Source organism: Oncorhynchus keta, chromosome 18 (assembly GCF_023373465.1).
Source record: "Oncorhynchus keta strain PuntledgeMale-10-30-2019 chromosome 18, Oket_V2, whole genome shotgun sequence".
Lineage (NCBI taxonomy): Eukaryota > Metazoa > Chordata > Actinopteri > Salmoniformes > Salmonidae > Oncorhynchus > Oncorhynchus keta.
The window spans coordinates 24,048,665-24,113,702 of NC_068438.1; the positions used below are offsets into that span (position 1 = coordinate 24,048,665).

Consider the following 65,038-nt stretch of genomic DNA (forward strand, 5'->3'; position numbering starts at 1 on the left):
TGAGCCGTTGTTGCTCCTTGATGTTTCCACCTCACAATAACAGCACTTAAAGGAGCCATGTTGAAAGTCACTGAGCTTTTCAGTAAGGCCATTCTACTGCCAATGTTTGTCTACAGAGATTGCATGGCTTGGTGCTCAGTTTTATACACCTGTCAGCAACGGGTGTGGCTGAAATAGCCAAAACAACTCATTTTAAGGGGTGTCCACATACTTGTGTGTATATAGTGTATATACTAACCGTAGTACCAAAGATGCCATCACTGTTGCAATATTCACCAACAAATTGTAATAAAAATGTTTAAGAACATCACTTTGTGGAAGCTGCTCTTTATTAAAAAAAAAAAACCTGTCAATGTCTGCTACACGTTTTAATTACATAAACAAAAATATAATCCACGCAAGACAAAACGCAGAAAATATCCTGAATCAAACGTAGGTAGAGTCAGATTGATTGAATTGCTTTCATATTTCATACATCTTTCACTTCCCTCTCCATTGAACAGTCAGTTTTATATACACAGAGCACCGATCAACAGTGCCCCTCTCTCACCCTGTCCCACTGGATCTTTATACAACTAATTTACATCAAAACTGTAACCCTTGTTTAGTGTCTGCAACACCCAGACACACTCTCGTCTGGCTTCCAGGGAGTCAGAGCTGAGGTGGTGCGGGTAGCATGGAAAAATATGTTCAACATGAAAGCAATTCTTTCACATTCAGAGTAAAGGCAGCCATTAAATGGTCAGTGAGTCAATGGCATGCCAAGCTTAAAGCAAAATGGATTCCACCCCAGTGTGATGCTTCAGAAACGTGGATGAAGTGTTTTTAAAATAGACAGAAAAGTTGTTCCATTGCAAAAAATCCTAGGCACAGAATTTACTATATAGATTACTGACTCATACTGGAACCCCCTACTCCACTTGCACAGGGGAGATCATGAGATTTGACCTAGTAAAACTGTTCTTATCACAAAACTTGAAGAATATTTAGTGCTCTATCATTCCGTTTATAGGTGTATTTTATATAATATCTATTTTATTTTCTCTACATCTCCAATGAAACCATCCAACATCCATGTTAAATGCTGAGGCACTCCCACAGGTACTATAGATTACACTATAGATTTTCTTCCTCAGTTTTAAAACCATAACATAAATAAATAAACACACAAGGAATGTCTACTGTAAACACAGTAAAAAAGACAAACTAAAACAGGTGTAAATGTCATTAGCATCACTACTCAGTGACAGTTAAATAACTAGGAAATGGATCACTGATGATCGAATCAAGAGATGGAAGGATTCCTCTCCTCTTTTTCGTCTTGCCCCCCCCCCACACTACATTAGAACACCAAGCGCTTACACCCAACCACAGTGGTATTTCCAAATACATAATATCAAAGTTTCTCAGCACCCATAGCAGAGGATACAATGGATGAGGAACCCCTATAGGTACTTTTAAAAAACAGCAGCATCACTTGACGTCTTGGACAAATGACAGAATAACGGGTGGTGAATTATTTTCTTCCCATCGTTAGTTGGACATGGTTTCCATGGTTTTCCTCCAGTCATTGCACTGTTCGTTGTGTTCTTGACATGTCTGTATTTGGGGTGGGGAGAGGGTGAATGTTTCTCTGAAGAGTTAGACTGGCAATGAAGACAAAGCTTTGCTGCTAAGTACTTCATTTTCTGAGACACGTCATATTACATGAACTGCATCTGTGGATGGAAATCAACATACAAGGATTTATTAGAAAATAGTTTTACCAGCCCGCTCATGGTAGTTATGGCTGAAATAGTCAACTGAATAAATGCAATGAAAAGGCATCAGAATGTCCCCAGAGCAAAAGCAACTGTCACATAAGATACAGCTGATGAATCAAGATTTCAGCAATGGCAACCTATATCAGCAAAGACATACTGGTTAGTGTAATTGAAAGTTTAAAAACATCCTGAAATGCATCTGCCAATTGTTTAAGTGAGCAAGACACAAACCAACTAATCAAGCCCATATAAAGCGCAAGAGATATAGCGAGAGGAAATAAACAGCAGTGGTTGATCAGATGGAAGAAGCCGTGTGTTTGCAAATGAAGGAAGAGATAACAGTAAGAGAAGAGAAAAAAAGAGAAGCATTAATGTGAAGCCACGCTGCGCATGCATGTACATCCGCAAGCACACAGCATGCTGTACCTAAGAGACGCTCTACAAGAAATCCTTGAGAGAGAGCTGTGCAAATGGGTCCTGTCCGGGGGCTTTGAGAGGACTCTGGCTGGAAGGACTAGAGGCTGCAGAGGGCTATTTCAGGGAGAGGGAAAAACACACAGGGGGAGCAGAGGTCAGAGAGAGGAAGACAGTGTGTGTGAGTGAGAGAGAGGGGGAGCGATCAGATTGAATGAAAGAGAGAAGTGAAGGGTGAAAGAGAAGTTTCACCAAGATGGGAAAATAATTGGGGACTCTTGAGGAAACTGATGACAGACAGATGTCCCTCTCCTCCTGAGGAGGTAAGAGTAAACTGGAACATTGTTGTTTTCACAGGGGGTAGTACACACACACACACAGAACAGATACTGTAACTATACACCACACAGCACTGAATAGACCTGAACACTGAACTCACACAACCCTCCAATAGACATTTACCATCACACACACGTCTGATTATTGTACAAACACACACCTGGGCACTGGAAACAGAGCCAAAGGGGTTGGGCGGCCTCATGATGGGCTGGTTGTACATCATGTTGGGTTGGTTCATCATACCCATAGAGCCAAGCTGTTGGGGTGGCTAAAGACAATATCATAGAGAAACATCAGGCATAATAGACATGTTACAGTAGATTGCATAGCACAGAAGGATGTATAGCACTTATTACTGTTACTCCAATTACTACTGCATGGCTATTAGTTCTCAATGCTAGCTATACTGTATGGGTATTAGCTCAGTGCTAGCTATACTGCATGGCTATAATGTTCACATTGCTTGCTATACTGCATGGCTATTAGCTATCATTGCTAGCTATACTGCATGGCTATTAACTCTGTGCTAGCGAAACTGCATGGCTATTAACTCTCAGTGCTAGCTATACTGCATGGCTATTAACTCTCAGTGCTAGCTATACTGCATGGCTATAATGTTCTCATTGCTAGATATGCTGTATGGCTATTCCCTCTGTAAATAATAATACATTTTATTTAGCGGACGCGTTTCAAGATCCTCAAGGGCATCTTAGATTAAAAGTAGGCCTACATAAAATACAGTACAGTATGTAAAATGGATCAATTAAAAGTATTTGTGTGTGTGTGTGTGGGGGGGGGGTAGATCAGAGTCAATCTCAAAGAGTTGTGATTTGAGGAGTTTTTTTAAATGACATGACTGTGTCTGCATGTTGCATGTGTGGGGGAGAGTGCTAACTACTGCATAGCTAAGTCCTTCAGTACTAACTACTGCATGGTTATGTCCCTCAGTGCTAACTGCTGCATGGCTATGTCCCTCAGTGCTAACTACTGCATAGCTAAGTCCTTCAGTACTAACTACTGCATGGCTATGTCCCTCAGTGCTAGCTACTGCATGGCTATGTCCCTCAGTGCTAGCTACTGCATGGCTATGTCCCTCAGTGCTAGCTACTGCATGGCTATGTCCCTCAGTGCTAGCTACTGCATGGCTATGTCCCTCAGTGCTAACTGCTGCATGGCTATGTCCCTCAGTGCTAACTGCTGCATGGCTATGTCCCTCAGTGCTAACTGCTGCATGGCTATGTCCCTCAGTGCTAACTGCTGCATGGCTATGTCCCTCAGTGCTAACTGCTGCATGGCTATGTCCCTCAGTGCTAACTACTGCATGGCTATGTCCCTCAGTGCTAACTGCTGCATGGCTATGTCCCTCAGTGCTAACTACTGCATGGCTATGTCCCTCAGTGCTAACTGCTGCATGGCTATGTCCCTCAGTGCTAACTGCTGCATGGCTATGTCCCTCAGTGCTAACTGCTGCATGGCTATGTCCCTCAGTGCTAACTGCTGCATGGCTATGTCCCTCAGTGCTAACTGCTGCATGGCTATGTCCCTCAGTGCTAACTGCTGCATGGCTATGTCCCTCAGTGCTAACTACTGCATGGCTATGTCCCTCAGTGCTAACTACTGCATGGCTATGTCCCTCAGTGCTAACTACTGCATGGCTATGTCCCTCAGTGCTAACTGCTGCATGGCTATGTCCCTCAGTGCTAACTTCTGCATGGCTATGTCCCTCGGTACTAACTACTGCATGACTATGTCCCTTGGTACTAAGTACTGCATGGCTATGTCCCTCAGTGCTAACTACTGCATGACTATGTCCCTTGGTACTAACTACTGCATGGCTATGTCCCTCAGTGCTAACTGCTGCATGGCTATGTCCCTCAGTGCTAACTACTGCATGGCTATGTCCCTCAGTGCTAACTGCTGCATGGCTATGTCCCTCAGTGCATCCAGACATCTATCTGACAGATACTGACCATGCCATATCCCCCCACCATGCCTGTTGGTGTTGTGGCAGGGTAGGCCATGACTGGGGGGGTCTGTGGAGACACAAACACACCAATGAGAGCCTCCCGGGTGGCGCAGTGGTTAAAGGCGCTGTACTCCAGTGCCAGCAGAAACTCTTGAGTTCGCACCCAGGCTCTGTCGTAATCGGCCGCGACTGGGAGGTCCGTGGGGCGATGCAAAATTGGTCTAGCGTCGCGTCAGGGTTAGGGAGGGCCTGGCCGGTAGGGATATTCTTGTCTCATCGCGCACCAGCGCAGTGCGCGCTAGCCAAGGTTGCAAGGTGTTTCCTCCGACACATTGGTGCGGTTGGCTTCTGGGTTGGATGCGCGCTGTGTTAAGAAGTGGCTTGAAGTGCGGCTTGGTTGGGTTGTGTATCGGAGGACGCATGACTTTCAACCTTCGTCTCTCCCGAGCCCGTACGGGAGTTGTAGCGATGAGACAAGATAGTAGCTACTAAAAACAATTGGATACCACGAAATTGGGTATAAAAATAAATAAAAATATTTTAAAAACCACACCAATGAGGACACAACATCTTCTCTCACAGATAATCCAGCAGACCAATGTCAAGTCAAGACAACAACTTCTTAATATTGGTCTAAAACCAACACTAGAGTGATACAGTAGCTAGAACACTCATCACAGGCAGGTAAGAGCACCAGAGCACCAGTACTGTAAGAGGCCAGTGTAGTGTGTATTACCATGGAGACGGGGTTCCAGGTGGTGTTTGGGGCTGCCTTGGGCTGCCAGTTGCTTCCGCCAGTCAGCCTCTTCTCCCCAGGCTGGCTCCAGTGGATGTCACTGTAGATTAAGACAGCTAATATTAGCACTGGCTCCTAACTGCTGCTGGCTATACAGAACAGTTCTTCATCTAGCACTGACCACAGAATGTTGAAGAGACTGAACAGCATGAACAGCTCACTTACTTTTTTGTTGTGCCATTTCCAATCCCGAGATCTACAAGAGATAGTAATATAAATATGAGATGTACACATCCAGAAACAGTTAATTCTACTGTTTCTCTACTGTCTACTTTCAACCGTTCACTGCCTGCACCCGCACACCTGACTAGCATCACCACCCTGGATGGTTCCAACTTTGAATATGTGGACATCTATAAGTACCTAGGTGTCTGGCTAGACTGTAAACTCTCCTTCCAGACTCATATCAAACATCTCCAATCGAAAATCAAATCTAGAGTCGGCTTTATATTCTGCAACAAAGCCTCCTTCACTCACGCTGCCAAACTTACCCTAGTAAAACTGACTATCCTACCGATCGTCGACTTCGGCGATGTCATCTACAAAATTGCTTCCAACACTCTACTCAGCAAACTGGATGCAGTTTATCACAGTGCCATATGTCTTGTCACTAAAGCACCTTATACCACCCACCACTGTGACTTGTATGCTCTAGTCGGCTGGCCCTCGCTACATATTCGTCGCCAGACCCACTGGCTCCAGGTCATCTACAAGTCCATGCTAGGTAAAGCTCCGCCTTATCTCAGTTCACTGGTCACGATGGCAACACCCAACCGTAGCACGCGCTCCAGCAGGTGTATCTCACTGATCATCCCTAAAGCCAACACCTCATTTGGCCACCTTTCGTTCCAGTTCTCTGCTGCCTGTGACTGGAACGAATTGCAAAAATCGCTAAAGTTGGAGACTTTTATCTCCCTCACCAACTTCAAACATCTGCTATCTGAGCAGCTAACGGATCGCTGCAGCTGTACATAGTCTATCGGTAAATAGCCCACCCATTTTTACCTACCTCATTCCCATACTGTTTTTATTTATTTACTTCTCTGCTCTTTTGCACACCAATATCTCTACCTGTACATGACCATCTGATCATTTATCACTCCAGTGTTAATCTGCAAAATTTTAATTATTTGCCTACCTCCTCATGCCATTTGCACACAATGTATATAGACTCTCTTTTTTTTCTACTGTGTTATTGACTTGTTAATTGTTTACTCCATGTGTAACTCTGTGTTGTCTGTTCACACTGCTATGCTTTATCTTGGCCAGGTCGCAGTTGCAAATGAGAACTTGTTCTCAACTAGCCTACCTGGTTAAATAAAGGTGAAATAAAAAAATAAAACAAATATTTTAAAAACTGCTATAGCTGTGTGACATATTGCGATCTAACATATGAGTCAAAATATCAATAGACACAATGATTCACTCAGTAAAAAATGAGAGTTGATCTATTTTAATCTGAATTAAATATCCTAGCGTGACTTTGTGACACTTACTGCCCACCAGGTTGGCCAGGGAGGAGTCCAGGTCATCTCCGACCAGTTTGTCTGACAGCTGATTGATGGAGCACAGGGCCTGATTGGAGCCGATCATGGTGGGTTTCAGGATGTCTAAGGGGGACAGAGAGGTGTACATTGGTTGGATGTGAAACACCATGTGCATCAAACAGTAAAATATTCAACACCTCACCATCAGAGTCAATGTTGTTAACGCCGGTAGCTTTGGCTCCAAAGACTGACTCGAAATCCACCTGGAGTGCTCCTGGGAGGGGGGGCTGTGATGCTGTGGAGTACCCTGTAAAGAGGTCAAAGGGGAGGCTGCTCAGAACACAGCAGGTGCAGTGATGGATAAGCATTATCCATTGGTGTTAACGTCAGACCTGTTACAGTACAGCTACAGATTCTCCAGTACTCTACCTCTGAATAGACCTGCTATAGTACAGCTACAGGTTCTCTAGTACTCTACCTCTGAATAGACCTGCTATAGTACAGCTACAGGTTCTCTAGTACTCTACCTCTGAATAGACCTGCTATAGTACAGCTACAGATTCTCCAGTACTCTACCTCTGAATAGACCTGCTATAGTACAGCTACAGGTTCTCTAGTACTCTACCTCTGAATAGACCTGCTATAGTACAGCTACAGGTTCTCTAGTACTCTACCTCTGAATAGACCTGCTATAGTACAGCTACAGGTTCTCTAGTACTCTACCTCTGAATAGACCTGCTACAGTACAGCTACAGGTTCTCTAGTACTCTACCTCTGAATAGACCTGCTACAGTACAGCTACAGGTTCTCTAGTACTCTACCTCTGAATAGACCTGCTACAGTACAGCTACAGGTTCTCTAGTACTCTACCTCTGAATAGACCTGCTACAGTACAGCTACAGGTTCTCTAGTACTCTACCTCTGAATAGACCTGCTATAGTACAGCTACAGGTTCTCTAGTACTCTACCTCTGAATAGACATGCTACAGTACAGCTACAGGTTCTCTAGTACTCTACCTCTGAATAGACCTGCTACAGTACAGCTACAGGTCCTCTAGTACTCTACCTCTGAATAGACATGCTACAGTAGAGGGCTCAGTGGGGTAGGGAGCCTGGTGTGGAAGGTGCTGGGCCATGGACACTGGACCACTACAGAAGGAGTCTGACAACGTTAAAGGAGGAGCAAGAAGAATAAGAGAAGGCATTTTAAGGCACGGCAAGAAAGGCAGGCAAATTGACAGTACAGATAGAAAGGAGACAGTTAACAGAAAATAGTTAGCAGTTGTATAGGGACACTAACAGGTAACAAATAAAACTAATTCTAACAAAGTCAAAACAGGAACTGCGGAGTACATGGTATACAAATATCCTATTGACACTAAATTCCTTAAAATCGTCAGACTACCCTAACCATAGAGTTATTATTGGGCCACTAAACACATTACATGGGTTGAGGGGCGTATGTTTGCCTATGGGCTCAGGAAACATAGGCTGAGATGGTGAGCCATCGTAGTACCTGAGATGGAGTGTTCTATCCGCACTGTGCGTTTGTAATTGGTTGAAACGGACGAGTTTGTGTCAGTAAAGGGATTATAACGATCTAGAGAATCAAAAATAATATTGGTAAGTGAAACAGATTTCAACTTATTAAGAGGATACTACAACAGAAAATAATACAATTATTGGTTTGAAAAATCAGAATCTAGAAGCAATAGCCTATTTTAATACATTATGAAACAATATATACCAGCAGCAGGAAAACCATCATTTGAACATAACCAACTTGGTCAGAATTAACTTAGACATGGGTTTACTAGACTGTAAAATACATTTGAGACCTCAATGGATGAAGCGTCATATTAGACTGGGAGCCTATCAAAAGAACATAAACAGTAACTCCACCGTCACAGTGTTAGCTTGTGGTTCTATCCTTAGCACAGTCCTATAATGGAAACATGGCATGTGGAGGCCTTGCATTTTAAGGTACACAACAAACATTTAACTTTAGACAGCTATGAGATGATTTACATACAGACAGAAGTAACAACAGTACGGCTTATGGGAGACTTCCTTCAAACAGTCCCACAGAGAGACACATGAAGGGTATTTCAGGAGGAATAAAGAGTGTCTTTACCACCAAACATTTCATGACCAGACGTCCTAGAGGAATAGCTAACACCGTCGGAGGACACGACAGGCAAGTGAGCGGCGGCATCGACAACGACTTTTGAGAGGAAAGGGTTAAGGTTTGGCATGGAGTCATCTCCAGCTTCAGCAGAGGTGAAATGATCTAAGCAGGCAGAGGAGAGAAAGAAAGAGAATAGATAGAGAAGAGAAGAACAGGAGGATATCAGAGTCAGACGCAACAGGAAGAGAGGGAGAGCATGCAGAACAGGTCATGGTAGAAGACAGCAGACAATAGAGGGGTCCTGAGGTGGTGGCTGTTTCTCCTACCTGCCCATGCTGTGGCCACAGGAAGCCCTGTAGAACTGGCCTGCACTGAAGGGTTAAAGGTCTGCTGAATGTCAAACAGGTCACTCTCCATCTTCAGAGCACTGAGGAGAGAAGACAGCAGTGACGCAATACTTGAATCAACACTGGGAATGTAGCTGAACATTAAAATTACCAGATACACACAGACGTATAGGTTCCCTCTAACCACCTCTAAATCCTAAACTTAACCACTAGGAGGACAAAGAAATATCAGTGGTTATCAGCAACTTCTAAATAAGCCACGCTAACCTCTCTGGTCAACCACATGAGTGGGTAAGCTTCACAGCTCATAAGTGAAAGTTTACCCATTGGAGCAGCTGGGTGTGGAGAAGAGGTCGATGGCCGGGGCTGTGCTGATAGTGCCCCCGGTGGTGGAGACCGGAGACGTGTCTGTGGTGGCGAAGGAAGGCCTCTTAGAGAGCTCCTTCAGCCTCTGTTCCTGGGTGGAAAGAGTCCAAGTCAAATACAGATACTCTACAGATGTAGAATGTAGAGCGTAGACTGGAGGTGATGGTTGTAGTTATGTACAGTACCAGTCAAAAGTTGGGACACACCTACTCATTCAAGGGTTTTTATTTTTTACTATTTTCTACATTATAGAATAATAGCGAAGACATCAAAACTATAAAATAACACATATGGAATGATGTAGTAACCAAAAAAGTGTTAAACAAATCAGAATATATTTTAGATTCTTCAAACTAGCCACCCTTTGCCTTGATGATAACTTTGCACACTCTTGGCATTCTCTCAACCAGCTTCATGAGGAATGCTTTTCTTGAAGGAGTTCCCACATATACTGTGTACTTGTTGGCTGCTTTTATCTCACTCTGCGGTCCAACTCATCCCAAACCATCTCAATTGGGTTGAGGTCGGGCGATTATGGAAGCCAGGTCATCTAATGCAGCACTCAATCACTCTCCTTCTTGGTCAAATGGCCCTTACACAGCCTGGAGGTGTGTTGGGTCATTTTCCTGCTGAAAAAGAAATGATAGTCCCACTAAGCGCAAACTAGATTGAATGGCGTATCGCTGCAGAATCCTGTGGCAGCCATGCTGGTTAACTGTGCCTTGAATTCTAAATACATCACAGACCGTGTCACCAGCAAAGCACCCCCACACCCCCTCCTCCATGCTTCACGGTGGGAACCACACATGCAGAAATCATCCGTTCACCTACTCTACATCTCACAAAGACATGGCGGTTGGAACCAAAAATGTCAAATTTGGACTCATTAGACCAAAGGACAGATTTCCACCTGTCTAATGTCCATTGCTCGTGTTTTTTGGCACAAGCAAGTCTCTTCTTATTATTGGTGTCCTTTAGTAGTGGTTTCTTTGCAGCAATTCAACCATGAAAGCCTGGTTCACACAGTCTCCTCCGAAGAGTTGATGTTGAGATGTGTCTGTTACTTGAACTCTGTGAAGCATTTATTTGGGCTGCAATTTCTGAAGCTGGTTATCTAATGAACTTATCCTCTGCAGCAGAAGTAACTCTGGGTCTTCCTTTCCTGTGGAGGTCCTCATGAGAGCCAGTTTCATCACAGAGCTTGATGGTTTTTGCGACTGCACTTGAAGAAACTTTAAAAGTTCTTGAAATGTTCCGGATTGTCTGACCTTCTAAAGTAATGATGGATTGTTGTTTCTCATTGCTTATTTGAGCTGTTCTTGTCATAATTTGGACTTGGTCTTTTACCAAATAGGGCTATCTTCTGTATACCACCCCTACCTTGTCACAACAGAACTGATTGGCTAAAATGCATTAAGGAAAGAAATTCCACAAATTAACAAGGCACACCTGTTAATGCATTCCAGGTGACTTCCTCATGAAGCTGGTTAAAATAATGCCAAGAGTGTGCAAAGCTGTCATTAAGGCAAAGGTTGGCTACTTTGAAGAATCTCAAATCTAAAATATATTTTCATTTGTTTAACCCTTTTTTGGTTACCACATGATTCCATATGTGTTATTCCATAGTTTTGATGTCTTCACTATTATTCTACAATGTAGAAAATAGTGAAAATAAAGAAAAACCCTTGAATGAGTAGGTGTGTCCAAACTTTTAAATTATACTGTATGTAGGCCATACTGGATCGACCAAACGAGGCTTTGAATTGTTCAAATCATTGTCTGCATACTGCAACATATCAGTGTCCTTCACATCTAGATGGGACAGGCAACACAAAACCATGTCCATTCTCGTCAAATTCATGTTCCACGCATCATGACGGCTGTACCTTCAGTGCTTTGAGACGGGCCTGTTCCTCCTCCAGAGCAGCCTGCTTCTCCCGCTCGTCTACTTTAGTAAAAGACATCCCTGTACTGGCCAGCGAGGACACTGCGTTGGATAGAGTACTAGCCCTGAAACAACACACAACAGTAAACACCCCTCGGCAGAATACTACAGCAACCCTGGCTGAAAACATCAATAACCATTACCATCAATAATAATTTAACCAATATTGGCTTAAGAGCTTGGTGCACAAAGCAAATCAGTTATTATACCGGCAGCCACTTCTAGGCTACCTACAAGGGGAGTAGTGGACTCAGTGCCAAAGACACTCCAGTGTAAGATGTAGGATACTTCCCAAATGGCACCCTGTTTCCTATGCACTACTTTTGACCAGGGCCCATAGGGCTCTGTTCAAATGTAATGCACTATGTAGAGAATAGGGTGCCATTTGGGACGTAGCCCACCCTGTACATACCTGCTGGCAGCAGTGGAGTCTTTGACTTTCTTCCCCTCTAGAGAGGCCAGGTGCTGCTCCAGAGCTTCCAGGAGACTACTGGGAGCCTATTGTAATGGAGAACAGCAGTTAGTATAGGCCATGGTTAGAAAAATGCAGTTAGACAGTACTGTACAAACACAACCATCTAAGGCAGTGATGGGCAACCTGGTTACTGTACTGTGCATACACTAGCTTTTTCCTGACAACATATTCTGGAAACGTTTAACTGGTCATGTCACGTGGTGAGGAAAAACTCAGGTCCCTAACTATACTGTCCCATATACCACTATACCTTAGTTAATGGATTCTAGCTAGCACTTAGTTTACTGGGAAGTGTTTAGCTCATCAATATGGGACAAATACTAACTCGAAACTTCAGCTGAAAGCCACATTGGATGAGTGATTTTGAAATGTGTGTAGATGACACGGCACTTTCAACATCCTACAGTATGTGGTGTTGAATTGGCAATGTCTAAGCACACCTGGGCAGTATGTTGGATGGGATATGTGACAAAGAGAACTGTGTATACAATTGGTTTCACTCCTATAAAACACAATATCAATGAGATACAAAGTCAGAGTAGAGGCATGCAAAGACAACACCAAAGCAAGTCACAGACACAGAAGAAGAGTGAGATGAGAATACTTACACAAACTGTGAACTAAAGGTGGAAAGATAAGGGGAAATACAGAATATAAAGGTGGTGATGGTCAGAGATCAATATCTATATTGAACTGTAACTACAATGTATTTGAAGGGTATAACACTGTTGCAGGTGCCTCATAAAACATACAATAGGGGACATAACACACAATTAGTGTAATTGTACTTTCAAGGAAAAGTATGATCCTTGGTCGAGGAGGAATTTCCCATGGAAATACTGTAATATAACCAGTGTCACTGCAAAGACTGACTGTAGCACAACAGGTGTGGGGGGCCATCTATTCAATTTCCTGTACATTGTGTGAAATCTGAAGTACTGTAAGATACAGTCAGTTTGGACTCTTAACAGCTTAACACCTTTATTTACTGTAGATAGAGCCTAATCAAGAGGGGAAGAAGAAGAAAAAGTGAGAAATATGCCTCAATTGGCAACATGCGCTAGAGGACTTCATGCACTGAGCAGTGCCTTATCTCTGGGAGACGTGTGCAGGGTGGAGTAAATAGTGTGGAGGGACAACAGAGCTGATTAAATAAGAGGAGTTAATACTGAGATAGAGAGACACACAAAGAGAATACAGAATGAGAGAAGAAAATAGAAAGTGATAGCAAGAAATAAGGGAGAGAAAGTGAGAGCCAGAGAGAGAGAGATGGAGACAGTAGGAATCTAACTGTCTTTTCAGTAGACAAACGGATAGAGTAAGTTCGGTGTGTAGGTGTTTTGTGCAGAGAATGTGTCTAATAGGTTATACCAGCAGAAGTAAATCCATCATTCAGTTTGGAGTGTAAAGTCTTACCTGGGAAAGGTCTGGAATGTCTCCTCGATCAATCCCCACCTGCTGTCAAATGATTATGTGCAAAGTTATAGTGGTGCTTCTAAATGAAAACGTTTTTTTTTCCTACCACTATCCAATTTATGCCACCATAATTTTCTCACAAAAATGTAAATATATCAGAGGTTTTCCCCTTTAATGAATGGTATTGAATGAATGAATAGCATCAAACTCAAAGCAGGTAAAGAAGAAATCACCTCTGCCACTTTAAGGAACTCTGAGATTCGGGTCATTCGGGTCAGGAACTTCTTGTAGATATCCAGGCCCTCTTTACACTGGGTTTTCTTCATGTCAAAGTACTTCTCTGTGGAAAAAAAATTACAATTAAAAATAACAGCGGGTATTAGCGCTGAAAATCTGTACACACACTAGGGATAAACTCTGTAGAGAATTTAGTCTCCATTAGTACAATTTAGTTCTGTACATATCAAAAGATCTACAGTACAAGGATCTACAAAGCACTTCTCCAGACTAAACATTTTAAAAGAGTATTGATCAGAAAATAGTGGAGTAAATCAAGTTGATGTTTTACCCAGCAGGTTGATGATGCCTTCGTTATATGCAGCGAAAAGCCTAATGGAATCTTTGAAGAGGAGCATGAACCCTGCATTGATCACTCCGTTTGTTAGCTCATTGGCATTAACCTGAAGAAGACATATCATTCAGTTTCACATAAGCCATAAGTTGCCCTTTTAACACATAATGACTTTGGCATCGCTGACAAACAATAAAAGAGCAGGTCAGTGAGGGGGAAAATAGCCTGTATCCATCTCAGGTTTCAGCACTGTCCATTCAGTAATCAGTATGCCTGACAATATGTTAGCCCCAGGAACCCTCTCATATTACAGTACATGAGCAGCACGGTTCTGAGGAGGTTGACCTCAGACTCACATTGAAGTCGAGGAGGGCGTCCATCTGGCTTTGTATGATAGGGATGGTCTTCAGTAGCTTCTCTGTATTCATGGTCCTCATCACCCCATCCACCCTGTTGAGATGTGTGTATGTGTAGTGTTAGATAGATATTAGAAGCACAAAGGACAGAGAGGGAGGGAATCAGTGAGAATAGCCTCAGCCAGTCAATTTCTACTGCATGTTAACAAATCGTTCCCAGAGTTACAAAAATACTGTGATTACTTGATGGGATATAAAAAGCTTTGAAAATGTTGAAAAAATGATGACATTCTGTTGTTAAAATTGACAGGAATCTTCTTAACTAAATATTTGAGCTGTCAAATATTTTAAGTATTTTTTTTTTACACCAGCTAGCGGCTCTGTAAGGGGAAAGTGTTTATTGTAAGAAATGGTTTGAGCCTTTGAACTCCATTGACATACATTCGGGTCAGTCAAAAACAAACACACCACTTTCTTCTGTTATATGTTGGGAATTTCTTACCCTCGCTTTACTTTAGTGAAGTCAAAGGCAACCTGTCTGTATGACACAGCCTTTTCATTCAGATATCGACTGTACCTCCGGATAAATGTGGACATATCGTAGCCTGGGAGAGAGAGACCTGAGAAGTGATATAAATCCTACATTTGTCATGAAAACCTACTTGAGAATCATGCTATATTCGTTCAAAAGTTATATTGTTTCCTCTTATAAGTATTTGTCACTGTAACAGTTAAGGATGAGTTTGAGAAAAGCATTTGAGAGCCAAGGCCTCATACTTTACCTTGTAAACCACTTTTGTCCAAAAAATTACTGAGGTTGAATAATGTGTTCCTTGAAGCCAAGTACTGCACAAAACGCTGTATTAAAGAAAAAGAGCGGTATCAATACATGTTCTTACATTTTCATTGATCTACAGAAATAGAATAGGACTGGAGTACCAGAGTAATTTCCAGATGTTTATTAAAATCGCCTGGTTAGCAATTGATTGTCTTATTGTCTGTGACCTGAAAACTTCAACACTATAGCATTGCCATTATAGATGTACTATACTGTATATTACAGCAAATAATGGAATGAGTGATGAATATAGCCATAGACAATGTTTCATTGAGTGGTGATTGTAAGCCCAGCTCACCTCATTACCGTAGACCATAAGGTGGTGTGTGGCGATGAGCGACTTGAAGACCACCACCCAGCTTGTGCTGGTGGTCCTCTCAAACAGTGAGTCAGCCAGCTGGGGAATGTTCACATTCATCTCATTGGTGCAATGGATCAGGTCTAAAGATGAGAGAGACAGACAGAGAGAATGTTAGCGATGTCTAGGAAGACCATGGATAATTGATGTCAAGTAGTGACTTATGGCCACTGGCCAGTAGAGGTTAAAACAACTGTGGATACAAGGCATTTCCCCAATGGGGGAGTTGAATTTTGGGGTAAAGTTAGTTAATATTCTATGAATGACAATGTTTTGAAAATCTGTGTAAACAGGGACTCAGGCACTCTGCCCTCAGCTGCAATCTCATTCAATTAGCTTTAATTCAAGGTCTGGCTAATTGCCTAACTACACTCAAGACACTTAATTACTATGCTACGGTACTACAGGCTGCCTCTCTTTTTTGGCACGGTAATTCCTCAAGAGGGTCTACTGAAGTTCAATAGATGAAAGCCTGATGAATAAGTCACCATCTCTAAATCAAACAATATATTTTTGGTCAAATACACTATAGATACAAAGGTATGTGGACACCCCTTCAAATGAGTGGATTTGGCTATTTCAGCCACACCCGTTGCTGACAGATGTTTAAAATCGAGCACAAAGATATGAAATCTCCATAGAAAAGACATTGGCAGTAGAATGGCCTTACTGAAGTGCTCAGTGACTTTCAACTTGGCACCGTCATAGGATGCCACCTTCCCAACAAGTCAGTTCGCCAAATTGCTGCCCCGGTCAACTGTAAGTGATGTTATTGTGAAGTGGAAACTAATTATTAGAATCAGGTGCGCTAGATTAGGGTCGGATTGAAAACCTACAGGACAGTAGCGTTCCAGGAACAGGGTTGGAGAGCCCGGATGTAGAGAGATTGGGGGATGCCAGTCAAACCTGTGCAGTCTGCCCATTCCTATTCAGAGTTAGACTGAGTGATGAACAGATTGACAGTATAATAACCAGGCCTGGCTTTCTGGCCTATATTCTCATGTTTTCAAAGGAGGGGGGTCTAAGTAGGACAGCATAACCTTCCAGAGCAGCAGTTAGCATGGCTAGTTGATTATCCAGGGAAGACTGGGACTGGGGTGGGGGATGACAGTGCTGTCATGTTATAGACACTAGACAGCCTGCTAAATATTCACCGGAGTTCGCATTGATGATAGCACCTTTTTTAACTGCACCTTGATGGTGTCATATGTTGCAACACTGCTCAAAAAGTAGGTCTAACACAAATCATACTGTATGCAACACTGTACATGAAGACGGTAGCACAACAATTAATTGCAATTGTCAGGTAAAGCAGCCACACTGAGAACTCCAAAATATTACTGTGTGGACAGTGGGCCAGGAACGATGACAGTGTTATTTTAACACCTCTTTACATAAGGCCTAGGCGGCCTACTCTTCTGTCTGTGTATGAGAGGCTGTAAGTGAGTCTAGGGTACAGTGCATTCATAAAGTATTCAGACCCCTTGACCTTTTCCACATTTTGTTGCGCTACAGCCTTATGCAAAAATGTATTATAGTTTTTTCCCCCTCACCAATCTACACACAGTACCCCACAATAACAAATCAAAAACAGGATTTTAGAAATGTTTGCAAATGTATTAAAAATAAAAAACTGAAATATTACATTTACATAAGCATTGAAGACCCTTTACTCAGTACTTGAAGCACCTTTAGCAATTACAAACTCAAGTATTCTTAGGTAAGACGCTACAAGCTTGGCACACATGTATTTGGGGAGTTTTCCCATTCTTCTCTGCAGATCTTCTCAAACTCAGGTTGGATGGGGAGCTATTTTCAGGTCCTTCCACAGATGTTCAATCAGGTTCAAGTCCGGGCTCTGGCTGGGACCCTCAAGGACATTCAGGAGGCAATCCTACATTGTCTTGGCTGCATGCTTAGGGTCGTTGTCCTGTCGCAAGGTGAACCTTCACCCCAGTCTGAGGTCCTGAGCAGATTTTCATCAAGGATCTCTCTGTACTTTGCTCTGTTCATCTTTCCTGCGATCGTGACTAGTCTCCCAGTCCCTGGCGCAGAAAAACATACCCACAGCATGATGCTGCCACCACCATGCTTCACCGTAGGGATGGTGTCAGGTTTCCTCCAGACGTGGCACTTGGCATTCAGGCAAAATGGTTCAATCTTGGTTTCAGCAAATCTGATAATCTTGTTTTTCATGGTCTGAGAGTCCTTTACGTGCCTTTTGGCTTCCATCTGGCCACTCTACCATAAAGGCATGATTGGTTGTCCATCTGCAAAGTTCTCCCATCTCCACAGAGGCACTCTGGAGCTTTATTAGTGTCCATTGGGTTCTTGGTCACCTCGCTGTCCAAGGCCCTTCTCCCCCGATTGCTCAGTTTGGCCGGGCGGCCAGCTCTAGGAAGAGTCTTAGTGGTTCCAAACTTCTTACATTTCAGAATGATGGAGTCCACTGTGCTCTTGGGGACCTGCAATGCTGCAGCAATGTTTTGGTACACTTCCCCAGATCTGTGCCTCGACACAAGTCTGTCTGGGAGCTCTATGGATAATTCCTTCGACCTCATGGCTTGGTTTTTTTATCTGACATGCACTGTTAAATGTGGGACCTTATATAGACAGGTGTGTGCCTTTCCAAATCATGTCCAATCATGTACAATCAATTAAATTACATTTACCATAGGTAGAATAATCAAGTTCTAGAAACATCTCAAGGAGGATCAATGGAAGCAGGATGCACCTGAGCTCAATTTCGAGTGTCATAGGAAAGGGCCTGAATACTTATGCAAATACGTTTTAAATTGTAATATCTAAAAACCTGTTTTCACTTTGTCTTTATGGGGTATTATGTGTAGATTGATGAGGGGAAAAAAATTCATACATTTTAGAATAAGGCTGTAACGTAACAAAATGTGAAAAAATTCAAGGGGTTTGCATTCCCCATCACATTGGATGGCTGATCGGGTTTGGGTGAGCCAACAGACTTCTGAGCCAACTTTCACTCATCCTGTCATATAATGGCTCCTGTACCTCAGGAGAGTACTGTAGACCTAAGCTCAACTAACAGGTGTGAAACAACAGGCTGGCTGGCTGAATCAATTCACAACTTTAGCATAGATAGTCCATAGATTCAAATGTGATTAGAAGTGGGCACTTTCAGATCACACCGTTTTCCAGTTGTTCCAGAGGTCAATGTCTGCAAAAGGAACCTAGGAAAAGCAATACAATATGTAGCTAATCTACTACATTCTTCAGTTGGGGTCTGAACCAGCAACCTCCATGTCATTGTACCTGTGTCATGCAATATTCTCCTATAATCATGATAACAATGACATATGAAAGGTAACCTATTATCCATAACCTGCTTGCAGAAGAGATACAAAATCCTTGAGATTGAATCACATATAATTAAACAAATTATAGTTGGAATTAATTAATGGACATTTATTGCATTCACTGTTACTTTTGCAGTGGCAGGTGCTCTGATTTGTAACGAGTAGCGTTTCTGAGGATAGTCACACAGATTTAAAAAAGGTCTGATGTTGCCATCAGGGTTAAATATGCAGTACCAGTCAAAAGTTTGGACACCTACCCATTCAAGAGTTTTTCCTTTTATGTTTACTATTTTATAGAATAATAGTGAAGACATCAAAACTATGAAATAACACGTATGGAATTATGTAGTAACTGCAAAAAAAAGTGTTCTACAAATCCAAATAGACTTATCTCCATCACCAACTTTAAACATCTGCTATCTGAGCAGCTAACTGATTGCTGCAGCTGTACATAGTCCATCGGTAAATAGCCCACCCAATTTACCTACCTCATCCCCGTACTGTTTTTATTTACTTTTCTGCTCTTTTGCACACCAGTATCTCTACCTGCACATGACCATCTGATCATTTATCACTCCAGTGTTAATCTGCAAAATTGTTATTATTCGCCTACCTCCTCATGTCTTTTGCACAATGTATATAGACTTTCTTTTTTCTACTGTGTTATTGACTTGTTTATTGTTTACTCCATGTGTAACTCTGTGTTGTTGTCTGTTCACACTGCTATGCTTTATCTTGGCCAGGTCGCAGTTGTAAATGAGAACTTGTTCTCAACGAGCCTACCTGGTTAAATAAAGGTGAAATAAAAAATAAATGAAAAAAAAATTTGAGATTTTTCAAAGTTGCCTTGATGACAGCATTGCACACTCTTCGCATTCTCTCAACCAGCTTCATGAGGTAGTCACCTGGAATGCATTTCAATTAACAGGATGTGCCTTGCTAAAAGTTGATCTGTGGAATTTATTTCCTCCTTAATGCGTTTGAGCCAGTCAGTTGTGTTGTGAGAAAGTAGGGGCGGTAAACAGAAGATAGCTTTATTTGATCTTTATTTTTGCCTTGATGACAGCTTTTCCACATTCTTGGCATTCTCTCAACCAGCTACACCTGGAATGCTTTTCCAACAGTCTTGGAGCAGTTCCCACATATACTGAGCACTTGTTGCCTGCTTTTCCTTCACTCTGCGGTCCAACTCATCCCAAACCATCTCAATTGGGTTGAGGCAGGGTGATTGTGGAGGCCAGGTCATCTGATGCAGCACTCCATCACTTTCCTTCTTGGTCAAATAGCCCTTACACAGCCTGGAGATGTGTTGGGTCATTGTCCTGTTGAAAAAGAAATTATAGTCCCACTAAGCGCAAACCAGATGGGATGGCGTATCGCTGCAGAATGTTGTGGTAGGCATGCCGGTTAAGTGTGCCTTGAATTCTAAATAAATCACAGACAGTGTCACCAGCAAAGCACCCCCACACCATCTCTTCCATGCTTTACGGTGGGAACCACACATGCAGAGATCATCTGTTCACCTACTCCGTCTCTCACAAAGCCATGGCGGTTGGAACCAAACATTTCAAATTTGGACTCATCAGACCAAAGGACAGATTTCCACCGGTCTAATGTCAATTGCTCGTGTTTCTTAGCCCAAGCAAGTCTCTTCTCCTTATTGGTATCCTTTAGTAGAGGTTTCTTTGCAGCAATACTACCACAAAGGCCTGATTCACGCAGTCTCCTCGGAACAGTTGATGTTGAGATGTGTCTGTTACTTATGAAATATTTATTTTGGCTGCAATTTCTGAGGCTGGTTACTCTAGTGAGCTTATGCTCTGCAGCAGAGGTACCCCCAGTCCTCATGAGAACTAGTTTCATCATAGCACTTGATGGTTTTTGCGACCGCACTTGAAGAAACTTTCAAAGTTCTTGAAATTTTCCAGATTGACTGACTGACCTTCATGTAAGAAGGCGCCGGAGCAGAAGGCAGACATTTTACGCCTTAAAGTAATGATGGACTGTCATTTATCTTTGCTTATTTGAGCTGTTCTTGCCATAATATGGACTTGGTCTTTTACCAAATAGGGCTATCTTCTGTATACCACCCCTACCTCATCACAACACATTGGCTAAAATGCATTAAGGAAAGAAATTCCACAAATCAACTTTTAACATGACACACCTATTAAATGCATTCCAGGTGACTACCTCATGAGAGAATGCAAAGAGTGTGCAATGCTGTCATCAACGCAAAGGGTGGCTAGTTTGAAGAATCTCAAATTATTTTGTTTAACACTTCTTTGGTTACTACATGATTCCATATGTGTTATTTCATAGTTTTGATGTCTTCACTATTATTCTACAAAAACTTGTGACAAAGAAATTCACGTTATGTCCTGAATACAAAGAGTTGTGTGTTGGATTTGCCCCAAACATCACTGAGTACCACTCTTTATATTTTCAAGCATGGTGGTGGCTGCACCATGTTATGGGTATGCTTGTCATCGGAAGGACTAGGGAGTTTAGGATAAAAGTACATGGAAAAGAACACAGGCAGAATCCTACAGGAAAACCTTTCCAACAGACACTGGGAGAGAAATATTAACCTTCCAGCAGGACAATAACCTAAAAAACAAGGCCAAATATACACTTGAGTTGCTTACCAAGACAACATTGAATGTTCCTGAGTGGCCTAGTAACAGTTGACTTTAAATGGCTTGAAAATCTATAGCAAGACTTGGAAAAATGTCTGTCAGGCAATTACCAACAACCAACTTGACAGAGCTTGAAGAATTTTAAAAGGAGAATAACATGCAAATATTGGTCAATGCAGGTGTGCAAAGCTCTTGGAGACTGACACAGAAAGACTCACAGCAAACGTAAACACAGTAAATGCTGCCAAATGTAATTCTAACATGTATTGACTTAGGGGTGTGAAATGTGAATACATATGTAAATTAGATTTCTGTACTTCATTTAATACATTTGCTAAAATGGGGTGTTGTGTGTAGATGGGTAAGATTTTTTATTTATTTAATCAGTTTTGAATTCAGGCTGTCACACAACAAAATGTGGAATAAGTCAAGAGGTATGAATACTTTCAAAATGCACGTACATGCGTTTCCCTCAGCAGTGACAGACACACCTAGTAATGATAATAATATGGAATACACTTTGCATATTGGACTGAAAGCATTATCCTTGATACTTCCTCTAGGCCTACTGTGAAATATGAACAAGGTAGTTTCTACCTCTGAGCTGTTCAAAGGTGTTTTTTATACCCTTTCCTATGGTAAATATATCAAATAGACCTAATGAATTTACTCCCTGGAACATATATTTTAGGGGGCATTTTTGTATAGCCAAAACGTTTATGTACTGTATCGTGGAGAACTGGTCAATTGTAAGATAAGATACACCGACTGATACATGATAACTGTTTAGACCAGGGAGCCTAAAGCTATGCGAAATTAATTAAACCTCTATACAGACGGCTAGAAAGCTTGCTCATTTGAAAGTAATGTTAATGATGAGCAGGAATACCCTGAAACTATACAAAATATATCTAATATTAAAAGTACTGTTGTTAACGTCCAGTTAAATAATGTTCCGAGAATTCTCATTGTGCGATCTCGTTTTTCTACAATATAACGTTATCCTTGATACATTTTGACAGTAACTAGCAATAACATTAGCCTATCCATTCAGCCTTTGGGCCTTGTGTAACCATCGCCATAATTCAAGAAATGCAGAATTCTGACTGGTTTTAATTAAGAATGACATATTATATCAGAAACACTTGATTAATTCGATACTTACAATCCAAATGTTTCTTTTTCGGGCCCATTATTTCATGTGTGGTGGCCTTGCATACTGTTTTCGACACAGCAGATCCAGTTACACTGTGCTGGGCTGCAGTTATCCTGTCAGTAATGCTCTGCCCCGACATCTTCGTTTATTGATGCAACAAAGAATTTGAAAAATCACAATACGTCTATAAAGTTCCAAATTAATTGAATGATATAATCTCTACGGTTGACACCTCCTGTCCGCCGCCTATTTAAAAATAAAATAAAGAAAGGGGGAAAACAAAGAAAAAGACAGGGCGACGAGGCGGAAGAAAAATGATACAAAGAAATTCAAACAACGTATCCAACGCTTGACTATTTCAGTCTTATGTTGATCCAACTGACGCCTTTGATCAAATAGATTTCATAAATAAAGATGCGGCGGTAGATTTGGTGGGTTCTCTCGCTGACTCATTCTCTGCCCATCTCTCATCCCGATCTCTCGCTCACTGGATCCCTGTGTGTCTCCTGTCTTCGTATTGACACTCCTGCTGTGTTTAAAGGACTAGAAGCATTCAGGGAAATGGCGGGCCTGCTCTGCTCTCAGAAAGGTTAGGATGTATGACGTTATACGAAGCAAACCGACCTGGAATCAGATTTTACATCCATAATCCATAACATTTTATTCTGTGCAGGTGTCCACAACTGATTGTGGTCTTGGTGGGAAATTAATATGCCAGACCACAGCAATTAGGCCTAAATCAATATTCTGCAATAATTTCATAATATTTTCAAATTATGCCCACAGTTCTTTTTCTTTTTTCTTTCTTGCAACACATTTGTCCAAGTCCCACTCCCTGCATGCTGCTATTGAAGCTTGTGTTGATTAGGCCTAGGCTACACTGGCTGGGTTCTTCTTCTTCTTCTTCTTCTTCTTCTTTGAGGTTAACTGGCAGACTACACTCATAAGGTGTATTGCCGCCACCTACTGTACGGGGTAGTAAAAAATACCCCAAAAACAAAATCTGTTTTGTATGAACAAATTCATACCATATACCGAAAATAAAAAAACACGAACCAACGCTACTACCTTGAATTTCAAACCAAAAACTGTACTATTCAGATCCCTACACAGGCTCAGGAACCTGAGAGGGGAACCTCTTTCAGTAGTATTCAGTACTCCCTGTAACATTTCGGCTGTAAAGTCCTGGAGATCCAGAAATCTATTTGCCGCCTTCACAATGATGTCCAGCTTCTTTGATTTTTTATTAGTTTGACTATTGCAGTTTATCACTTGCGCTATAAACCCAACAAAGTCCACCTTCTTCACAATTAGTGTGTCGGGATCCTTCTCCTGCATGGCATTCACTGCAGACTGTGGGACATCCACTACCATCTCCTCTCTACTCACTCCTTCAGCTATTTTCACTTCCTCCACATAGAAGACCTGCTGGATGGCCCTGATCCTAGCTGCTGCGACCTCCTTCATCCATGCAAGGCACTCTGGGAACATGATTCCCATCACAATTACAACAACATACTTTATCTTACTCTTCAACTACTACATATTTATTCGTTCGACAAACACTTGCCACGTGTCCAAACGTTTTATAATTGTAACACTGCAGCGGCTTCTGTACATACGGTATCACCGCATATCTCACATACCCAAGTTTTACATAAGTTGGAATAACTACTTCATGAAACGACAGTAAGACCGATAGGCTTCGCTCCTTCTTTCCGTTTATCAGACAATTCAAGGGAAGTGCATCTACCACTCCTGGAATGTCCACACAGCCTCTATCTCCAACGAGACACCAGAGATTACATTTAACTGGTGCCCGACTCTGAAAATCAGAGCTTTCCACATCATACGTCAACATCTTGTTTGAGCCGCAGAGCTTTCTCCTTTTGCACTTTTGAAACACACAAAATCAACATCATACCGCTCCTGGTCACTCTGAACGATTCCACTTTATCTAATTCGTCCTTCACCATCTTCGAGACTGCAAACAGGTCACCCAAAAAAAATATCCTTGCTTGTGAATCACTCTCCAACCATAAACTGCTGTTCATTTCCAACTTTAGCCCTTTTTACTCTACTGTTCTTCACCATCGTCCACTCATTCTCACCAACTGTACTCGCGACAAGAGAATCGCACAATACTTCCGCTTCCGCCATTGCTCCTCCAGTCATCCCCCGGACTCCCTCATACTTTGCTGTGATAGATGCAGGAGTTTGTGTTCACTGGCTGTGTTGAGTGTGTTCACACAGGCTGCGTTGTGTGCGATCTGATTGGTCAAAATACTAATTTGTGGAAAAATATCAGAATTGGGTTTATGTCTCATATAGAAATAGTTTAGAGCCCTTTCGATAACTAAATTACTGTTAAAGTTATTTGATAACTTCATGTTAGATTTATTTGAACCATTTTGCGATAATAAAAAAATTATAGAGTAGACCTAGAGCCACATATTTTATTCTAATATGGCTATGGCTCTGACTGGGCAGAACCTCACAGGGCAAGAGATAATGTTGAAAAAAATATATTTCTTCATTTTGTCTTGACAGTCCAATAGCCTACTGTATGTATTTATGTTGCTTTCCATGTATGTACTTAACTTATTATACTATAATTACATCAGTTTATCGCAGGTGAATCCATCATGACTTCACTATGTCCTCTATTCTCACTGCACTAGATATGTAGCCCATTATTCATTTCTCTTATCCTGCTTGCCTTTCTTCTCTATTTTCAATGAAGACAGATGACTGATAGACCTTACCGTAAAATGCTTACTTATAGGCCCTTAATCAACAATGCAGTTTTAAGAAAAATACCAAAAAATAAATGGAAGTAACAAATAATTAAATGCAAATAGTCTGGGTAGGCATTTGGTTAGCTGTTCAGGAGTCTTATGGCTTGGGGTTAGAAGCTGTTAAGAAGCCTTTTGGATCTAGACTTAGTGCTCCGGTACCCCTTGCCGTGCGGTAGCAGAGAGAACAGTCTATGACTGGAGTATTTGACAGTTTTAGTGCCTTCCTCTGACACCACCTGGTATAGAGGTCATGGATGGCAGGAAGCTTGGCCCCAGTGATGTACTGGGCCGTGCGCACTACCCTCTGTAGTGCCTTGCGGTCGGAGGCCGAACAGTTGCCATACCAGGCAGTGATGCAACCAGTCTGGATGCTCTCGATGGTGCAGCTATAGAACCTTTTGAGGATCTAAGGATCCATGCCAAATCTTTTCAGTCTCCTGAGGGGGAATAGGCTTTGTTGTGCCCTCTTCACAACTGTCGTGGTGTGTTTGGACCATGATAGTTTGTTGGTGATGTGGACACCAAGGAACTTGAAGCTCTCAACCTGCTCTCAACCTCCACTACAGCCCTGTCGATGAGAATGGGGGCGTCCTCGGTCCTCCTTTTCCTGTAGTCCACAATCATCTCCTTTGTCTTGATCATGTTGAGGGAGATGTTGTCATCCTTGCACCACATGGCTATGTCTCTGACTTCCTGCCTATAGGCTGTCTCACTTTTGTCAGTGATCAGGCCTACAACTGTTGTGTCGTCTGCAAACTTAATGATGGTGTTGGAGTCGTGCCTTGTCATGCAGTCATGGGTGAGCAGGAAGTACAGGAGGGGACTGAGCATGCACCCCTGACGATCCCCCATGTTGAGGATCAGCGTGGCAGATGTGTTTTTACCTACCTTTACCACCTGGGGAAGTCCGGTCAGGAAGTCCAGGATCCAGTTGCAGAGGGATGTGTTTAGTCCCAGGTCCTTAGCTTAGTGATGAGCTTTGAGGGCACGATGGTGTTGAATGCTGAGTTGTAGTCAATGAATAGCATTCTCACGTAGGTGTTCCTTTTGTCCAGGTGGGAAAGGGCAGTGTTGAGTGCAATAGAGATTGCATCATCTGTGGATCATTTGGGGCGGTATACAAATTGGAGTGGGTATAGGGTTTCTGGGATAATGGTGTTGATGTGAGCCATGACCAGCCTTTCAATGCACTTCTTGGCTACAGACGTGAGTGCTATGGGTCAGTAGTCATTTAGGCAGGTTACCTTAGTGTTCTTGAACACAGGGACTATGGTGGTCTGCTTGAAACATGTTGGTATTGCAGACTCAGTCAGGGACAGGTTGAAAATGTCAGTGAAGACACTTGCCAGTTGGTCAGTGCATGCTAGTAGTACACATCCTGGTAATCCATTTGGCCCTGTGACCTTGTGAATGTTTTAAAGGTCTTACTCACATCAGCTACGGAGAGCGTGATCACACAGTCGTCCGGAACAGCTGATGCTCTCATGCATGCTTCAGTGTTGCTTGCCTCGAAGCGACCATAGATGTAATTTAGCTCGTCTGGTAGGCTCGTGTCTCTGAGCAGCTCGTGGATGTGCTTCCCTTTGTAATCTGTAATAGTTTGCAAGCCCTGCCACATCCGACGAGCGTTGGAGCCGGTGTAGTGCAATTCAATCTTAGTCCTGTATTGACACTTTGCCTGTTTGATGGTTCGTCGGAGGGCATAGCGGGATTCCTTATAAGCAACCCTTGCTGTGTCTACTACATATATCAATTACTTTGTGTATATTAAATAACTCATGGGACAGGCTCATATAAAGTTGTTTTAAACACGCTATAACCTTGGTCCAATGGTAGAATGACGTTATGGCTTTTTAGAAATATTACTCACTGAAGATCAAATGGCAGAGCAGTCTTTGACGAGGGCTAGGTTTCCATGGTGGTGTTAAAGCTGGAAAGTCTAATTAGACTCAGTTTTGCGATGAACTCAGATTGTAGGATTTGCGTGTCTGTTGGGCCAGGTTGTGTTTAGAAGATGATCTGATAGAGACTGTAATATCTGGCAGATCTCACAACTCACCTAAGCGACCTTGGAGATTTCAGAACACTATAAAAAAACATTCTCCTAAAGCCCAGAGGATGAACCTCAGGGACATAGGGTCAGCTATGGTACAGTGTAAGAGCATGACATAATCTCACGAGGCAAATGTTTCATTCCAGCATAAAAATTAATGACCTTAAAAGGTGGTTTTAACAATATATGCTTCTTATTAAAAGCCATGACTCAAGTGGAACACATGGCCATGTAGGACATGTGTTAGATGGTAATGGTTTCACTATATGTATAGATGTAGGATCTTAATATACTACAAGTTTCATTTCCTGGAAAATTATCTGCAACAAAAGTAATCAAATGAAGATCCTATATCTGTATACAGGTGTAGGATCTGTATACAGATGTAGGATCTTCATGTGATCACTCTTTTGTTGCTAAGAATCTTTAATTTCCACTTAAATGTTAGACTTGATTTGCCTTTGTCACGCCCTGTGATGTGGGTGGGTATTCTATGTTTTGTTCTATGTTTGTATTTCTATGTGTTTGACCTAGTATGGTTCCTAATCAGAGGCAGCTGTCAATCGTTGTCTCTGATAGAGAACCATACTTAGGCAGCCTGGTTTCGCCCTTGAGTTGTGGATAGTTGTTTTCTGTTTTGTGTGTATCACCTGACAAAACTGTTTCGTTCTCATTAGTCCTTGTTGTTATTTTGTTTAGTGTTCAGTTTTGATTAAATTTGCAATTGTGAACACGTACCACACTGCACCTTGGTCCTCACCTTCTTCCAACTATGACAATCGTTACAGCCTTAAAGAAAAATGTATCAACCCCTACAAAAAGATGCCAATTAATTAAAGTCCACATAATAATTCACAGTTCCTGTCGCTGCAGGATTATTTTCCCGCTTTAGTAAACTGGCTCAAATTGAGATCCTACATCTGTCCATTTATTGTGTTCATGGCCATCTAATCCGATTTGTTCTCAATGGCAGTTGTGTTCTTGTGTGCGCTTCATATTTCATTACAGCCCAGGGTCATCATATGGACAGATGCTAATGAATAGCAGATTCCCCTTGTCTGTTGTGTGCAGAAGGTTTTGTGACCAGCAGTGGCCTGGCGTCAATCTAGCACAGAGTGTGGCACTTGAGGGAAGCATGCTATCAATACACTGATGCTCTATTGGGGTGCATAAAGTATTATGGGGTATTGACAAACAAACAAACACATGATAAACACACACACACAAGGAAAATACACACATACAGATCTGTGATCTTAATTTGATCACCCTGTTGCAGGAGAACTTTCCCGCAATGCAGGAAATGTTAAACTTGTAGTGTATTTGTGGGTTAAAAAGGCTTCTGAAATGTGTAATTTCACACACACAAGAAAACATTGATCCAAGGCGGAAATACACAAGACATATTTCATGAGTAGCCTACAACATGACACACTGCTCTTCATAAGTGAATCAATGTAAACACCAATGTTATCTTGCTAGTAACTTTAGATATTATGCTCTTTATATTGTATGCCATTACATAAGCATGTTATCTAACAAAAAATTGAAAAGCTAAAATGATGTAACAAATAGCCAAAAGCATGTTATGTTACAAAAACATTCTCTAAAGTTGCCATTTCCATTCTGTTCTAGGGGTGTTTCAGGAGAGATAGGTTAATGGGTGAGGAACCAGAGAGCACATGACCCCACACTCACACTAGGCCCCAGCTCATCTGGAGAGAATGCCTTGAAGTAGCCCAATATTAGACCTCTGATTAGTTATTTCATTCATCTGAGGTATAATATTGGGCTTTGAAGAAGCCTGTCAGATCAGGTTGAGAATCACAGTATGTTCCCAAATAGTATTCTGTCTGATGATAACACATAACAGCCGATGAAGCTGTTAGGGAGATGTGGTGTAAAAATGTATCAAAAACATAATATTGTAATAACTTCTAAATTGGGACCATTCTGGTCGCAAATGCTCTTAAATATTTTGCTTTGCGACCTGGAGTTTTGATTTCACCCACATAACACATTAATTGAATGGCAACATGATGGCTGTGTCTACACAGAAAGCCCAATTCTGATTGCTTGCCCAATTATTGGCAAAAGAGCTGATCTGATATGAGTGGCACCACTGAATTTTTTCAATGGAGGAGAGAGAGGATGGAAGAGAGAGGACGCAGCAGTTGAGCAAATCAAATTAAGAAAAGGGCATTGTATCATTTCACCTCACCCGTGAGAGTTAAGAGGAAATTCTGCAATTTTCAGAAGACAGTAGAAGTTGATAAAAGTGCTTCAGGAAGTTATAAAGTAAAACATTGGTCATCAGTATATAGACCATCTTTGCTTAATTGCTTTAGTTTTAAAGATTAAATGATTAAGGGGGCTGTTATATATTTCAAATAGGTTCAGGGGCCAATCACAATGGGAATACAAAAAAAATGATGTGATTGGTAAATGCATTTAAAAAATCAGACAGATGTATTCCCATTGTGATTGGTTCATTGACAGAGGAAATATATAGTTTTATATTTAAATCTTATCAATTCTGTTTGCTCCTCAATTCATGCACCTTGGTTGGATCTAGGAGAGTGAGGTAGAGGCAATGTTAAATTCACTTCACTTACACCTGAGAACTACGAACACACTGCCAAGTCTCGTCTGATGATGATTCGCTGTACCAAGAGTATTGTAAAGAAAGAGCAGGGAGCAGGTCTCGAACCCTCGACCTTCTAGCCTGAGGTCTGGTGCGCTATTGACTGTGCCGCAAAAGCATGCTCGTGCGGCAGGGTCGATTTTCGCGCTTATAAACCCAGGGTCGTTACATACCATTTTAATCTACTTGCGGGTCGCTAACTATTTGTTCGATAGCAAAACAACCTTGTCCAGTCATGTTACCTTGCTGGCTAATAACCTGGTAACTTGACCTGTATGGTTGAAGATGGCACTGGAAAAAATAAAGAGGCTTCTGTATAGCTTCAAAATATGGATTCATATAGGCCTAGTGTAGGCCATATATAAATCAATTTAAATTAATCTATTTTCAGGTGATCCTAAATACTGTTTGGTGTGCTCCTAACTTCTGTTGGGAGCACCAGTGCTATCAATGACAAAAGTTCATTTGGAGCCAAAGTCATATAATTTCATGTTAAAGACTTTCAAAATAAAACTTCCAAGTCTAAGTAGGTCCAAACTACACCATAAACTCTTAAAATCATTTGTTAAAATCATTGAATTAACTTTACCCTAAGTGATACCCTGTGCATCACAATGACCTACACACAGCCCTGCATTAGACCATGCAGACCAGACGTGAGTTGACTTTTATGTCCATGTGAATGTAGGCCGCGGCCTGCTCTCCTCAGCACCTGATGACAGCTTAATTCCCAGGCCGGGCCCCCTGCTGAGGAGGCCGTTTGTGTGGGATGACAGACGGAGATCAGGCCAAGGGGAGATGAGTGGGAACCCTGCGAGCCCGCTCAGGTTTCGTGCACCGTGAAAAGATTTGTCCAGGCCATTCACCTCTGATGGAGTTTCCCATGTTCTGCTGGGAAGCATTTTTTGTTGAAGTGTTTCCATAGCGAGTCCCCGTTTCTGTCTATCTCTGCGTGGGCACGCACATATGCATTCACTCACGTATGCACGTTGGCACACACACATTTTGTGGAGAGAGCTGGCCCGTCCATTCGGTTGTTTGCTGCAGCCGAGATCACATGGCGCACCGGTGAGCTGGCCACTACACAGACCAAGGTAAGATGGGTTCAGGCCCAGAGCAAGAGGATAAGAAAAATAAGGGAACAGGATAAAAAGGGGTTGGGTGGTCTTGGAAAGAGGGGACTTGTGAGAATAGTTAGGGGATTAGAGTAAAGTAAAGGAGGGGCAGTAACGTGACCAGGGCAAGAGGGTTTATGTTATGAGGAGGTCTAGATGTGAGGTGTTGGAGGACTTTGGGGGCTTGAAAGGGCTTTTAAATAACTTGAAGGTACAGTACAGTTTCAGACATTCTTGCAACACAATAGACATTTTGAGGGTTATAAGTTGTGACATTCTGAAGGATGGAAATGTGTGAACCTCGCTCTCTAGGTGGCAAGATGGAGCACTTATGTTTGATCCTCCTGCTGATGGGTAGGACCACTTCAGTCTTGGCACAGTTTAATGGATACAACTGTGATGCCAACTACCACAGTAGGTTTCCCGGTGAGCATGACAGTCATTTCATCTCTATGTAAATTATCCTCTCAAATCATTTTTACTTATTCTTAGGTCTGAGAATTGTTGTTAGAATTACTGTTTATCCTTTATATCTCTCTCTCTTTAGCGGAGCGCGACATCAGTGTGTACTGTGGGGTTCAGACCATGACCTTGAAGATTAACTTCTGCCCAGTGCTGTTCTCCGGCTACACAGTTGCAGATCTGGCGCTCAACGGTCGCCATGGCGATACCCACTGCCGGGGCTTCATCAATAACAACACGTTCCCCACGGTAGTACTGTTCAGCATCAGCCTCAGCACACTGGAGGCCTGCGGCAACAGCCTGGTGGTGAGGAACACACACACACAGACGGACATACTCGCGCACACACACATATACAGTTATGCTTTGTACTCACACAGGTGTATGACCAGCAGAATGTAATGTGTTTTATAATGTGGGAGCACGTCTTGCTTGAGTCTATGGTAGGTGTTGTACCAGATTGTGTATTTAGAGACAATGTCCCTGTCCTCAGGTCACAACATCCTATGGGGCTAATGCCTATAGGAACATGTCACTGGTGCAGATTGGGAATATCTCAGGGTACATCGACACTCCAGATCCGCCATCCATCATCAGCTATCTGCCCGGCCTGCTGTACAAATTCAGCTGCAGCTACCCCCTGGAATACCTGGTCAACAACTCACAGCTGGCATCGTAGGTGCCTGTCATAAACACCTGAAGAGCTTATTTTGAATAAAACTGAAGTATTGAGTACATAAGTAGGGATATTTCAGTATTTTCATATTCAGTGCAGACTTCAATAAGCAAAACTTCAAAAAGCAAAAGCATGTTTACCTGTCTGAACTGTACTAAATCATTTGAACCTTTTCTAGATCATCTGCTGCAATATCAGTGAAGGACAGCAATGGTACCTTTGTGAGCACATTGAGTATGATCCTTTACAATGTGAGTACACAACATCAGTGTTTTTTTTAGTTCACACAAAGACTTCATAACAGGTCCCTCATAGTAGGAATCCAATGTCAAATAATAGCTAGAACATGCTCCTGTCAAAATACCAAACAAATGACGAGACATTTCTATTAGGTAGAAATAGGCATATAATAAAAATAGCCAACTTTTTTTATTCATGGACAAAATCATGTTTGTGCAGGACTCAACCTACAACCAACAACTCTCTATCCCAATGGCCGGACTGGCTTTGAAAACCCGAGTGTTTGCTGCAGTGAAAGCCACAAACCTGGACAAACGGTGAGAGAAGGAGATCTTCAGATATTAAAAAGTAATATTTTTTGTTCTTGTTTCTATTATTCACAATACAGATGGGGATATGATCTGAGAAGCACAAAGATCCGCCATGATACGTGTTGTTTTCAAAACTAATTGAATTGCTGCAACCTGCTGGGACTTTCTCTCACATAACCTGGATGGCATAGAATTATTATAGTAGTCAAGTACAACTGCACTATGTCATGCACAGTATGCCATACACATACGCTATAATTTAAGACCAATCCTCTATGCCCCATACCAATTGAGTCCTATCCTCTTTGGTTCATTGCCATTCAGCTGTCCTCTATGACTGTGTGAAGGCGCCAGTGGTGGTGCTAAGAATGTCTGATCTGTTCTGTTGTGTTGTGTGGTTAGATCTCTATCCTGCATCAGCCCCGTACTGTTTTGTCTCTCTCTAGATGGAATATCTTGATGGACTACTGTTACACCACTCCCTCAGGGAATCCCAATGATGAACTGCGCTATGACCTTTTCTTTGGGTAATCACACTTTTTCTCAAATGATGCCTGGATAAACGACAAAAGTGTCCCATTACCCATTCACCCTCAACCACTTATCATAGAGGCCCTACAATGGGTTCTCATGATGACTGATAGGAAATTTTTCTCATTGAGCAGTTAAAACAGGTCTAGATGTTTCAGTAGTTTCAGTGCATTTTGTGTGTGTGTGTTTGTGTGTGTGTGCATGCTTGCATGCGATGCTCTTTCCAAACAGCTGCTATAAAGACTCACAGACCACTGTTTTTGAGAATGGGAAGAGTCAAATGGGTCGTTTCGCCTTCGAAGTGTTCCGTTTCGTCAAACACAGACACCAGAAGATGTCCACTGTGTTTCTGCACTGTGTCACCAAGCTGTGTCGGGTAGATGACTGTGTCCTGCTCATGCCGGTAAGAACATTTGACACCTTACCAAATGATGTGTTCAACATCAGCACAGTCAATAGGGTGAACTACAATGCTCTGCAAATATCAGAAAACATGTACCACCTATCTTGCCTTCTGATCAATATGAAGCTTCACATAGTCCAGTAATACCTGAGCACAATTTACTATTCCCTATTGAATACAGTATCTTATAAAGGGGTATGTGTCTGTCATTTTATATTGATCTAATATTGCCAGATCTGTGGGCGTCGGCGTAGGAGGGACATAGAGGATAGCCTGGAGTCTCGGCCGTCGTCTGGGGATGCCATCATCACCGCTGGACCCATCATCACCAGGATTGGTACGCAGTACACCTCTTCATCCATAACCACTTAGACTATAGTTTTGTCTGACTTTAATTCGATTATTTTGATATCCATGATATAGTTGTAGAGTAAGTATTAAAACTGTATGATGTGATGTAGCCTATACACGATAAATCCTTTCGATTATATACTGTATAGTCTTTAAATATATTGATGGAGGGTGAGGTGGGATTTGACAGTATAATCAGTGGTTATTCAGTACATTTTATATTAAAATAAATGGTTGTTTTTCTCAATAATGTTGCAAACTATGAAAGCATCAATGATTGATTTGGTTTCTTTTCAGATGAAACTCCAACAAATAACTCACAACTTGGTAAGCTCTCTCGCTTTGTCACTGCTTGTGGAATGCCTTGAGAGGTGATATATATTTCTAATCTATAAACTCTATGACCTTTATACATTATTTTTACATTATTGATACATTCCCTAGCTTCAAAATAACATTTTGACATCCATGGATTTACAGCGGAAGTAATTTTAGCCTATATTAGTGAGTACTTGTGTCGGCCCATACTTACTCTTTGTGTGTTTGTGTGTGGTAATCCAGCTTCATCGAGTGGCCCCTCCCTAACGTTGAACCCAGTGACCAGTGCTCTGCTGTCGGGTGTGGTCATTCTGGGCGTGTTCAGTCTGGGATTCTTTCTGCTCTCGCTCCGCCTCCTCCGCAGACCCCCCCTCCCTACAGCCACACCATCAGAAGCATGGAACCCTGGCTTCAAATAAACCTTTGGTGTGTGTGTGCTCTCTCTCTCCTTCTCTTTATCATTATCACTCTCATTCTCCCCCTCACTTTTTTCTCTCTCTCTCTTATCCATCTAACTATAACTAATACCTACAGTATGTATTTGCACGGCAGTTAGAATAGGCAGGTGCATATAAGCTCCCAGTAAAGATAACTGTGATCTAAAAGAATGATTCTAGAGTAAGAGGAGGATTAGCCACAAGCAATAGTTTCACTCTGTAACTACCAAGTAAATAGATCAATACATAATAGGAGCAGTTATTGTAGAGCGGGACCTGTATTTCCTGAAATGTATACTTAGGTACTCTATCTTTCCTGAACGTGTACTTACTCTCCGTTTCTTACTTACTCTTATCCGGCAGCTGTAACAGTCACTGTCATGCCAAACTCTCAGTCACATACTCACATGTACATACACATAGTTAAGCACATATTGATACTGTAAATAGTTAATTCCCTCCTTTGTACAAGGGTACAGTATATGTTCAATAACAATTTAATGAATTGTTTTCCTGTTCTTTATTTTGATCTATTGATAGACCAGTGTATTGTTTTTTTTACAGGAAGTGTGTAATAAAACTGACCCAGGTCAGAATGTAAGGCTCATTTCCCATCTATTCAATACCTTAGTGTCTTTTTGTCATCAATTGGGGCGGCAGGGTAGCTAGTGGTTAGAGAGTTGGACTAGTAACTGAAATGTTGCAAGTTCAAATCCCCCAGCTGACAAGGTACAAATCTGTCGTTCTGCCCCTGAACAGGCAGTTAACCCACTGTTCCTAGGCCTTCATTGAAAATAAGAATTTGTTCTTAACTGACTTGCCTAGTTAAATAAAGTTTATTTAAAAAAATGTTTTTAATTGCTTGGCACAGGATCAGTTACATTAAAGAAATGAAGGGTCATACAAATAACCCTGACACACAGTGATGACTGCTACTATCCTCTACAAAGACCAACACCAAAATGTTACTTGTTGTAGCTATTTGATTTCTATAACATACTACCTGTCTTAAGTATAGTACTAACACATGAGGAGAATTGAAGAAGTCATCAATTTTATATATATGATCAGGATGAATATTTATATACCATATGTACTTATTGGTATTAATTATGGCTGAAATATTGACTTCCACATAACTTGAATATTTGTGACATCAATGCTTAATTAAAAAAATAAAATTTCTTGCTCAAGTCAGGATTTTTTATTTGAGATAAATTTGTTTTTTCCTCTTTTTAGGGAATTTGCTATTTGACCTTCACTGATGTTAAAAGTTTAAAAAAGAAAGCAAACAATGTACTGTAATTGCCTAAATTCGTATTATGTGTTTAAAGTTATAATCGTGTTGAAAGGAGTTGCATGTGGGGGGTTATTTTTCAAATAAATCTTTTACATATCAGTCTGCCTAATGATATTATTTACTGGCCTTATTTAGAGTGTATCAGAATTATTTTTAACACTGATGTTGTGCCATGTTTTAAACTTCAAGCTAGAATTGAATCGAATCTGATTGTGTCTTTTGCCCATGGTCAAATAAAATCACAGAAGGTTTCTAGCTATTGTAGAAAGTAGAGGTAGACCCCCTTAGATGTTTCCAGTTTTCAGAATAAGTGCACAGGCAGTCTGTAAACAAAGATACAGCATACATATTGCTATTTTTGATTGTATTCCAGCAATTGCAATTACATTCTATGATGATTGTGATCTATTTTCCTCCATATTACAGGCATATGGTCGCAGTGGCCTGCTATCACATGTCTAACTCCATGCTAATTGTTGAAATGTAACCTACACAACAATCCTGTAATCTGGGCCCTTTATTGCGCTAATCCCATATTTCAGCAGCTATTATGCATTATATTCTCTATCCACAATGGTCGCGGATGACTGAGAGGAGAGAAATAAGGGCAGTCATCACCCTCTGGATTTACTATCTTTGATAAGCTATTATGCTTTCTTTTTCTTGGACATTCAATATTCAACCCAAGTTCAGGTCACTGCCAGGTCCAAACCCATGCTGCGTTTAAACAATAAGGCCTGAGTAGGTGTGGTATATGGCCAATATACCACGGCTAAGGGTTGTTCTTATGTACGACGCAACACGGAGTGCCTGCAAACAGCCATTAGCCATGGTATATTGGCCATATATCACAAACCCAGAGGTGCCTTAATGCTATTATAAACTGGTTACCAACATAATTAGACTAGTAAAAATTACTTTTCATCTGTACTGGAAAGCGCTATAGAAATTGTATTTATTATTATTGTTTATTATTAATCAGAATAAATGTTTTCCCTTCCCAGGTTGCTCACCTGACAAGACCAGGTTACTACTTTCCTTCATGCAGTTCCATTCAGTCCCACTTCTGATTCCAGACCAAAGTAGAAGGGCCTCTAGATGTAGACATGATGAATAATATGTATGTGCACTCACTCTTCAAAGTCACACAGGGCACATTTTTTGGTGATATTTCTTGGTGACATTTACATCATATTTGGTTTTATTTGCATTGGTGTCACATGATAGTATCCCCTCTGTCACATGTGTGAGTGAATCACAGTGGCGTCATTCCATGGTGAATCATATTTGAGACAATCCCTCGTTTATCAATTTATCTCATTTTAATGGCCATATACTATAGTGCTGAAGCTCCCTCCCTTAAAAGTGGATGAAAACACTTTACTGTGTCGACAGTAGACAATCATTATTCAGATAAGAGACTAAAGAGGTAAGGTCTAAGCTATTAAAAAGACAACTTGTGCTACAGATTGCACACATCTAGGAATACGAAGTCATCCCATAGTATTTTATGCTAGTCTTGAAATTGTATTTTACACCTTGGTTTAGATTTTTAAATGTTATACTTGACATTGAAATCTGTGTGTTTTGCTGCAGATCTTCAGTGAAACAGATTGGTGAGATGGCTTTATCCAGCTTCCTCATTCTGATATTGTGGGACATGATCAGGCCCTCACCCCTGCTGAATGTGGGTTTTGTAACTACCAGGCATAGTAACTACATTGACTCTCCATTTCACCTCTTGTTTACTGTAGCTAAGCCTCACCATCTTAGCTTTATATAAGACAGTGTTTATGATAAAAGGATTTGAGACGGTTAGGGTTAGAGTCTTGTTAAGTTGTTATTTGAATCATGTCTAAAACAGCTAGATTGCTTCAGAGTAGGGATACTTAAACTACAGTGGTTTATCTGTATGTATTGGCTCAGAATTCATTTGAATGTCTTCAATCTCATTCAGTGTCTTCCTGCATCTATCAGAATACACAGCCATCTCTGTGGTCTGTGGGACCTCCTCCATTGACCTTGCTACTCAAATCTGCCCTGCCGTCTACACTGAATACAATGAGAGTCTGTTGATCCTGAATCAAATCATGGATAACACAGTCTGGAAGGGAACTCTGGACACCAGAGTGAATCCTCTTGTCCTGAGATTCAGCTTTCCCATTCGCCAAGGGGATGCCTGCGGGAGTGTCTTCTTGATTATTAATAGGAGAATGTTTCAGTATGCTCCCCTTCTGCCCTGGAGGAGTGTTGTGTTAAAAATATATATATATTTATATAGCCCTTATGGGCTAGGGCAGGCCTGCCCAACCACTCTTCCTGGAGATCTACCGTCCTGTGGGTTTTCAGTCCAACCCTAATTTAACACACCTGATTCTACTAATTAGCTGCTCAACAAGACCTTAACTAGCTGAATCAGATTTGCTAAGTTAGGGTTGGACTGAAAACCTACAGGACAGTAGATCTCCAGGAAGAGGGTTGGGCAGCCCTGTGTTAGAGGGAACACTCGCAGCACCACTAACCTTGACTGAGGGGAATGGGGGAGCAAAGAATGTAGGTTTCTCTGAGAGGTTTTGACCCCTGTGAATCTTTTAAAACTTTTGAAACGTACCTTATCATGAGCTAGAAAGTAACACTAACTTGAAAGTCCATTTAGACGAAAGTAGCTGAGTTGAACAGGTGATGGCTTTCAGTCTAAAATAAACTTCAAGGGAATAAGATATCTCATTGTCTGGTTTGCTTGTACACACTATTGCACACAGCAACCTTCAAAGCCACATAGTCAACATACTTCATCAACAACAGCCAGGTGGACATGTAAGTGAAAGGATTTATTGGATATATTGCTTACATTTGAAAATCAGACAGCAATTGAAATTGGGTCAGGATGTGACTAGGGGGGGTGTTCCTATCTAGGTTGTTGATTTCTATGTTGGCCTGGTATGGTTCCCAATTAGAAGCAGCTATAAACCATATTTGGGCAGCAATCTCCCCACTGTGTTTTGTGGGATCTTGTTTTTGTGTTGTTGCCTTTGAGCACTTCATGTACATCACGGTTCTTTATTTTGTCTTGTTCAAAGTTTCACATCAATAAATATGTGGAACCCAGATCACGCTGCGCTTTGGTCCGAGTATGCTTCCAACGACGATCGTGACAGACATGGCAGAGTGCCAACTTTCCAACATGCTGCCACCTTATAAAATAACTGCAATCCCATTCCAACATGTGTAAACCTGTCTGATCTTATGTACGTTTGCTTTTATAATGATGCCATCTTCCTTTACCAGGATGCAAACTATACCACACCCCTGGTTATCCCTCCTCTGGGTATTGAGCTGAGGACTAATGGCTACGTTCAGGTTTTAGCTGCCAACCTGACTTCCTAGTAAGAACCTTCTCGTTGTGTTCCCTCTTAGCCTTAGTAATAATTACTGTCAGTTCTGGTCCAAACTGTTAAATGTGTATAGAGGGTTCTACTTGTGATCTGAAATGTTTGAGTCTGTTCTGATGACCTCACTCTTTCTCTACAGATACCATGTGCTTCTGGACCGATGCTACGTGTCCATATTAACATTAATTAATTTCTTTGTGTTGTTAGACAAAAAAAGAACCCTCTTCAATCAAATTTGGAGAAAGTGTTTAGTAGCCAAATTCATATCAAATGGTTAATCATTTTAAGACTGGGCTTGATTAAATGTCTTTCCTCCTTTGCATTCAGACACAGTGTACCTTCTCACTAAAGAATTTAACTATCTCCATCCATGTTCTTTATCGAGTGAGCTCAATGCAAAACAGAGTAGCCACTTTTTCTAGGCACCAAGGTGCCTTATAAATAACATGAATATGATTTTTAGATCAATCATTAATACTCTTTCTGTATCCATCGGTGTGTTGTCCTGCCTGTGTGTGGGCAATTGTGAGGTTCACCTTTTTTGTAAAGGTGCTCCATAGATCAGATGACCACCATGCTGGAGAATGGAGACAGCCATAGGGCCATTTTCTACTTCCCTGCCTTCTGCTTTATTGAGCAGGCAGCAGAACCAGACCGTCTCCACCTACTACTTGCACTGAATCACACGCCTCTGTGATCGCAGGACCTTCAAGGTACAGTACCATTGATCTGACCACACAACGTTATGCTCCATCCATCCATAACATGTCACAGCTTTGGTTGTTGGCAGCTTTACAAATTCAAAATAAAGAGAAAAGGTTACAAAGAAAGTTAGAGAATGACCCTTTACTAGTGGGTTGCCTCCAGAAGTCACATTTGAGCTGTCTAAATTTGCAGCCTGGTCTCATAGACTAGATGGAACAGAGTAAATGAAAAGCCGGTACACTGAAATTATTTTGATGTTACATGAGACAGAAGGTTATTTAAGGCAAAAATAAAAGGAGGGTGGTTGGTCGGGGTGGATAGGTAGGAGTATAATGCGAATGTCTAGCAACCAAAGTGTTCTATTTCTAACATATCATGAAAATAGTAACATCATATGAAATGGATGATGAACTTCCACAAAATAATACATACATGTATCGTACATGTCAAACGTAACATATCATACTAATTTGAGTGTCCCAAATTGTATTATACTATGTTACGTCTACCCTTGAGTCCAGGTTGCAGCATACAGTTTGTTGCTATATGTTAGGTATAGATAACTGTACACCTGGTGTTTCACTGTATAAACAATTATTGAGGAATAGCATGGTCACTATACCAGCACGATACTCTTCTGTACTCTTTCTTTCTCTCCCACCACATAGCAATTCAACAGGATGCGGAGGGGGGCTGCAGAAACCCCCATCGGCCAGGATGGGATTTCAGATGAAGCTCTCTTCACCTCAGGACCCATCAAGACCATGGCAGAGAGCTGTATGTCTACTCTCTATGTATCTATGTTATATTATACGTACCAATATGCCCATATTAGGACCACATAGATTTCCTAAAAGACGTGTTAATGTAAAGATAATTTCACCATGTTCACTAGGCATATCTATTGTTTTCCATTTCCAATACTCGCATGTAATGGCAATTTATTTGGAATAATCTTATGAATACTGTTTCTCTCTTTTTCAGCCTCTCTTACTTCCAAAGAAGAGGGTATGTTTTTTCTTTATCACATTAACTCTATCATATGACAGCAAACCTTTCACTTTTAAAGTGGTGAACATCATTCTAACAGGAAGGTCAGAGCTGCTCAGAAGCTCTTCCGTTGGCTGTTGGTGTAATGTACTGTATCATGTTGCTCCCTCTCCCCTTTGTGCACAATACTTTCTGCTGGCCAAGTGAGCGGCCGGGGTGTCTCTGTTGGCCTGGAGATTGCCATGGCAGTTGTCATTGTGGTTGGTGTGGCTGCTCTAATGATGGCTGCAACCTTTTATTGCAAAAGGATGTGGTTAAGCTAATGCCAGTGCCAGACTGCCATGCCAAAGCCCTCATCAGGAGACGGAGACATGACATGAGTTCAACAGGGTTACATTTCAGTACTGCTGTATTTGATTTATTTATTTTTATTTAAGCTTTATTTAACTAGGCAAGTCAGTTAAGAACAAATTCTTATTTACAGTGACGGCCTACCAAAAGGCCTCCTGCGGGGACGGGGGCTGGGATTACATTTTTTTATTTCTATATAAATATAGAACAACAGAGTAGTGTTCTCTTGTACTCACTCAACCTTGACTATTGCTTTGGCGTCGTTTATGTTTCTTTGGGCCTGTTACAGGCTCGGTAACATGAACATTCTCATTGGTTTAAAACCTTATGGATATCCCAGGTAATAACTGTGCTAACAAGTAGGGTGGACCGTGACTATTGTAAACACAGATAGTTGACTACTGACCCTGTGAGAAACCTAAGCTTTATATGTACAATCCAGAGCTGCATTTTAAAGTTTTGTTCATCTTTAGGTTATTGTAATCTTGATCTTTGTTGTGTATGTTATATGGAAAGATGGGACATGTAGAATTAAATATTGGTAGCAAATGAGTGTACCCTGCATTCAAGTGATATAAGATGCCATAAGGATGAGAAAGTGGCATGTGTATGTCTTTAAAAAAATCCATATTCCAGAAATATGAAGATTAATTTGTGGTCCTTCTGTAGCACAGTTGGTAGAGCATGGCGCTTGTACCGCCAGGGTAGTGGGTTCGATTCCCGGGACCACCCATACATAGAATGTATGCACACATGACTGTAAGTCGCTTTGGATAAAAGCGTCTGCTAAATGGCATATATTATTAATTTGGCTATTTATTTCCAAGAAATGCATGCACGTGAAGTCATGATCTTTATATCCAAATTAAGTGAGACTAAGGACTGCAAACGTTCCTTTCTAAAATGGGACTCTTTCAAATAATCTGACACCTATGACGTCCTATAACTTTCAGGCTTTGTGTGATTCTTGTCTAATGGATACTCAGGTGTGTTTCTGTGGCTTTACTCATGGATTGATGTTTAAAATGTATCTTGTGAAAACTGCTCTGTGAAACCTTTGCTTATTTCCAAGACGTGAATGGTTTTAGATATGTACAGTGGGGCAAATAAGTATTTAGGTCAGCCACCAATTGTGCAAATTCTCCCACTTAAAAAGATGAGAGGCCTGTAATTTTCATCATAGGTACACTTCAACTGTGACAGACAAAATGAAAAAAAAAATCTTGAAAATCACATTGTAGGATTTTTTTATTAATTTATTTGCAAATTATGGTGGAAAATAAGTATTTGGTCAATAGCAAAAGTTTATCTCAATACTTTGTTATATACCCTTTGTTGGCAATGACAGAGGTCAAACATTGTCTGTAAGTCCTCACAAGGATTTCACACTGTTGCTGGTATTTTGGCCCATTCCTCCATGCAGATCTCTTCTAGAGCAGTTATGTTTTGGGGCTGTTGCTGGGCAACACAGACTTTCAACTCCCTCCAAAGATTTTCTATGGGGTTGAGATCTGGAGACTGGCTAGGCCACTCCAGGACCTTGAAATGCTTCCTACGAAGCCACTCCTTCATTGCCCGAGCGGTGTGTTTGGGATCATTGTCATGCTGAAAGACCCAGCCACGTTTCATCTTCAATGCCCTTGCTGATGGAAGGAGGTTTTCACTCAATCTCACGATACATGGCCCCATTCATTATTTCCTTTACACGGATCAGTTGTCCTGGTCCCTTTGCAAGAAAAACAGCCCCAAAGCATGATGTTTCCACCTCCATGCTTCACAGTAGGTATGGTGTTCTTTGGATGCAACTCAGCATTCTTTGTCCTCCAAACACAACGAGTTGAGTTTTTACCAAAAAGTTATACTTTGGTTTCATCTGACCATATGACATTCTCCAAATCTTCTTCTGGATCATCCAAATGCTCTCTAGCAAACTTCAAACGGGCCTGGACATGTACTGGCTTAAGCAGGGGGACACGTCTGGCACTGCAGGATTTGAGTCCCTGGCGGCGTAGTGTGTTACTGATGGTAGGCTTTGTTACTTTGGTCCTAGCTCTCTGCAGGTCATTCACTAGGTCCCCCCCATGTGGTTCTGGGATTTTTGCTCACCGTTCTTGTGGTCATTTTGACCCCACGGGGTGAGATCTTGCGTGGAGCCCCAGATCGAGTGAGATTATCAGTGGTCTTGTATGTCTTCCATTTCCTAATAATTGCCCCCACAGTTGATTTCTTCTAACCAACTTGCTTACCTATTGTAGATTCAGTCTTCCCAGCCTGGTGCAGGTCTACAATTTTGTTTCTGCTGTCCTTTGACAGCTCTTTGGTCTTGGCCATAGTGGAGTTTGGAGTGTGACTGTTTGAGGTTGTGGACAGGTGTCTTTTATACTGATAACAAGTTCAAACAGGTGCCATTAATACAGGTAACAAGTGGAGGACAGAGGAGCCTCTTAAAGAAGAAGTTACAGGTCTGTGACAGCCAGAAATCTTGCTTGTTTGTTATTGACCAAATACTTATTTTCCACCATAACTTGCAAATAAATTCATAAAAAAATCCTACAATGTGATTTTTCTGGATTTCTTTTCTTCTCATTTTGTCTGTCATAGTTGAAGTGTACCTACGATGAAAATTACAGGCCTCTCATATTTTTAAGTGGGAGAACTTGCACAATTGGTGGCTGACTAAATACTTTTTTGTCCCACTGTATATGTTTCTGCCATTTCTTCATGATTGCATGCACTATATCAAAGCTTGCAGGATCAATATGGCTGTGTCTAATTGTACCATCTGTAGAAACCTTCGATATAGCATGATATCAACAAACATACGGACCAACTCAAATCAAATCAAATGTTATTTGTCACATACACATGGTTAGCAGATGTTAATGCGAGTGTAGCGAAATACTTGTGCTTCTAGTTCCGACAATGCAGTAATAACCAACAAGTAATCTAACTAACAATTCCTAAACTACTGTCTTATACACAGTGTAAGGGGATAAAGAATATGTACATAAGGATATATGAATGAGTGATGGTACAGAGCAGCATAGGCAGAGTAGATGGTATCGAGTACAGTATATACAGGACCAGAGTTCAGGTAGGCCTTCACATTTCAGCAAACAAAGGAAAGGAGGGGTGCACAACAACAATGACAGAAATCACCAGGATGGCTTACCAAGAAAAACTTCCAAAAGGACTAATTCGAGGTAAAAAGGAGTTGGAGCACTCGACACAAAAGGCAGAGATTGATTTGTTATTGTTCACTTTAATCCATTGTACAGGATGCAGACAGGTGACTAACATTTTGACGTCAAGCTGACATTTTCCTCAGTGACCTGGCTATTGCATTTAGCTCCTATTTATAGCCTAGTGGCTCATTGAAACACAACGATATAAAACAAATTATAGTGATGAAAGGTAAATGGCAAATTATAGCTCAAGCATACTGACAACTAGATCTTACTCATTTTACAGCCGCTTGTAGAGCGAAGGCTACTATACTCGAAACCAGAGATCCTTGTCTCGTTGCAGAGTTGTGGTCAGTTCTATTTCATGTGAAAATCAGAAAATGATTGCAAGTTCTGTTAATTTAAACTTTCAATACTCACAGAAAATGATGGCCAATTACACATTGATTGATTGGGATGAAATGGAAATTACCCTAATTCAACTCGTAATATAAAAATGTAGGGCTGCAAATCTGGGTGAGAAGTTAAAGAGCCTATTTGATGGAACGCGCAAACAGACTGCCTATTCATTATCATACAGTAAACATTTGATATCTGTTCATAGCAGTATGTGCTGCTCTTCCAGCATCTTTCCACTAGGGGGTATCTAACCACCATTTTCAGTTTTTCAGCATCGGGTTGATGTTGGAGAGTCTCTTCGCTTACTCTAACAAAGGATATTGTGATAGGTAGGAATCCTCAAAGATAAGCAGGTGCTGTCTGCAATGCAGTGGTATGGAGTGCCTTTGTTTAACTGGCATTTCAGTCCATAGCACCTTTAAATTAGAACATGATTCACTAGGGATGTCTCTTTAAAGTAATCTTAGCACCATATTCTTCACAGGTAAAGCGAGTGGCCTGCCTTTGTTTGATAATGGTGTCCTAAAAAAATACAAGGTGAATATGTGGTGTGACCCTATGAAAAGTGATCTGCCTGAAACGGGGGGGAAAGTTTAGGAACTGACCTCAGCCTTGTTAGAAAATTATCTAATTATGAATTCACACCCAGTTAAGTAGGCCATCACAAACTCTGTGACAGGATGACCCATTTTAAAACAGCAGAAGATAAATCAGTTAGGTAAGTATCCTCCATAATGATTAGTGTAATTGTGTGTTAGGTATAAATCTCCCCTCTCTTTATAAGGGCTTCTTTATAAGTGAATTAAAACAACAAGGACAGGCGTGTGCTTCTCTAATAGCGTGGACATTAACCTTTAGCTACAGATGGGCTCTCTAAAATGTTAATGCTCTGGGGGGAGGGATCTAGTCTGGAGAGTGGTTGGTTTGGAACTCTGTGTTCTGTTTGGTTGCTCTGATCCTGTTGCTACTGTATTTGTCTGGGCCTAACTTGACAGGCCAGATGGAACACATGACCATTACAGTAACACAATAATGCATGTTCATGATGTGATTTGTGTTAGGTATGTGCCTGTTAGTATTGTTGGGGGAACCAGCTGCCTGTAACCAGTGCCTTGCCTTCCACAGATTCGTGTTGCTTTATATACAGTACAGAATAGAAAGAAATCATGCATTCAGTTGAGATTCAATTTTGCCAATGTGGGAGCTTTATAGGAAATCTTATGTGGTTATAGAGACACTCAAAACAAGAAACAATCACTATCTCATGTGCTGCACTGTGCTCGCGACAAATAAAGAGCAGTCCCACTAGGCACAGGCCTCAATTCAACATCTATTCCACGTGGGTTCCACGTCAACAACGTTGACTCAACCTGTGTGTGCCCAGTGGGGTGAGACATGATTCTATTGATCCATCTGTAAGGATAATAATACACTAATTCAGCTGTACATTATTTGGGGGATTATATTACTGAGTAAACATTTGCATGGCACTGTGTTTGAATTGGTCAGACAGGACATGTGTGAAGGATTGACAAACCTGGCCTGCTGTAATTCTGGTCAGCCGTATGAAGAGTTAGTCCATCATTTTCCCTTATGAAATTAACAAAGCCTTCTCTGTGTTTGCTTTCTTTATTTACAGACACATCGCCAAGGTCTCTGTCTGTCATAGAGCTCTGTATTTGAAAAGAGTGTTCATGTTGGCATGGATACCAGGCAGGTGTAACGGTTTTCTAGGTGTGGTGAAGGAGAGTCGGACCAAACTGCAGCGTGTAGATTGCGATCCATGTTTAATGAAAAATGTAACACGAATCTGAAACACAAACACTACAAAACGTAACGAAAACCAAAACAGCCTATACTAGTGAAAACTAACATAGACAGGAACAAGGACACTAAGGACAATCACCCACAACAAACTCAAAGAATATGGCTGCCTAAATATGGTTCCCAATCAGAGACCACGATAAACACCTGCCTCTAATTGAGAACCACTCCAGACAGCCATAGACTTTGCTAGATCACCCCACTAGCTACAATCCCAATACATACACACCAAAACCCCAAGACAAAACACACCACAATACAAAAACCCCATGCCACACCCTGGCCTGACCCAATACATGAAGATAAACACAAAATACTTCGACCAGGGCGTGACAGCAGGTAAAATTCAAGGCCCTTAGATCAGATATGATCAGCTGAAGATACATTAGATGTGGCCCCAGAGACAATAGTACACCAGATTTAGATGTTTGAAAGTTTTATAATAGAGGAAAAGAAGATTCTGTGTGTGTGTGTGTGTGTGTGTGTGTGTGTGTGTGTGTGTGTGTGTGTGTGTGTGTGTGTGTGTGTGTGTGTGTGTGTGTGTGTGTGTGTGTGTGTGTGTGTGTATACAGTGCCTTCGGAAAGTATTCAGACCCCTTGACTTTTTTCAAATTTGGTTACGTTACAGCCTTATTCTAAAATCCTCAGCAATCTACACACAATAGCCCAATGACAAAACAAAAACAGGTTTTTAGAAATGTTAGCAAATTTATTAAAAATAAAAACAGAAAAACCTTATTTACATAAGTAAACAGACACTTTGCAATGAGACTCGAAATTGAGCTCTGTTGCATCCTGTTTCCATTGATCATCTTTGAGATGTTACTAACAACTTGATTGGAGACCACCTGCGGTAAATTTGGAAAGGCGCACAACTGTTTATAAAAGGTCTCACAGTTGACAGTGCATGTCACAGAAAAAACCAAGCCATGAGGTCGAAGGAATTGTCCGCAGAGCTCAGAGACAGGATTGTGTCGAGGCACAGATCTGGGGAAAGATACCAAAAAACATATGCAGCATTGAAGGTCCCCAATAACACAGTGTCCTCCATCATTCTTAAATGGAAGACGTGTTGAACCACCAAGACTCTTCCTAGAAGAGTTTGAGAGGATCTGCAGAGAAGAATGGGAGAAACTCCCAAAATACAGGTGTGCCAAGCTTGTAGCGACGTACCCAAGAAGACTCGAGGCTGTAGTCGCTGCTAAAGGTGCATCAACAAAGTACTGAGTAAAGCGTCTGAATACTTATGTAAATGTGATATTTCAGTTTTTTGTGAAAAATTAGCAAACATTTCTAAAAACCTGTTTTTGTTTTGTCATTATGGTGTATTGTGTGTAGATTGATGAGGGGGAAAACAATTGAATCCATTTTAGAATAAGGCTATAACATAACAAAACGGTTATGTTTAGATACAGAGCCGAGACTCTGTTTTGACCAGGAGAAGTGTGAGAAGGAAAAGGCTAAAGGTTTACGGTCACGCAAAGGGGATTTCTCATCTTATGACCCAAGCACCTGGTTTAGATTTGGAATTCCTCAAATTGTTCCCTATTTTCAGCAGGTATGTGGATTTGAGACAACAATATAGTTTGGTTTCTGGCTTTGTCTTTATGCAAACAGTACAGCAAACAAAGAAAGACAGAAAGAATATTAAATCCCAAAAGACAGGGTAATACTACTATAGAGGAATAGCCCTGTTTGTCTTATTGACCGGTACACAAACTCTTAACACATATTTTAAGAGGTTACGAGAATATTATTAAACGATAGGTACCTACAGCAGAGTGCAGAAAACTCCTGTGGAATTACTAGGTGAAGTGGTGGCCCAAGAAACAGGATTTGAGTGTCAGATTCACAACCCATCAGGAGTCCTCTGCACTAAACCCCCTTTAAAGGATGGTGAGGCTTATCTGTTGAGTCTGGTTTGAGACTTTTACTTGTTTCAGAATAAACCTGAGCAGCATTGATCTCTTCCTGTCTCTCTATTAAATACATTTTTATTCACAGCAATTCCCCTATTCCCTTCTTGATATATTCATTAGTCTTAAATACATCTTCTGAAATGGGAAAGGTCATCATCACCCTGTCCTGCTTCGTCTTAACATATTTTTCAAGCTGTCCACCATTCTCTCAACATTGGGCTACTTGTTAATGATTGATGTGAACACCTCTTAATGTGATGGATGAAGCCCCCGCTGCATGCTGGGATAGAGGGCAGAAGGCTCCTCTTGACTACTCTGTGAGTGTGAATGAGGGGAACACGCCTTGTGTCTGTCTCTCATGGAACAAAGGCACATTTAATTTAAACCCCATCAATAATGCATAGCTAGGCAGACAGAAAGCAGGGAGGGGCTGAGGCAGGGAGGGGGCTGAGGGGCTGGGAGAGCATTGAAGAGCACCAACCTCCATTTGGTAGAGGCAATATTTTCTTGAGAATTTATCTGTCAGAATTGTACACAGTAAAGTCTTAGCTTTGGTTTTATCAACACGTATTGCTTTTGCAAAAATATTCTGGTGCATGCCCTACAACCTATATTGTCAGCAAAAGGGAAATATGTAGAACAGAAAGTGCTGACATGTCTAGCCAGTGCATATATTATGGCAGACCCCCTGATTTTGCAATCACTGAGTTAGTAGTCAACAGACTTGGAGGCAGAGAGGCAGGACAGGAGGGGGAGTGGTTGAAGTGAAAATGTTGTGTGGTGCAATCAGCAGAGAATTGAGACCGGGACTATTAGTGCGGAGTGTGTGGCTGGCTGGCTCTCTGTACCCACACCCTGTCTCCTATCTATTCTACTGGAGGAATGCATGCCCACTTAGCCCTGCTGACCCAACACTAATGCAGTCTACATGGGGGCGTAGGGGGAAGCAGGCCAGCCACGCCCACATGGCATTATCAGAGACACCCTTGGTGCACTCACACAACACAAATGCCCTCTGACACTCTGGCTGAGATGGGCCAACGTGCCCAAATCCCTGTGTAGGCCGCTGGGAGACCTGAGGAGCAGGATTACCTTTCATAATTCATAGACGGAACCAGACATCCCCAGACTGGTGGCAGACTGCCTGGGGCGAGGGCCTGCAAGGCTAAACCAACCTGTTTCATAATGCATGCAGTACACAGCATACCGTGACCCAAACTCACAGACAGATAGGCAAACCCTCAGATATTCACAGGCCAAAGATGTGTATTTAGCTTAGCCATACCCTCATACTTGTACATTGGCACTTTAACCTGCCAGGCACAGCCACCAAGTTGATGGGGTCCATGTAATTACATTTCCTCCCTGGTGAAGAATGAAGAAGCCCTCCTTTTGGTCTCACTCAGGTATTTTGAGTGATTAGGCATGAAGGCGGAACTGGCAAGCTGATCAGGCATAATTCGCTGGCAAACAGCACGGCACTAAAGAGTTAGGAGAAATCCCCCCTCAGTGCAGTCAAGCGTCAACTCTCAAGGCAAAGCCCTGCAGAGCAAATTGTAATGAGTTAAGTGCAGTGGTGAAGCTAATTGCAAGGCAGAAACCCCTGCAAAAAAACACTTTCCTATTTCTCCTTTGGGTTTCTCAAATTATGGTCTTGACTCTTTAGATTGGTCTCAGGTTGTCCTGAAATGTCAGAACTGTCATTTATTGTAATTGCCATATTACGATTATTTGGATAAAATGTAAGAAATGCTGCCTGGTGCATGGCTGCAATCCAATCCATGATATTTGTGCCTACTCACTCAGTCTCAGACATTAGCACAAAATGTAACTGAGTTTCATTGTTTCCCCTTGTGCTGTTGTAGTTTTAATGTATTTGGTCATTATTTGTTAATACTGTCGGTCACACTTTAATGCATAGTCCGGATTTTCATACTATCAGCAAATTTTTGATAAACAACTGCTTCCTAAGGGATTTGGAGTGAAAACCTACAGGACAGTAGCTTTCCAAGAACAGGTTTGGAGTGAAAACCTACAGGACGGTCGCTCTCCAGGGTCAGGGTTGGAGTGAAAACCTACAGGACGGTCGCTCTCCAGGGTCAGGGTTGGAGTGAAAACCTACAGGACGGTCGCTCTCCAGGATCAGGTTTGGAGAGCCCTGCTGTAGAGCATCTACAGATGGACTATCGAAATACTTTATTTTTTGTTGTTGTCAATGCGCTGTTTGTTTTCAATGCCCTGTGTAGTTTTCAATGCCCTGTGTAGTTTTCAATGCCCTGTGTAGTTTTCAATGCCCTGTGTAGTTTTCAAGGCCCTGTTGTTTGCACAGCCTTTGAAATGCAGCTCCATGTTTTCCCAGACTGACTCCTATTACTCCATCTGATAGAATGTGAAAGAATAGAGGTGCTTAATGTGCCCTACCTCATTTCTGACTCCTCATTTCAGGTGAAAAAATAAATGCATGTGCTATTACTTATTTTCTTCGCAATCATTCTTCTGCCTGCGGGGGTGAGTTGCACATGCCGGGAGCACACTCTCACTACCTCTCGCTTATTTATCATTCACACAGCCTCTCACCGTCCACTCTCTGTCGGTCTTTCTTTTAACCTTTGATGAGTTCATCTAACAAGATATTTCTATGAATAAATGAAAGCTTAAGCATAATTTTACTTAACACACCCACCCACCTGTTAGACATAATTGTTCAAGACAATAAATTAGACAACTGTACAGCATGGTTTTCATTGGTGAAAAAATGGTTCCAAAAGGGGTCTTTCGGCTGCCCCATAGGAGAACCCTTTTGTGTTCCATGTAGAACCCTTTCCACAGAGGGTTCTACATGGAAGCCAAAAGGGTTCTACCTGGAACCAAAAGGGTTCTTAAGAGAACCAATAAGAATTCTTCAAAAGGTTATCCTATGGGGACAGCTGATTAATGCTTTTTTTCTATGGGTGTAAAGTCAGCTAAAGTAAATAAGGCTGCTGCCATTAAGCCCCAGAGATCTCTTATCATTGTGTGAAGCTTCAGCAGACCTCTTGGATTAGCTACAGGTGGCTAAATGCCATATTTTAGTGGTACATGAGGGGAGTAAACACGGACTCTCGCTTCTCCAACCAAATAATATTCTATAACCATTCAGTTCTTGTGAACTATGGTGTTTTCTTTTTAGCATTTTCAAAAAGCTTCTAGGTTCAGGGAGCACCATTTTTAGATGGTGATATCCCTCAAATCCAATGGGAAAACCACAAAAGCAACCTGCAAATAACTGAGTAAAACTACTCTCTGTCAAGATGTTTCTGAAAGGCATCAGAGAGATTGATGTGTGTTTCAGATCATTAACTGGAGAGTAAAATTATTTAAAAAATGTGCGTGTCTACCAACTGTTCTCCACCCTGTTTAGAATGCAGTGGAAAGATGAGATCCCGGTGGGAGCTGAGGAGCTGGAAGCCCAAAACACAAATAAACCTTTCCCATGACACATCCCTGAAAATAGAGAGAAATATCTGAGCTCTCTGCATCATCCTTCAACTCGCATTTTCCTGTGAGTGCTGGAGGCAAGGCACATCACCACCATTTGATTAAAGATTTATACCCTTTCTGACATGTTTTCTCTCACTTTCTGAGGGCCTTATGTGAGATGGTCTGCTGGGAGACGTAATTTAAGAGAGGGGTGTGGCCTCGTCTCATTTGTTTTGCTGTAGTTGTTGTTGTGGTTGTGTACTTGTGGCTGGGTTGCCAAACAACAAAAGTAGTCATGAATATATTCAGCGTGGCTCATTTGGTTACATGGGTTATGAAGGGTTAAATGGCCAACATAAACAGAACCTGACTGTGCTGCTTCCTTCTGTAGGTGTCAGTCCGTCTTTTCCCTGAAGCACTGGACAGCAGCCGTCAGACACTTCTAATTGGTGTCTCTTTTTCTCTGAGAGTGGAAACATCAAGAATGTTTCAACCTTTTCATTCTCCACTGAGCTGTGGTGGTGGGATTAGAAACATTTCCTTGTTTCATGGTCATGAAATTAAAATGAATGAATAATGGGATGAAGGTGTGTTCTGGAAAATTCCACATTAAACATTCAATGGGTTTGGCTAATCTTTTGATGACGCACAAAGAGAGAAGGTGCAGAGAGACATAATCTGTTCTTTAATTAGTTCATCAATATTGTATCTAAGAAGAGAGAGAAAGGGCAGTACGATCCTTTCAAATAGTGTGAGATTATTTTTAGAAGATCTAATGAACCTCAGTGTATTATTTTAATGTTTTATACTGTACAGTCAAGTGTTTTGGAGAATTTGAGGCCTATATCTTCCACTTTCTGTTTAATTTTGTTTACATGGTTGGGGTATGTGGGTGTGTGTGTATTTTGGTATGTGTGAGTGGACTTGTGCGTACATGTGTGTGCATGCTCATGTGTTTGATTGTAGTGGATAGTCATGGCTGTAGAGACATGATGGACTGACTTACAAATGCCTCATTGTCAAAAACAGAACTCTGGACATGAGGTTAGAAATAGAAAGTGGGTACCGGCTCGGGAGATTGTGGGAAGGTTGGAGGCCTGACCTCTGACCTTGTGGTGGAATGGGGCCGGTGCTGGCGGGATTAGAGCCCTGTTCTGTTAAAACGGAGAGAAAGTACCAGAAGGCTTCATGGAGCCAGGAGTAGGAGCCAGACACAGTCTGAGTAATACTAGAACTCAGTGAGTTCGTCATCGCAAGAAGCTGCAGTACCAACAAGGGAAATCAACCAGTTACAAGAGGTTTACTGGAGCTAATTTCCTGAGCTAGCACTGCTGTTTTGGCCTGGGGCAAAACAACATTGTAGCAGTTAGTAAATACGCTATTAACATATGTAATTGTTGTACTGTATGTGTGTCTATAGTTTTGTTCAATGTTGTGTTAGTGTATGTAAGTTGTTTTGTATGAAACTTTGTTCCCTCTGCTGCTGTTGGACCAGGTCTCTCTTGAAAAATAGATTTTATCGCAATAAGAAACACCTGTATAAATGAAGATCATTTCTTAAAAGTGGAATCTTTAAAACTGAAAGATAATTATTGTTAATTGAGAGTGCTATGATACAGCTAAACATAGCCTGCTATGTAGTTCTACCTCCACTTCCACCTCCTTCACTTACTCTGAGTAGAGATGGAAAAGAGACTTCCTCTATTTCAATGTTTTTTTTGTCATCAGAGATGGGCCAACCCACTCATTATCAGTCCAGCAGATTCTCTGGGTGAGAATAGTGGAAGGCATCAATGAATAATGGTATTAACCCTCACCTCTGACTCCCTCATGTACCGAAGCAGCATTGTGCTGCTGTGCCGACAGATAATAAGAAGGACAATAAGCCTCTGGTCTATTTTCACGGAAGAGAAGACAGTTTGGAAAGCAAGCATGCCTCAATGTAACAGACACACCTTGAAATCTGACAATGCCTCTTTGAGAGCTCCACAAGCTTTCATTTCATGCTCCTTTTCGATTCTCTTCTCTCCATTTTTCAATTTCGATATTTCCAGTACCTCTCTTTATTTTGTACCTTTTGGTGTTGTTGGAGGTGGCCATGGACATGGTCCACAAAAACAGTTGTTCCTCAAGTAAAGAACCATTGCAATAGGAAGCAGATGGCATGCATGGTGGGGGCATGGTGGATCCATCCATTAACTGTTCCTTCCAGCTTGCACACAGACCTGAATGATGTCAGAGGGATTTGTGTATTCTTTGTCATTTGAATGTTTGTTCATAGCAAGATGGAAATTGTGCAATGCAGGGTCGTTTCCAGTGATCTAAGATAATGAAACAATAATACATTTAGAGTTCCGTAATAAAGGGGACTATTATGGTGTCATGAATTGTTCATGTGTTATGAATGCAAGAGCAAACCCCCTTCAAGTTGTGTTTGTCATTTTCACTCTTCACCTTAGCATTCTCAGAAGGTTAAATCAGCAGTGCCTTGTTTCAGGCCGTATAACATTATGGGACAAAACAAAAACACAGGCAAATACACAAGACCATTTGGATGAACCGATTTATTATGCACATGATAAATTGGCCTCTCAAGCTTGATGAAATTAATCTTCCTCTGAATTGCCTCTGAAATGTCATAATTGTCTAAGTTTGCCTCTCACACATCAGTTTGGTTATGCTGAGTCGATCTGCAACAGTTTAATTTATTGAGGAGTAAGAAGTCGAACCACACTATTTGGAATCTCAATAGATTGCCGATGAAATGCTAATTGTCTACCAGTGCAGACATCATTGTACATAATTCATCATACATCCATGTGTAGCCATCCACTAACACAAGACTGTTTTGTTACTTTTATTTTATTTTATTTCACCTTTATTTAATCAGGTAGGCTAGTTGAGAACAGGTTCTCATTTGCAACTGCGACCTGGCCAAGATAAAGCATAGCAGTGTGAACAGACAACACAGAGTTACACATGGAGTAAACCATTAACAAGTCAGTAACACAGAGAAAAAAGGGGAGTCTATATACAATGTGTGCAAAAGGCATGAGGAGGTAGGCGAATAATTACAATATTGCAGATTAACACTGGAGTGATAAATGATCAGATGATCATGTACAGGTAGAGATATTGGTGTGCAAAAGAGCAGAAAAGTAAATAAATAAAAACTGTGGGGATGAGGTAGGTGAAAATGGGTGTGCTATTTACCAATAGATTATGTACAGCTGCAGCGATCGGTTAGCTGCTCAGCTAGCTGATGTTTGAAGTTGGTGAGGGAGATAAAAGTCTCCAACTTCAGCGATTTTTGCAATTCGTTCCAGTCACAGGCAGCAGAGTACTGTAACGAAAGGCGGCCGAATGAGGTGTTGGCTTTAGGGATGATCAATGAGATACACCTGCTGGAGCGCGTACTACGGATGGGTGTTGCCATCGTGACCAGTGAGCTGAGATAAGGCGGAGCTTTGCCTAGCATGGCCTTGTAGATGACCTGCAGCCAGTGGGTCTGGCGACGAATATGTAGCGAGGGCCAGCCGACTAGAGCATACAAGTCGCAGTGGTGGGTAGTATTAGGTGCTTTAGTGACAAAACGGATGGCACTGTGATAAACTGCATCCAGTTTGCTGAGAAGAGTGTTGGAAGCAATTTTGTAGATGACGTCGCCGAAGTCGAGGATCGGTAGGATAGTCAGTTTTACTAGGGTAAGCTTGGCAGCGTGAGTGAAGGAGGCTTTGTTGCGGAATAGAAAGCCGATTCTTGATTTGATTTTCGATTGGAGATGTTTGATATGGGTCTGGAAGGAGAGTTTGCAGTCTAGCCAGACACCTAGGTACTTATAGGTGTCCACATATTCAAGGTCGGAACCATCCAGTGTGGTGATGCTAGTCGGGCATGCGGGTGCAGGCAGCGATCGGTTGAAAAGCATGCATTTGGTTTTACTAGCGTTTAAGAGCAGTTGGAGGCCACGGAAGGAGTGTTGTATGGCATTGAAGCTCGATTGGAGGTTAGATAGCACAGTGTCCAATGACGGGCCGAAAGTGTATACAATGGTGTCGTCTGCGTAGAGGTGGATCAGGGAATCGCCCGCAGCAGGAGCAACATCATTGATATATACAGAGAAAAGATTTTTAACCCTGTGGCACCCCCATAGAGACTGCCAGAGGACCGGACAACATGCCCTCCAATTTGACACACTGAACTCTGTCTGCAAAGTAATTGGTGAACCAGGCAAGGCAGTCATCCGAAAAACCGAGGCTACTGAGTCTGCCGATAAGAATATGGTGATTGACAGAGTCGAAAGCCTTGGCAAGGTCGATGAAGACGGCTGCACAGTACTGTCTTTTATCGATGGCGGTTATGATGTCGTTTAGTACCTTGAGTGTGGCTGAGGTGCACCCGTGACCGGCTCGGAACCCAGATTGCATAGCGGAGAAGGTACGGTGGGATTCGAGATGGTCAGTGACCTGTTTGTTGACTTGGCTTTCGAAGACCTTAGATAGGCAGGGCAGGATGGATATAGGTCTGTAACAGTTTGGGTCCAGGGTGTCTCCCCCTTTGAAGAGGGGGATGACTGCGGCAGCTTTCCAATCCTTGGGGATCTCAGACGATATGAGAGGTTGAACAGGCTGGTAATAGGGGTTGCGACAATGGCGGTGGATAGTTTCAGAAATAGAGGGTCCAGATTGTCAAGCCCAGCTGATTTATACGGGTCCAGGTTTTGCAGCTCTTTCAGAACATCTGCTATCTGGATTTGGGTAAAGGAGAACCTGGAGAGGCTTGGGCGAGGAGCTGCGGGGGGGCCGGAGCTGTTGGCCGAGGTAGGAGTAGCCAGGCGGAAGGCATGGCCAGCCGTTGAGAAATGCTTGTTGAAGTTTTCGATAATCATGGATTTGTCGGTGGTGACCGTGTTCCCTAGCCTCAGTGCAGTGGGCAGCTGGAAGGAGGTGCTCTTGTTCTCCATGGACTTCACAGTGTCCCAGAACTTTTTGGAGTTGGAGCTACAGGATGCAAACTTCTGCCTGAAGAAGCTGGCCTTAGCTTTCCTGACTGACTGCGTGTATTGGTTCCTGACTTCCCTGAACAGTTGCATATCGCGGGGACTGTTCGATGCTATTGCAGTCCGCCACAGGATATTTTTGTGCTGGTCGAGGGCAGTCAGGTCTGGAGTGAACCAAGGGATGTATCTGTTCTTAGTTCTGCATTTTTTGAACGGAGCATGCTTATCTAAAATGGTGAGGAAGTTACTCTTAAAGAATGACCAGGCATCCTCAACTGACGGGATGAGGTCAATGTCCTTCCAGGATAGCCGGGCCAGGTCGATTAGAAAGGCCTGCTCACAGAAGTGTTTTAGGGAGCGTTTGACAGTGATGAGGGGTGGTCGTTTGACTGCGGCACCATAGCGGATACAGGCAATGAGGCAGTGGTCGCTGAGATCCTGGTTGAAGACAGCGGAGGTGTATTTGGAGGGCCAGTTGGTCAGGATGACGTCTATGAGGGTGCCCTTGCTTACAGAGTTAGGGTTGTACCTGGTGGGTTCCTTGATGATTTGTGTGAGATTGAGGGCATCTAGCTTAGATTGTAGGACTGTCGGGGTGTTAAGCATATCCCAGTTTAGGTCACCTAACAGAACAAACTCTGAAGCTAGATGGGGGGCAATCAATTCACAAATGGTGTCCAGGGCACAGCTGGGAGCTGAGGGGGGTCGGTAAGCAGGCGGCAACAGTGAGAGACTTATTTCTGGAGAGAGTAATTTTCAGAATTAGTAGTTCGAACTGTTTGGGTATGGACCTGGAAAGTATGACATTACTTTGCAGGCTATCTCTGCAGTAGACTGCAACTCCTCCCCCTTTAGCAGTTCTATCTTGACGGAAGATGTTATAGTTGGGTATGGAAATCTCTGAATTTTTGGTGGCCTTCCTGAGCCAGGATTCAGACACGGCAAGGACATCAGGGTTAGCAGAGTGTGCTAAAGCAGTGAGTAAAACAAACTTAGGGAGGAGGCTTCTGATGTTGACATGCATGAAACCAAGGCTTTTTCGATCACAGAAGTCAACAAATGAGAGTGCCTGGGGACATGCAGGGCCTGGGTTTACCTCCACATCACCCGCGGAACAGAGAAGGAGTAGTATGAGGGTGCGGCTAAGGGCTATCAAAACTGGTCGCCTAGAGCGTTGGGGACAGAGAATAAGAGGAGCAGGTTTCTGGGCATGGTAGAATATATTCAGGGCATAATGCGCAGACAGGGGTATGGTGGGGTGCGGGTATGGCGGAGGTAAGCCCAGGCACTGGGTGATGATGAGAGAGGTTTTATCTCTGGACATGCTGGTTGTAATGGGTGAGGTCACCGCATATGTGGGAGGTGGGACAAAGGAGGTATCAGGGGTATGAGGAGTGGGACTAGGGGCTCCATAGTGAACTAAAACAATGATAACTAACCTGAGCAACAGTATACAAGGCATATTGACATTTGAGAGAGACATACAGCGAGGCATACAGTAATCAAAGGTGTTGAATTGGGAAAGCTAGCTAAAACAGTGGGTGAGACAACAGCTAATCAGCTAGCAAAACAACAGCAGGTAAAATGGCATTGACGAGGCAACGGGGCCGACAGATAAAACAAACAAGCAGAATGGAGTACCGTGATTAATGGACAGTAGTGTAGTCTGTTGTGCAGTTGGTGCGAGTTTTCGACGTGTGGAGAACATGGAGCCCTTTCAATTTGGCCTTGAAGACTACACCTGATCCTCCATTATATTGATGTAAAGTATTGGGTGGCAGGCACACAATGCATCAGTTTGAGCACTTTAAGTCACTATCTTGGTGCTGGCCATGGGCCTCTGCTGTTGTATAGCATAGGAATCCGATCCCCATGGGTAAAAATCTATTCACAGTAGTACCACACTCTTCAACACATTTACCAAGACCTGAGTCAGAGAATTAAAGAGGGTTCAAATAGATTTAATTTACTTTGGTCAAAACATCACAGTGTTAGATATTGGAATTGATAAATTCAAGTTGTTTTCATACAGCAAACATCTTTAAATAATCGTAATCGGGAGAATATATTGGATTCCATTTCCTTGTCAGCTATTTCAAAATCAGAACATATTTCCCTATGAATGAAACTCCCCAGTGTGAGATGAAACAAGATTGCACAAAATAACAGTTTAAAAAGAACATCAAATAAAATAAACCGTTTACCCATGTATAATACTTACAGACAAGACTTTATGTGACTACAGGCTACATGTAAATGAATTGATTATTTTCAGCAGATGTCTTATATTGTCTGGATTCCTACAATAGGCCTAGATATCAAACATTTACATATGCTGCTTCAAAACCACTATACCATCACAAGGATTATCAAAGGTATTGCTATGGGGAGGGAAATATTGCCAAGATGGCCTTTACTGTTACCTACTACTTTTCCAGAGACAGGTCATCAATTTCATAAAGACTATGTTTCACTAGAGCAGGTTAGGTTTGAATGGCACAGTTAGATAACCTACACATGAAATAAATGCAACAAAGTATAAAAATGAGGCCCAAAGTGAAATAGTTTCAAATAGGCCATTGCGGGAGGCAGTGGAGGGTGTGATGAGTGAGAAGGCACCAGAGCAGGGACACAGGGGCTTGCTCAGTCCAGTGCTGAACCCCCCCTATTTGTTCCTGCACCGAAACCTTTCCTACCAAAGGTAATTAAAATCCGCAGCAAGCACTTAACAAGATTAATGCCATCTTGATTTCCAAAATAAGCACCACATTCAGGATTTAATGAACTGCAGCTTCAACAATTTTTTTCTACGATGAATCAATAACCGAAAGGCAAGATGATTCAAGATGATTCATTCAAGTCAATAGGATCTTAGCTCTGTCTGCTGACATCACACACAGTTCTTCATCAGGGGGGGTTCAAATATGTGGCTCAGGATCTCAAAATATGTTTGTGCTAGGAGGCATTGCACTCTAATAAATTCCCAGGTTTTCGAGAATAACACAAACAATGTTCATCAAAGTATATCTCCAGGCTTATGATGCTTAGTTTAAAAGTGTAAACTGCAGTTTGTGTTTACTCTTAAACATTAATATATCACCACACAGAACATTTGCTGTACACACACATTATGTGCACATCACCTGCTGAACAGCCTATTTTAGGCCATATAGCAATGCTTTGTCATGGGCTCTCCGCATGAGTCAGTGGCGCATTTGTTTAGCAAACGGTATTCATTGCCATGCTAATCTTAGTTTGTTTGGAGCAGAGGTGTGAAAGAGGCCCTCCAAATTGTGTTCTTGTAGGTTATAAGAGGGCAGTCAGAGCATGAAGGTACTGGTCATCATGTTCTTATTCAGCGCCCAGGGCAGTCAGAGCATGAAGGTCCTGGCCATCATGTTGTTATTCAGCGTCATGGACAGTCAGAGCATGAAGGTCCTGGCCATCATGTTGTTATTCAGCGCCATGGACAGTCAGAGCATGAAGGTCCTGGCCATCATGTTGTTATTCAGCGCCCAGGGGTTGTCAGAGCATGAAGGTCCTGGCCATCATGTTGTTATTCAGCACCCAGGGCAGTCAGAGCATTAAGGTCCTGGCCATCATGTTGTTATTCAGCGCCCAGGGCAGTCAGAGCATGAAGGTCCTGGCCATCATGTTGTTATTCAGCGCCCAGGGCAGTCAGAGCATTAAGGTCCTGGCCATCATGTTGTTATTCAGCGCCCAGGGCAGTCAGAGCATGAAGGTCCTGGCCATCATGTTGTTATTCAGTGCCCAGGGGTTGTCAGAGAGAAAGAGATAACATCAGCCTGGCCAGGGCCATCTTTAAAACCAAACACACTCTGGCTCCTCTCTTCCACACGACCGTTGTAGAAAAACAAAACTGGAATTTCTACTAGTAACAGGCCTTGGGGCTTAAGTCAAACAAATCCCCCAGATTCAAATGTCACAGGGCTTACGTTCTCTGCTGTTCTGCTCTGCCCCTTAGGCCAACCATCAGTGGCGTGTATTCATGGATGCCAAGGGAAGCCAGGCTTCCCCAATAAATCGGCAAAAAAAAGAAATGTTTGCATCTCTATTTTCATAAAATTGCCAAGAGGCTGAATGTATCTCACCTGAGAAAGCCTCAGAGCGAGCGAAACAGCAACCCCCTGGGCCTCTACGTGTAGGCCATCTATCTGATGCTGTCTGGTTATAAAGAGTATGACATTGTTACCTCCCGTAGCATTGAACGCAAGGGAAGCCAGAGAGCATTTGGCCTCCCTTGATAACAAAACATGTAAAATAATAGACAATCAGCAGTGAATTTAACTAAGTGAACTCATCTGTGAAGAGAAGTACATTTTGATTTTGGCTTCACTCCAATCACATCGCATCAAAAGAAATACGTCATTGACAGAAACAACTTGAATTGTTGCATCTCGTTGTGTTGTTGTCCTCCAGTGGCTCGCTAGCTAGCTACAATTGTCCCTTTCCTAAATTAGCCATGGATGAGACAGGGATTTGGACTTGTGATTTTACTTCATTCTCCGTGACGATAATGGTATATTTTAGTTGTCACTGTATTAGACTAACATGTTGACCAGACCGGACAAGTTGCGTGATCCATGTTATTCAATTATTGCACCCACACTGCTCGCGCACGCCAAATCAAATCAAATTTATTTGTCACATACACATGGTTAGCAGATGTTAATGCGAGTGTAGCGAAATGCTTGTGCTTCTAGTTCCGACAATGCAGTAATAACCAACGAGTAATCTAACCTAACAATTCCACAACTACTACCTTATACACACAAGTGTAAAGGGATAAAGAATATGTACATAAAGATACATGAATGAGTGATGGCACAGAACAGCATAGGCAAGATGCAGTAGATGGTATCGAGTACAGTATATACATATGAGATGAGTAATGTAGGGTATGTAAACATTATATTAAGTAGCATTGTTTAAAGTGGCTAGTGATATATTTTTACGTAAATGTCCATCAATTGACATTATTAAAGTTGCAGGAGTTGAGTCATGGTGTTGGCAGCAGCCACTCAATGTTAGTGGTGGCTGTTTAACAGTCTGATGGCCTTGAGATAGAAGCTGTTTTTCAGTCTCTCGGTCCCTGCTTTGATGCACCTGTACTGACCTCGCCTTCTGGATGACAGAGGGGTGAACAGGCAGTGGCTCGGGTGGTTGTTGTCCTTGATGATCGTTATGGCCTTCCTGTGACATCGGGTGGTGTGGGTGTCCTGGAGGGCAGGTAGTTTTCCCCCGGTGATGCGTTGTGCAGACCTCACTACCCTCTGGAGAGCCTTATGGTTGTGGGCGGAGCAGTTGCTGTACCAGGCGGTGATAGAAGTTTGTGAGTGCTTTTAGTGACAAGCCAAATTTCTTCAGCCTCCTTAGGTTGAAGAGGCGCTACTGCGCCTTCGTCACAACGCTGTCTGTGTGGGTGGACCAATCCAGTCTCGAGCTTGATGACGAGTTTGGAGGGTACTATGGTGTTAAATGCTGAGCTGTAGTCGATGAACAGCATTCTCACATAGGTATTCCTCTTGTCCAGATGGGTTAGGGCAGTGTGCAGTGTGCAGTGTGGTTGCGATTGCGTAGTCTCTGGACCTATTTGGGCGGTAAGCAAATTGGAGTGGGTCTAGGGTGTCAGGTAGGGTGGAGGTGATATGGTCCTTGACTAGTCTCTCAAAGAACTTCATGATGACGGAAGTGAGTGCTACGGGGCGGTAGTCATTTAGCTCAGTTACCTTAGCTTTCTTGGGAACAGGGACAATGGTGGCCTTCTTGAAGCATGTGGGAACAGCAGACTGGGATAAGGATTGATTGAATATGTCCATAAACACACCAGCCAGCTGGTCTGCGCATGCTCTGACGATCGTCTGCGACGCCAAGAGCTCTGCGATCACCATATAAGTTCAAAGATGAAAAAGCCTGGAAGGAGGAGAGTTGACTAGAATCGATTCGGGTTGACTGTTTCATGTGTGGATTAATTGTCGAAGTAGAGGCATTTCAGGTAAAATAACAACTCAATGTTTATATCCCAGGACAAATTAGCTAGCAACAGCAAGCTAGTAAATAGGACAAATTAATGTTATCTAGCAAGTTTTTTTAAATTTCACCTTTATTTAACCAGGTTGGCAAGTTGGGAACAAGTTCTCATTTACAATTGCGACCTGGCCAAGATAAAGCAAAGCAGTTTGACACATACAACAACACAGAGTTACACATGGAGCAAAACAAACATACAGTCAATAATACAGTAGAAACAGGTCTATATACGATGTGAGCAAATGAGGTGAGATAAGGGAGGTAAAGGCAAAAAAAAGGCCATGGTGGCAAAGTAAATACAATATAGCAAGTAAAACACTGGAATGGTAGATTTGCAGTGGAAGAGCAAAGGAGCAAAATAAATAAATAAAATAAATACAGTAGGGAAAGAGGTAGTTATTTAGGCTAAATTATAGATGGGCTATGTACACGTGCAGTAATCTGTGAGCTGCTCTGACAGCTGGTGCTTTAAAACTAGTGTGGGAGATACGTGTGAGATTGTGTGAGATTTTTGTAGTTCATTCCAGTCATTGGCAGCAGAGAACTGAAAGGAGAGGCGGCCAAAGAAAAATTTGGTTTTGGGGGTGACCAGAGAGATATACTGTACCTGCTGGAGCGTGTGCTACAGGTGGGTGATGCTATGGTGACCAGCGAGCTGAGATAAGGGGGGACTTTACCTAGCAGGGTCTTGTAGATGACATGGAGCCAGTGGGTTTGGCGACGAGTAAGAAGCGAGGGCCAGCCAACGAGAGCGTACAGGTTGCAATGGTGGGTAGTATATGGGGCTTTGGTGACAAAACGGATGGCCACTGTGATAGACTGCATCCAATTTGTTGAGTAGGGTATTGGAGGCTATTTTGTAAATGACATCGCCGAAGTCGAGGATTGATAGGATGGTCCGTTTTACAAGGGTATGTTTGGCAGCATGAGTGAAGGATGCTTTGTTGCGAAATAGGAAGCCAATTCTAGATTTAACTTTGGATTGGAGATGTTTGATGTGGGTCTGGAAGGAGAGTTTACAGTCTAACCAGACACCTAGGTATTTGTAGTTGTCCACGTATTCTAAGTCAGAGCCGTCCAGAGTAGTGATGTTGGACAGGTGGGCAGGTGCAGGCAGCGATCGGTTGAAGAGCATGCATTTAGTTTTACTTGTATTTAAGAGCAATTGGAGGCCACGGAAGGAGAGTTGTACGGCATTGAAGCTTGCCTGGACGGTTGTTAACACAGTGTCCAAAGAAGGGTCAGAAGTATACAGAATGGTGTCGTCTGCGTAGAGGTGGATCAGGGACTCACCAGCAGCAAGAGCGACCTCATTGATGTATACAGAGAAGAGAGTCTGTCCAAGAATTGAACCCCGTGGCACCCCCATAGGTTGCCAGAGGTCCGGACAACAGACCCTCCGATTTGACACACTGAACTCTATCAGAGAAGTAGTT

At 42.1% G+C, this 65,038-nt stretch overlaps 2 protein-coding genes and 1 long non-coding RNA gene across 20 annotated transcripts; 2 read left to right on the forward strand and 1 right to left on the reverse strand.

Moving 5' to 3' along the window:
- Positions 1 to 311: 311 nt before the first annotated feature.
- Positions 312 to 24,935, reverse strand: LOC118397474 (phosphatidylinositol-binding clathrin assembly protein-like). 18 transcript variants are annotated; one of them, XM_052467669.1, is made up of 24 exons: positions 24,614 to 24,794; positions 22,699 to 22,828; positions 15,506 to 15,648; positions 15,152 to 15,227; positions 14,872 to 14,989; positions 14,370 to 14,463; positions 14,011 to 14,122; positions 13,676 to 13,782; positions 13,443 to 13,484; positions 11,964 to 12,049; positions 11,493 to 11,616; positions 9,564 to 9,697; positions 9,220 to 9,320; positions 8,900 to 9,055; positions 8,282 to 8,365; positions 7,832 to 7,927; positions 6,968 to 7,072; positions 6,775 to 6,888; positions 5,444 to 5,474; positions 5,219 to 5,318; positions 4,487 to 4,549; positions 2,677 to 2,784; positions 2,190 to 2,294; positions 312 to 1,718 (listed from the first exon to the last, which is right to left on the reverse strand). In XM_052467669.1, the coding sequence occupies exons 2-23, from the start codon at positions 22,826 to 22,828 to the stop codon at positions 2,202 to 2,204; spliced, it is 2,217 nt and encodes a 738-aa protein (XP_052323629.1). In that variant the 5' UTR covers positions 24,614 to 24,794; the 3' UTR covers positions 312 to 1,718; positions 2,190 to 2,201. The 18 variants fall into 18 exon arrangements, with proteins under 18 accessions (XP_052323629.1, XP_052323636.1, XP_052323630.1 ...); XM_052467676.1 differs by lacking the exons at positions 22,699 to 22,828; positions 24,614 to 24,794 and adding an exon at positions 24,801 to 24,935; XM_052467670.1 differs by lacking the exon at positions 22,699 to 22,828.
- Positions 24,936 to 31,619: 6,684 nt separating this feature from the next.
- Positions 31,620 to 36,391, forward strand: LOC118396975 (zona pellucida-like domain-containing protein 1). Its single transcript, XM_035791360.2, has 10 exons — positions 31,620 to 31,725; positions 31,847 to 32,067; positions 32,255 to 32,436; positions 32,616 to 32,688; positions 32,897 to 32,994; positions 33,435 to 33,515; positions 33,751 to 33,922; positions 34,157 to 34,259; positions 34,571 to 34,600; positions 34,835 to 36,391. The coding sequence occupies exons 1-10, from the start codon at positions 31,620 to 31,622 to the stop codon at positions 35,008 to 35,010; spliced, it is 1,242 nt and encodes a 413-aa protein (XP_035647253.1). The 3' UTR covers positions 35,011 to 36,391.
- A 2,377-nt stretch (positions 36,392 to 38,768) lies between these two features.
- On the forward strand, positions 38,769 to 39,878 carry LOC118397003 (uncharacterized). Its single transcript, XR_004828319.2, has 3 exons — positions 38,769 to 38,881; positions 39,617 to 39,714; positions 39,860 to 39,878. It is a non-coding gene; the product is annotated as an uncharacterized LOC118397003 (long non-coding RNA).
- The last annotated feature ends 25,160 nt before the right edge of the window (positions 39,879 to 65,038 follow it).

Excerpts from the sequence above, each read along its gene's own strand:
- LOC118397474 (XM_052467670.1), bottom strand. The coding sequence starts at position 24,743 with ATGAACAGCAGTTTATGGTTGGAGAGTGATTCACAAGCAAGGATATTT. Across the intron at positions 14,123-14,369 it reads ACGCCCTCCTCGACTTCAAT|GTTAATGCCAATGAGCTAAC; the intron begins GTGAGTCTGAGG and ends TGTCTTCTTCAG. Across the intron at positions 6,889-6,967 it reads TAACAACATTGACTCTGATG|ACATCCTGAAACCCACCATG; the intron begins GTGAGGTGTTGA and ends TGTCCCCCTTAG.
- LOC118396975 (XM_035791360.2), top strand. The coding sequence starts at position 31,620 with ATGGAGCACTTATGTTTGATCCTCCTGCTGATGGGTAGGACCACTTCA. Across the intron at positions 32,437-32,615 it reads AACAACTCACAGCTGGCATC|ATCATCTGCTGCAATATCAG; the intron begins GTAGGTGCCTGT and ends AACCTTTTCTAG. Across the intron at positions 32,995-33,434 it reads GCCACAAACCTGGACAAACG|ATGGAATATCTTGATGGACT; the intron begins GTGAGAGAAGGA and ends GTCTCTCTCTAG.